Genomic DNA, 72,089 nt, shown 5'->3' on the forward strand with positions numbered 1-72,089 from the left:
GATTAGCCAGACAAACAATTATTGCAAGATCAACAATAGAATCTGAATTTGTTGCTCTTAAGATGGCTGGTAGTGAGGCTGAGTGGTTGAAAAACTTCTTAGCAAACATTCCACTAGGAATGAAACCAACCCCATCGGTGTCAATACACTGTGATTGTTAATCGACAATAGCTATAGCTAAAACCAAAAATTATAATGGAAAGAATATACATATACAATTAAAACACAATTTTTGTGAAGCAGGTTCTAAAGAGTGGAACTATTTCATTGGTTATGTGAAGTCAGAACGAAATCTAACAGATCCTCTAATAAAATCCTTGAGAAGAAATATGATCTTAGAAACATCGAGGGAAATGAGACTTACGCTACTAGCAAACAAACAAGTGATGGTAATCCAACCTTTGTAATTGGAGACCCCATGAATAATGTTCATATGGGTAAAAACAAGTCACTTGTTAGTTCTGATAGAACTATTTTGATTTTAGATCAAATATGTCCATTCATATGGTATTTGTGAAAGTGCTAGAGACTGCATTATTGAGAGGTTAAACTTTGTAATTAAACAAAGTTTTTAATGATCTTCATATCCCTTATAAGTGGTGTATGATTTGCAGCATACACTTGATGAAATCACCTATATGAGTTCCAAGTGGGGCTACTTGTATGAGATCTTAACATAATCTCTAGAGCACTCATGAATATCGAGCACGCGCATGGCCTAGTAAGCACATCACATTGATAACAACAAGGATTGTGGGGGTGTATTATGATTGATAAACCTCTAACACACTCAAGTGCCTTTGGTTCATATAGCTTGTTATACCAACTATATTATGTGTTAAGTTTCTTGATCTATGTTTGGTTCATATAGCTTGCTATACCAGCTCTGATGCATTACATCTTATAAAATTCATGATTTTTCCTCTTTCTTTCAATCGTTGTTTCTTATCTTTTGTAATATGTGGAAGATTGTTATAAAATTTGAATATGATATTTCAAAAAATATCTTGTTTTTGAACATTGACATTGTTTTTCTCTTCCCTCAAATCTCATTTCAATTTTCTTCCACAAGCAATGCTACTTCTCTTCCCGCAAGGTTTGGGATTGAGTTGGTTGTTGAGCTCTTCCTTAACCACGAGATTTTTCCTGAATTAGTGGACATTGTGGCTCCCTTTTAGCTTTATAAATAGAACATCTCATTCACTCCAAGGACACAACAAAAACAACTCTCTCATAATCTTTTTCTCTCCTTTCTCTTTCCTTCTAATAAAATCTTAGAATTTTTCTTTTACTCTTTTTAGAGTTTCTTACCAGTTCTGAGATGTTTAGAAATTCTTAAGAAATTCCTGTTATCTTAGGAGACTTGCGCTGAATAAGTCCTTAAGAATAATAATTTATATATTTGAAGAAATTTTGTTTGTAATTTTGTGAGCTTTTCTATAGTAAATATAAAAAAAAAAACATTTAGCTTGTTGAACATGATAAAAACCTTTGCAGCTTTTGTTTAGTACAGAGAAAGGAAAGAAAAATCACAGTCTACACAAGTGAACATGCAAAGAAAAAGAAAAAGAAGAAAAAGGGTTGAAGAGAATGTGGGACTAAGATGAAGAAATAGAAAGGGGTGCAGCGCCACACTTTGTTTAGAGTTTTAAATTCCAAATCCAAAATGTGTCAAGGTGATGAGTCTGTGACTTTATTAAGAGAGAAAAATGTTAAAAAAGTTTAACCGCTTAAATTTTTTTACCAAAGATAGTTATGGAATTTTTGAAAGAATTAGAAGTGCAGGAGAAGCCCTCAAATTCAAATATAGCAGTGTCGAAGACCATCGTAAAATAACAAATTTTTAGATAAATCTTCATGTGTACTTTAAGTGACATACACTGAGATTTGATGATAGAAACTCTATAATAGATATTGTACTCATTTGTTTGTCATATTTAAAATTTTAATATTATACAAATGATTATTATACTTATTTATTTTATTTCAGATGACAAAAACCAACACCTAAATATATTAATACAAAAGCAGATGTTATTAAAAGTGCAAACTTTTTTTAAAAACAAATTCAAATATTTAAACTATTATCTTAAGCTCATTGTCAATTGATTACGAATTACGAATACTATTTTCAACATCTAAAAATTCACATATAATACATTAATATTATTCATTATTTTTATTTAAATTCGTCACGTAGTATTCATTTAATTATTTTAATAATAATAAAAAAGACTAGTTCTAAGAAGTCTTCCCGTGTCAATCTTTTATCTTTTTCTCTCCTTTCCAACATTAACTCTATAAAATATTATAAATTTTTAAAATTCTTTCTTTTAAATTTCCACACTATACATGTCATAAAAAACAAAAATACAAAATCCTTGACTACATTAGAACCGAAAAAGACTATAAAATTACAACCTCATTAAATTTTATTTTTAACCCAATTTTACTCATCAAAATAACATTTTCATAGTTTCTAAAGGCACCTCCATTCGATTAACGTCGTTCGAATGTACATGTGAATTTTGAAAGCCCCAACAATGGATACACTGAACACGATCGCAACGGCACTTAACCTGGTCGATTCCAAGAAAGAGAATCTGAAGAAAGCCTTCGATGATCTTCAATCCCTTCTCTCTCCTCTTCCTCTCGCATGGTCAGACCTCGATTCTCACTTCACCTCGCTCCACCACTCTCTCTCCCACCGCCTCCGCCTCCTCCAATCCCAAACCCTAACCCTAACCACAACCCCAATTCCCGACCCACCTGCTCAAACCCCTAATGAAGCAAAATTTTCATCAAACCCTAAAAACTCATCATCGAATCATGACGAATCTTCACCTGGGGTGTTCCCCCAAAACGACGCCGTTCCAGGCCCGGTTGCACCTGGAAACGAATTGGTCGTTCTTTGCGAGAAAATGGACGGCGTGGGGCTGAGAAATTACGTCCATGACAATTTTTTGGACATGGCCAGGGTTCAGGCGGAGCTTCCCGGTGCGTTTCGCCATGCGCCGGACGCGGGTGCGATGGTTCTGGATGCGTTGGAGGGGTTTCATGGAGATGGTAGCGGATTGAAGAAATGGGAATTGAGGAATATGAGGAAGAGCTGTGTTGTGCTGTTGAGGCAATTCAGGGTTGCCGCTCTAAGTGTGAGTGCTGAGGCCAGTTTGAGAGCTGTGAAGTTGGCCCAGGCATGGAAGGAGAAGTTGGTGGGTGATGATAACAACGCGTTTGAAGCTTTGGGGCTTTTGCATTTGATTGCTGCATTTGGTTTGGTGTCTGAATTCAGCTGGGATGAGCTTGTTGACTTTTCGGTCGTGGCCCCCGCCAATGAGGAGTTCCCAGAGCTGTGCCGAGCTGTCGGGTTGACAGAGAAAGTTCCCGGTAAGGATGTTGTCTTTTGTATGAGTTGATTGTGTTTGACATTTTAATTGCTTGGAGCATGATGTGATTGATGTGTTGTTGTTGGAGATTGGTGTTTTAAAATAGTTGTGCGTTAGAATGTATTTTGTTTGAGAAATGATTATTGGACATTAGTTTTGCACGCATATCTCACATAGGGGTATTAGAACTGTTGTGTATTGATGAATGATAAAGAAATGAATGGTAGTTAGAGTTATGCACTTGCTTTGTATGTGCAAGTAATATGACTTGAATTGAAAGGGGGGGTCTTGTTTAACCTTTGTTTTCTGTTTTGAAGATTCTGCAAAAGAAATGGTGAAAAACACGAAGCAATTTGTAATCAGAAAATATGGTGAAAACAAAGTGATTATTAGTTAAAAATTTAAAGTGTACGGGAATGAACATGAAAAGAAAAGGACACTGTAGGTGTTATTTTAACCACTGAGATTTATTTTCAATGGGAATAACTATAGCTTCCTTCTCCAAATGGTCTTGGTATCCTTGACTTAGGAACCACATCTGCACTGATGCAGACCAAGAAAAGTAGTTTTTCCAGTTGAGTTTTACAATTGTAATGGTAGGAGTACCAGAAAAAGGAAGAACAGGACCTGCAAAATCCATTTCAATTGCACAAAACATGCTGCTAAAGGGAGAAACGGAGAACCAAAATGTGCCCAACATCAAGTAGGTTGAAACCAAGAATTAAGGGCAGAGATGTTCCAAGAAGATGATGATGAAGCTGGCAGAGATGGTTGGTTGAGATTCCAACAAGTGGATGGTGATGTGTGAGATTCATTTGTATGGCGGCATATTGCTGGAGAAAATCTGAGTGAGAAAGCGTGCCTGAGTATTTGGCCATGCGGCTTCTTGAATTGGGTTATGCTCCTTGAGGCAGACCTGACCTTAGGTTTGAGAAAATTGTGATTGATGATGGCAGTGGTGCATAGCGGCCAGGCAGGTAAGGAAGAAGATGTAATGCAGGATCTTTCCTGCTCTAGTACCAACTAGATACATCCAAAAAGGAAAGCTTTATAAAAGCTACTCAATAAATAATAAACAATTAGTTAACAATATGTAACCGTTGACATAGTTCACACGAGATGCTGTGTAGTTTACCTCCTTCCTTTATGGTGAATAAGATGGCTAACTTGGTTAATCATTGGAAATTGGAATCTTCCACTAAGTAAGGTTTAGTGATGATCCAGGGAAAGATTCCGTTACTCTCTCCCGGATGATGAAAAATGATGTCTAGTTAATGAAAAATTAAGCATAATTTGTTTTCTTTCGGCATGAGTCAGTTTTCTTTTCCCATTTGGAGTATGGTTATCAAACTCACGATTGTAAGAGTTTACAATCTTACTGTTCGTTTTCAAGTTGACTCGGTAGTAGAATCATTTTATAGTAAACTCAATGGGCTCATGGTGAACTCGGATGAACTCAGCCAACTAGCAAGTTTAGGACCGAGCTGGCAAGTTCAGCTGTGGGCTGTTTTCTTTAAATGAAACACCCCTGTCTTTGTCGTTTGGCTTGTGAAAATAGGAAAAAGGAGAAGACTTGCAATAAGGGTTTTTCATTATTGCATTTCACGACTTCCCTTTTATTCATTGTTCTTCTCTTCATATCTCCTTTTCTGTTCGTGATGCCGTCACCACATCCCCTTCTTCAATGTTCTTCATCTGTGAATTGGCTTTGATCCTGTACCTCACTTGGTTTTCCTTTGTTCTTTCCCTACTGCTGTTCAGTTAGAATTGCTAACTGTTGCTCCTTGGACATAATTTCAGCTTCCTGGGACTGACTTTAATTGCATTGCATCTTCCTAGAAGTTAACTGATAGAACTAGTATTCAATCAAGATTAAAAACACACTCTTCTTGTCAATCTTTATTGCTATACCCAGATCCAATTCTTGCCACTGCAGTAGGAATAGACCAGAGTCTGAAAGCATTACAATTCTTTTATCTACCAAGGTTATACAAGAGAACCCCACTCTCCACACTCCGACTACAAAGTCCCCCCCACCCCCACCAAAAAAAAAAACTGTCCCTGAACTATTTAAATAGTTCAGATCCAGCTGGCACACCGCCTTAGTTATTCCTTCTCTTATATACAATACAAAACCTATCATTAATTTTCTATTGTTTTGTATTTTGGATCATAGTTTTGGTTGAACATACTGCTTGTCCTTTCCCAAATTTCAGAAAATGAATTTGTTGAAAAAAATGCTTTGTTATTCTAATTTGTATAGTTTGAAATTATTTAGAATTATCTACTGCTAGTTACTTTACTGTTGATGTTTATTAGTTTGTTTTATTATGAAATTAAAATGTTGAATCATTATATTTTATAGGTATTTTAATATGAAGTAAAGTCTCCCATAAGTTAAGTTTATGAAGCTCCCATGAATTTATGTAAACTCTCAAGTTTGATAACTTTGATTTGGAGGACAATAAACTATGTGTGTGACATATACATATGTATATTGGAGACTTAATTTGTGGTGTTACCCTCTCTTATGTAGTTTCATTGATGAGGTTATACTTGTGGTTTTCAGATATTGTTCAGAAACTTATAGATAAGGACAAACATATCCCTGCTGTCAAGTATATTCTTGAGTTTAATCTTGCTGATAAGATTCCACCTGTTCCTGTTTTGGAAGCTGCTGTGGATGAGGCTAAGAAACTTGGTAGAAAACTTTCCGAAGAAGGAAATTCATCTGTAAGTGTGTCACCTTGTCAATGCATGTTTCCTAAAATAATACTCTATATTTATTGAGGTATGTTTGCAGAGTGAGAGTACTGCTAGAGAAATTCATACACTGAAATTGGTGATCAAGATTATTGAGAATTTTAAGCTTGAAACTGAACACCTACGAGCCAGCGTTGAGCAGCGTATAGAGCAATTAAAGAAGCAGAAGACAAATAATAAACGATCTACTCCAGCACCTGCTTCAAAACCTCAACATAAGCAGCAACAACAACAGCAAAAGAGGAATATGCAAAAGCAGCAGCAGACTTGGATCAAGCATCCTCGAGCATCTGCTCCAGTTGTTGCTACAGCTGTCCTCAAGAATGCCAATTCAGCAATGCACCACTACCAGCAAACTCGTGTCCATCCATCAGGTTTGTTTCCAGAGCATCCAAATCCCTATAGGAGCTCGCCAGCCGTGCCATTTGGCATGATGGCTTCTACCGCAAAATTTCTTCCATATGCAGGTCCTTCAGCCGGATCTTATTATGGCCATGATGGTGTCCCAATGGGTCCCCGTGGCAACCCCAATGTAAGAGTTTCTCATCTAAGTTCATCAGAGCCACAAGTGCCAACTGGTGGTTATTATGATAGAACCTCTACCTTTGGTGGTAGTGGTCTGCAACATCATTACCAAGCATCTTATTACCCTCAATAGATCACTAATTCAGTTATTTTGTCAGTATTCAAGTTTTTACACCCAGACTGTTCAGTCCTCACAAGTTAGTCTGGGTGCTTCATTGACACAGGGCAAGTAGATTCTGTAACTAAGAATTGTGAGGGAATGTCCAGTGTCACAATTTTTTATTACTTGAATCACTCTGTAATTGTATGTATAGAATTTACTTCTAGGTTAAAGTAATCGGAATTGACTGGATCTTCTCATTCTCTCTAGCTCACTATTCCCTAGGCTTTGTTGTTTAAAGTAATCGGAATTGACTGGATCTGGAATAGAAGTTTAATGTTTCAAGTGACAATGATCTACTGTTATTCATATTATTATAGTGGTGTGTTTGTGTCTGGCAACATCAAATCGTATCTTACCAGTACTAGGTGGGTCTGTTACATGTGGCAGTCATCAATGGATTTTATGAACTATCAAATTTTCAGTAAATGTATATTGAACAAAGTCTTCTATTAAATATTTTTTTCGTATGGTCTCAGATGTTATTTTACACTTGTAATTTATTTTTTGATTGTTCAATATATAAAAGATTCAAAAAGGTTTTACGTTGGCTCTTGGCCACTGCCTAATTCAACCCTGCTCTTTCTTATCCATACATGAAATTGGGGAGGATATATGAAGTTTGATAAAAAAAAAAAAAAGCATACAATTTTTTGTCATGGTCGGAAAGGCCACATATTTAGATGCTTTTTATGGTTAATCTTGTAACAAATGTAAACGTGAGGCTTTTTATGGTTAATCTTGTAACAAATGTAAACGTGATGAAAGTATGGTTGTATTCGTGTTTAAAACTAGAGGCTTTTTATGGTTAATCTTGTAACAAATGTAAACGTGATGAAAGTATCTTGTTTAAAACTAGGCCTAAACCGATTGGTACCGGAAGCTGAATTCGTCTGACTCGGATAATAGCTGCGAAAAATACTATTTATATGGACATATTTAATTATTGATTATTTTGCTAATTCAGAAATTCATGGAATTCAAATTGACTATCAGTAAATTGTATTGAAGGTCTACCATTATCCAAATTGGATGACCAAGGCCAGATGTATCTTTTAATTCAATTCATGACTTTTTAGGTTGAAGGGTCCTTGTTATGTATTATGGTTTGTACTGTATCAGAATTATTTCTAAATCTCATAAGAGTTGCTACTGTGATTAAAACTATTTCTAATTGAGGCCGCTGGATGCTTTTGTAGTGGGAGATGAATTGATGTTAGTTGTCTTCAATGCTCTGGGGATATGTGGTTGGATCACGATATGCATGTTTTATATTTTTTGGTAAGCACGTTGTGCATGTTTTGGTCTATAATGCTTGAGCTCTTCTTTCTTGTGAAAAGAAGCCCAAATTGGGACATGTGTGGGTTCCCATAGCTCATAAATTGCTAAACCCATGGGCTGGCTCGCACACTTGATTTTGAATCCATGGGAAGTGACATGACAAGGTAGAAAAATGAACTATACATTATTCAAACATCAAATAGCTAATAAAATAGAAAATGAACATCAATGATACAAAAGTTAATGTATTGGAGAAACATGTTACTGTTCTACCTATGAAGTGATTTTTTACCAACGAAAGGATTTGTAACTATTACTGCTTCTTGTTGTATAGATTGTGCCTCTCACCTTTTCAAAATCCCAATTACCCTTTTGCATGATGCTTTGGCTGTGGAATTGGTTATTCTGCATGACATTATGACATGTTCTCAATGTGTTGAACAAAAATTTTGCTCCTGATAGCTGAAAATTCCATTCATACAAGAAAATAGACAATTCATCCATAAAATAAATGAATGGCTTAGCATCAACTTGTAGTAATTGGAACTGCATTGCTTCACCACATTTTAAAGTCATTTGTTTATGTATTTGGTGTGATTAGACAATACCCTACAATTCACTGTGACAGCATATGACAGTAAACTAAGCATTCATGATATCTCAAAAATGTATTGGGACCAAACATGCATTCATGGCGACAATCTTCCTTAACACTCAATACATAGAGAGGCATACAATTAAGAAAGAAAATTTGACTAATGACTTATCTACAATGTTTCACTCTCTTAATAATGTATTGCCATGTTAGTGGATCATATCACATCTAAAACTCATCCTCTTAGATAAAGGAAGAACGTTGAGTTTTTCAGAAATTTATTTAATAAGAAAAGATGGGCTGATATATTCATGGGCAACATTATTGAGTTTTTGAAATTCAGTTTCACCTAACTGGCTCAAGATGATTAAACTATTAATAAATTTTTTTTATGATATTCATGATTAGATTTTCAAATTTAAATGCAATATTTGTTTATTTGTTGGTATAGTTTATAGTTTAGTTTACCTCAAGTCTAGATCAGTTCATGCCTATGCTTTGTACATGATAGGTCAAGGTTATTTTTCAAGATTATGTAGCTTGAAAATTTAAATTTTGGGTCATTCAAAAAGCAAAAGGGTTAATATAGAATAATTTAAGCAAGTTAATGAGAATAATAATAACTTTAGAAATATTTTTATTGATCTAACATATTCAGTGCACTGAAGCTTTTAAAAGAAGACAAATAGAAGGTAGTGTAGCACTCACACGATGAATGATTCATGCTTTAAGTTTATTAAATACCAATAAAGAAAAGACTCGAGGAACAATGCAATCAACAACTATGGATAAAAGATTGAATGCATGATGCTCTGATTGTGACATGTTTTAATATTAGTATAATTCATCAAGGAAAAAAATATTCCATAAATAAAATGGCATAGATAAAATATTGAAATTATTCTTTAAATATCGAGTTTGAATAGTACAAAAATATGATTTAGAGAAAAAAAATCATTAAAAGTAATAATATTTTATGACCAAAATTAATCATTAATAAAACATGATAAAAAAACTTTTATAAAAAAAATAGTAATATACAAAATTGGAAGATGAAGTTAAAGTATGCTCTACCGCTTGTTAAGTCCTAGATTTTGGGTTCTTTATCTTTGCCTAATCATAATCATAAGTACACTTCTTTCTTTCCAATTTTTTCTTTAGGTAACATAGCTTACCCTTTCTTAGACCATGATTAATTAAAGCCTATAAATACTATATCAGTGGACCAGAAATTATCCACAAAATATCTTCTTAACCACTTTTAACAACTTGCTATTTTCTTCATCATCACTGAGAAGGTGATAAAGCCAACATATTAACTCAGTCTCTTTGCCATTTGTGTATGCCATATCCATGGAAACTCAAAACATTCTCATTATTTATTGTGACGGAAGGTTGAAGAAATATCCAAATTTGAAAGGAGGGGTCAAAATTTGCCTCATTTAGAAGCAAAATATAAATAAAAATTGAAGTCAATGTCCAAAGTCACGACTTCATTTTTACTTTCTCAATCCCACCAAAAGTACCACTTTGTGAACTAGTTTTTGCTTCACCAATTGCAACTTCATTATTCACAATAACATAGCTTGCATGATGTGATTTATAATCCAAAGACCAAAGTTGACATAACTCACACAACCAATTTGAATATGATATGAACAAACTACTAATTTTGATCCTCTATATGTTATTTTTATTGTTAAGTGGAATTTAGACTGATGAAATTGTTTGATTATTTCTTCCATTAATATTCATTAGGCTATTTGAAATGTTTTACTTGTACTTCTTTTTTACTTTAAAGACTACTTAGAGTATAAAATAACTATTACTTAACAACCGTTTTTTCTTTGAATTTAATGTTATTTTCCCTTATCTAAATAGAATTAGTTCTCTTAAAATTATTTTTGAGAGAAATTGAGGATTTATTAGAAAAATTATGAATGAATAAAGCAATAGAATGATGCATTGAGATCGGATTGTGGTGAGAAAATGATTTGAATGTATCCCTTTTTGTGGTGTGGCCTTAACTTCCAACTTGAGAAAGAGATTTTATTTGCTGTTTTGCACCAATCACTCAAACTCTTTTCTGTGTGGTAAAGAGTAACATTGAGTTGGTACTTAGCATACACACCACTTTTCCCTTTCAAATCTTACCTATCAACAACAAAATCACTTAATCAAACACCAAAATTCTTTATTATTTTGAAGAAGAAAAAATAATAATAATATTTTTGTTATGAAATCTTTGTCCAATAGTGAAACAATTCCTTGACAAAATCATCTACCACATTACTTTTTAAAAAGTCTAAAAGTTCAATCCACACAAACCCTTTTTCCTTCTCTCTCATCTATCAAACTATCATTGCCAAATTAAAAATACCACACTTTCTTTTATATTTAAATAATTAAATCCATGTGACTTTTTTCAGTTAATATTTTTTATTCTGTCTTTGTAATTGTAGTTTTCCACCCTAATTGTATCCCTTTTTAACTATATGTTTTCGTTCCTAAATAAAGTTTTGGTCCTAGAGAGAATTAATGTGTTTATGCATGAGTTATTTTAAATGATTTTATATGATAAAATCACATTGTCACTGTTTCATAAAATTTTATATGCTATAAATAAATTTAAATTTAAGTAGTTATTTTGAAAATAATTATAATTTACTTATTCTGACCAGTGTATAAAAACTAAAATTGTAAATTAATAATTTATATTTTCAAGTGAAACTAGTGATCATGGATTTTTTTAATAACATAATATTATCTGGTATTAGTATTTAAACATGAATGACTTTATACATATTCTATTTTTTTTTTGTATTTACGTATGGTTAAATATGACTTTTAATCGTAAATATAAGATATAATTTCTAACAAGAATCACATCATTTAAAAAAGAAACTAAGTTTACTCTAATTTATTTTTCTTTTCTGTAAGACAAAACTGCTATTGTTTTTTATCTGTTCATTTAAATTTTCAAACAATATTAACTTTATTTTCTAATTATATACTTTCATCTCGTAATTCTTACATATTTTAATAAATATTGATAAAAATCATAATAGGGAGTTAATAATTATTTTGCATATCGATCTATATTTTTAATAAACTAATACTGTAATTAATGCACGTCAGTTTTTCAAAAATCCCGAATTCATAGAAGTTGTGTTTTTTTTTTGGTGAAAAATATTCACCCTTTTTTTATAAATTCAAAAACATGATTGATTTGCATTAATAGAGTTTTTCCTTTTCTAATAACTTCATTTCCATTCATAAAGTTTGAGCCTAAGATTTTATTTAAAAGATACAACTTAGTTGCTAAACTAATGGCTTATTATTAGTTAAATCATTTTTATTAATATAGTTTCTCATTTTTATAAAAATAATAAATGAGTGGACTTTTTTTTATATTAATTATAAGATATATATATATATATATATATATATATATATATATATATATATTATTTAGTAATTATTAATTTTTATACTTTTAAAAAGTACATTGGGTAATATTAAATATAATAATCTTTTATATCATTTAGCTTTATGAATAGCTTTTAGATTCAAGCTTAATTTTGTTGTAATATTTATTAAACCAATCAAAATAACTATATTTATTGATTTTAATTAATAAATTATTTTTAATATAAAGGACAAGATACAATAACAAGTCTCACCCGTGTTTTTTTAATAAACTTGTGGTGATCATGAAAGAATATATTCTGTGGCACACTTTACTTTATAACAAACTTCTATATAATAAATTTATTAATTTTTATATTAGAAATATATCTTTTAGTTGTTTTGTAAAAAAATTACATTAACAATCCATGATTGTTAAACAAATATAATATACATAAAAATACATGCATTAAAATATGTTTTTTATACTGTATCCAAACACAAATTATTATATATAATAACATTGTCTTTATTATTTATCAATTTTTAGAATAATTTTGTGCTGTTTGAGATAATGTCATTTTTTTTATGTAATACATGTTTTTGTGTTTAAGATGTATCAAAGATTCAAATTTAAGACTACTAAACATATTTAGCCAAATCACCTAGTTACATTTTGAAATTGAAATTACAAATTAAATTTGAACAATTTCATTCATTTGAGTTTTAGAATTCAAATTTGGTACGTAGTTATTGAGTCTAAGGAAATGAAGGATGATAGCAAGAAATTGTTCTTGGCATTTCATATATTATTAATATATTAAGAGACATTAGCTTCACACATTTGTATAACATGGTGATGAGAATCAGTAGTATATAGCAGCACACACCATGAGAGAGAGAGAGAGAGAGAAATGCAGAGAAAAGGTTAAAATGACAAGCCAAAGACCAAACACAACACTGAACACAGATTCATAATTCTTTTTGAGATTCATTCTCACAACAAGTCAATTTGATCTCTCTCTTTCTCACTGACATACATACCCTTCACATGAAATGACTCCTTTGCCCTCTCATCTCTGCCTCCATTTCCTTCTTCTTTGACTCAACCCTTCTATTTCTGCTCGTCCAAGATACCAACTTTCTTTCTCTGCACCGTAATGGACGCCGCCGAAGCCCTCTCCGACGATCCAAATCGACCTGGGTCCAGGCCCAATTCCGCCCCAGACGCTGCTCCGGCCGGCGGTGGCGCGAGGTACAAGCTCATGTCACCGGCGAAGCTCCCGATCTCACGCTCGCCGTGCGTCACGATTCCGCCGGGGCTCAGTCCGACTTCGTTTCTCGAGTCGCCGGTGCTGCTCTCCAACATGAAGGTTAGTTAGTGGTGAATGCATTTGCCTTTTCAATTTCTAGGGTTTCTGATTATTTTGGCTGGCTTCGAGGCTCGCGTTTGATCCATTTAACTGCTCAGAAAAAAAGAGTAAAGGAGAGAAATGGGTGTGTGAATTCGTTGGCAAATTTGATTTTTGTTTTTCTGTGTTTTTTTAATTTTTTTTTCAGTTGAACTTGGTCAAAGTTGTGTTTAAATGTTTTTACTTGACCCGAGTGAGTTGAAGTACACACAGTGAGTGGCATATAAAAAAATATTGGTCTTTTCAGTGTGATTTTCATGTAAATGCCAAGGGCATCAAAATGGGGCATATGGGACAGTGTTACACTTTGGACGGAATAATTTTTAAAAATGAGGTGATTTAAATGTTGATGAATGGAAGATGCTGTTTGTTTCACGAGAAATTCGATGTGAGTGAGTGACAGAGTGAGTATATGTGCTTTATTTAATCTGGTGGTTGAGGCTAATTTGTTTTTCTTGTTTTTTCTATTTAATTAGTTTTTTGTAATTAGGGTTGGCCCTTTTTCTGTGTTTGATCTTTTTCACTTTGTTAGATTTTATTATTTGTGTTGGGACCGTCAGATTCTGATGCTTGCTCTTATTGAATTCTACATTTTCCCTTTATGCTCAATACGGTGTTGTGTTGGAATATGGCTTTCTCTTACGATTGTTCAACATTGTCATTATTTTCTTTTGCGTCAGTGTTGATTTTTCACATACTGAATCTTCCTTTGCTTCGGTGCTTTTCCTTCTTGTTTTCAACGGTGTTGCATTGCAGGTTTTATAGGAAATGCTTTTCTTTTTCCCTATTTATATGTGTGGAACAACAGAATAAATGCTTTGTCAAGGGTTAGTGGATCCATATTAGTTCTGTATGGCATACCATTGGAGTAATATGAGGAATGTCAGAGATTGTGGGTCATGATTTGTAATTTTGTGAAAGTACAAAAATACATCACATATTTGTTAAATCTTGATGTAATTGTGTGGGTGGTCCTAATCTGTGCATAATTAATGTGGGGGTGGCTTTTCTGAGCTGAATTTATATCAATAGGTTACGTGGTATAGACTCTAAATGATAAACATGCAATATTATCCCGAAGAGAAAACTAGAGTTTTGTATTTGCTCAATTGTAATTGAATCTTTTTGCATAAGTAGCTGATAAATATACTCGATTGCGTGGTAACTCTGATGATTTTTTATGTACTTTCTTTCTGTTATTATTCATGGTCCCTTTAATACTGTGTGTTCTGAAACCTCCTGTTATTTTGTCACTTTCTTTGTCCGTTTGTTGCTCTCAGAAATTAAAATTTTTAAGTGTCTTCGTTTATATATATTTTTGATTCGTTCAGTACTTACCTACTTAGATTATCTAACGCTTTCTCACATACTTTGTAGGTGGAACCTTCACCGACTACAGGATCCCTATTTATGCTTCATCAAACAGCTCATGCTTCTGTGACTTCTGCTGCATCTGCTTCATTTCCTGTAACCACTGCAAGCTTCAATACCAATACTATTGATGACCGAAAACCCAGCTTCTTTGAGTTTAAACCGCATAGTAGACCAAATATGGTAACGAGTTACTCTATGCTTCTGCTAGTAAAATTGGAGAGTATAAACTTTGAACTAAATGGACTTGACACTGATGTTTTTCTCCTTAATTGTATCTGATCATAACCTTTATACTAAGTTAACAAGATAGGATAATTCTATGAAGCTCGAACATGCCTTTTAAACTGTGTGTCCTTGTATCTGAAACGGATCAGACACTGACACACATATGAATTCGTACAACAGTATGGGTGAAGTGTCCAATTTAAAAGACATTTGATTGGTTTTGACATGATTTTGATACCGCTCCAGTACAATGTTAATAAGAACAAATACAATTGTTTTCTAAATACTCATAAACTTCTTGTATAAGTTTCTATTAAGATTATAGAGATAAGAAATAAATCCTATATGATTAGGAATATTTAGATTATATATGCATTGTTGAGAATTTTTGATTTAATCTCCTTTTTATATTAGGTGATAATTTGTTTATATTGTTATATTTGACTAACCTTGTTTATAAATTATAGATGACTTTAAATACATAATTCTTGATTGTCAATTTAAATAATTCATAATGATGTAATATATAGATATGTGTATCTGTGTCTTACATTTTAGAGATTACACATGTTAGTATCTGTATTGTGTCTATGTCGAATTCTATCCAAATCAGCGTCCGTGCTACATAGGGATAACTGGTTAAATATATTGCAATGTTAACTGGAACCAAATTTGGTTTCAAGTTTCTTGTTTGGGTTGATGTTATTTTGAAGATTACTGGTTTCGTGGTACTTACACAGTGCTATTCGTTTATTTAAGGTTCCTGCAGACCCTAACAATCATGCAAGTGAAAAGTCCACTCAAATAGATGAAGGAAAAACTCAACCTTTTGATTCATCACCATTAGTAAAAAGTGAGATAGTAGTCCCTTCAAATGAATTAAGTCTATCATCACCTGTTCAAGGTGATTTGGATGAACTGAACCCTAGGAGCAACATAACAAATGGGCTTCACGCATCAAATATTGACAATAAAGGAAGTGGACTTTCCGTTGCAGCTGATCGAGTATCTGATGATGGATACAACTGGAGAAAGTATGGGCAGAAACATGTTAAAGGAAGTGAGTTTCCTCGCAGTTATTACAAATGTACACATCCTAACTGTGAAGTTAAGAAATTATTTGAACGCTCTCATGATGGGCAAATCACTGAGATAATTTACAAGGGAACACATGATCATCCGAAACCCCAGCCAAACCGGCGTTACTCTAGTGGAACTATCATGACCATGCAAGAAGAGAGGTCTGATAAAGCTTCTTTCCGAGATGGTAATACCTGCTAGATGATTATTGATGCCATTTTATTTGCACTTATGGTAAACAAATAATGTGGCTTTCTTTTTCTCCTAATTCTTGAATTGCAGAGAAAGGATCCAATATATGTGGCCAGGTGTCTCACCCAGCTGAGACTGACAGTACTCCGGAGTTATCGCCTGCAGCAACAAATGATGGTGATCCAGAGGGTACAGGATTTTTTTCAAATCGGAGCAATGATGAGGTTGATGATGATGATCCCTTATCAAAGCGAAGGTTTGACAGCTTTAGGCCCAAGACCTATGTTTCTTTTTGCTACTCATGTATGTTTGCTGATAGCCAGAAGTTTTTCTATTGAGCAGAAAAATGGAGCTTGCAAATGCTGACATTACTCCCGTAGTTAAGCCTATTAGGGAGCCACGGGTCGTTGTACAAACTCTGAGTGAGGTTGATATATTGGATGATGGTTACCGCTGGCGCAAGTATGGGCAGAAGGTGGTGAGAGGCAATCCTAACCCTAGGTATGTCGGTTCACTCTTATGCCTACTGTAAGGAATGCTGAGATAACCTCATCCTCATTCACAGAGTGGTGCATTATAATATATTCTAGAAAAGTTGCGTAGTTACTATAATATATTGTGAAATGTTGTATATTCTAAATTCTGAATCCTAACCTTTTACAAAGTTTTATTCCAAACCGGTTCTAAATATTCATTCACCAGATTCTGTTGTCCTCTATACCAATAGTCAAATACAAAATACTGGAACTGTAATGGTCAAAATATATTATATTAATGAAAGCTAGTTGATTGTAAGAGCATTATTGCTAAGAATGTGCAAAGTGTCAATGGAGAAGTTTACGGGACTGTAGACTGTTAGATACTTAGATATCAAGAAAGTGTAGATCTATATATATTATTCCTATGCTCCGAGAGGAAAAAAAATCAATATAAAATTTGTCACGATTGTAGTTAGTGAGTTAAAAGGCAAATTAGGGGAAAAGGAGGGCCAGTATGATATTCCTGATTTGCTTGATTCAAGATTTGAGATTTTCTGTGTTTGTAAAGTATTTTCTTTTTCACTGAACTCCCACCCTCCTTTTCAAACCTACCAAATCAATCTTATAACTCCCAAGTGTGGAGGGAGTTGAACCCACAACCTCTATTATCCTTCCTTCTAACTTTACCACTAAACCACCTTGTAACTCCTATTCCTTGGCTGACCAAAACAATATACCAGCATAGTTCTCACTTAAACAACTATCTGTTTGAACTGAAAGATGCTTAAAATGCATTTTGTTATATTTACATTGTAATGTAATCGTTGTTTTGGCATGAACTTCAAAGCATGGAATGAAAATAAAATGGCTGGTCTCTTTTAGTAAGATCCTTTCATTTTGTGGTTGACGACAATACGATGCTTAGTTACATATTTCTTATTAACCTTGTTTCTTACAAGGACTCACTTCATTTCTCAGGAGTTATTACAAATGCACAAACACGGGGTGCCCCGTTAGGAAACATGTGGAGAGGGCTTCTCATGATCCAAAAGCTGTGATAACCACATATGAGGGGAAACATAATCATGATGTGCCAACTGCAAGGAATAATAGTTGCCATGAGATTGCAGGATCAGCAAGTGCTGCTAGTGGACAGACAAGAATTAGGCCAGAAGAAAGTGATACCATCAGCCTTGACCTTGGTATGGGAATTAGCCCTGCTTCGGAAAACACACCAAACAGTCAAGGGAGAATGATGCTTCCTGAATTTGGGGACAGCCAAGCTCATACCAGCAACTCCAATTTCAAGTTTGTTCATACTTCGGGGGCACCGGTGTACTTTGGTGTTCTAAATAACAACTCTAACCCATATGGCTCTAGAGAAAATCCAAGTGATAGTAGTACATCTTTAAACCATTCTGCATATCCCTGCCCTCAGAACGTGGGAAGAATACTAATGGGTCCGTAAAATTGTTTGCACACACAAATAAAAAGAAATACTGAGTTCCATTTTGGTTTTTCTTTTTGGCGGGTAAAGTTTTAAAGGCATAGCTCTTCATTTTCTCTTTGGAAATGCTGATAGTTCTTTTATGTAGATCTTTACATGTTGAGAGCTGCTCTTTAGTAGAATTAGTAGCTGTGCCCCTTCAGGTTGACTCTTAAATCTAATTTCTGTTTGTATAATTATATACAGATTCTTCTGTACAAATATGAAGCTTATACCAAAATTGCTTCAACAAAACCCCTTGTAAAAGTGTTTGAGTTCATCTATTTATAAGATGTAGCTTCTAGCTTGTTACTGAACTTAATGTTTTTATTCCATGGTAAACCAGAGTACCCAAGCCTTCCTTACGACGCAAACTTTCCCACGTCACAAAGCAAGTTGTTTGTTATTGTGTTTGGTATGAGTCAAATTCAAAGGCACGTGACGTGTTTAAACAGTGGAATACACGATTGGTTTTCTCGCAATTGTTTTGTGTACAATATAATGTGAAACAAATGCTTGAGTTTCTGGACAGACGTTTGTATCTAATTCAGAAGGTACTCTTACTATTTTTGGGACAGACCAGAAGTGGATTATGTTATTTGAAAATGCAGATCCAACATGAATATATTAAACGTTTCGATTGATCTTAAGTGTATACATGTTTAATTCTATATAGATGAATTGCATTTTGGTTCCAAAGTGACACTAAAGTAATTTTGGATACCTTTTTGTTGGATGCTTTGTTTTCTGGTTTTACAATTAAGTAGATTGAGTAAAACTCGAATCTAAGTGTAGATGCGATGAATAAAACAGAAGTCACTGCAACAGCAACTTTCTTTTTCTTTTCCTGAGTTTGATTGCTACAAATACGTGCAAATGTAACAAACAATGCATAATGGCATAACTCCTAGGGTAAAAAACGTCAGAAAATTTTTTCGGGTGCTATGTGAGGCAACTTTTCAGACCAAAGGGTGTATTGCAGACTATAAGGCTTTGTTCATTTAAATAGATTGGAGGAAGAGTGATTGAAGGAATTTGAGAGGATTTGAAAGTAAATTTTGTTGTTGTTTATTTGAGTGGATTTGGAGGTAAATGAGAGTAGATTTGGAAGTAAATTTTTTTAATCTGTCACATCAATCAAATCCTGCACTAATTCTCACAAATTTTACTTTCAAATCCACTTTCACTCACCTCCAAATCCACTCCAATAAACAACAAAAAAATTTACCTTCAAATCCTCTCAAATTCATTCAATCACTCTCCTCAAAATCCATTCAAATGAACAAAACCTAAGAGTTTTCTTTTTTCATAAAAAATATCATCCTACAAACATTTAAGGTTTAATACTTTTTTGGTCCCAATTTTGGTCGGAAATGTTCGAAATGGTCCCAATTTTTTTTTGCTATTTAATGTAGTCCTAAAGAATGTAAATTGTGTTCAATTTAGTCCTTTTTGTAAATGTCGTTTAAATCGTTAACGGTCAGATGTCCAAATGTGCAATTGCAAAGTGAAATGTCATGTATTGGCTAGGTGGAGTCCTTTGTGGCGTTGTGAGTTGGATTAATTATTTTTGAAATTCTATTTTATGAAACCCTTTACAGAGGTGAAATGAGGGTGAATTCTCAAATTAGGGTTTTTACTTTTGTTCTTTGAAAGTCATAGTGATGTTGGATGTTAACCAATCTTCTTCCCAATCTTGGTGGTTAATGAGCCATGTTTGCTTCCCGATCTTCTTCTTCTTGTTGCAATAGCTTGGGGCACCGAAGTTGTCATTGTTCACATGGTGGTGGTTCAATGGGACTAGGGATAATCCCTATTTGCAATTGTGGTGAGATGATAGTAGTAAAAATGGCTAGAACTTCAAAGAATGCGGAAAGATATTTTTGGGGTTGTCGTAACTACAAGGTAATCTGAATACCTATGTTGTTTATGTGTTAGTAGTTAACATTGTGTTTGAAGTTTTTGTTGTTCATGAATAACATAGTAGAGCTGGTAATGCGATGTGTTGCAACTATTTCAAGTGGTGCAATGAAGAAAATATTGATGAAAGGGATGTTATTATTGGGAGGCAAAGGAGGAAGATTTATGATCTGGAAAACACAGTCAAAGCTTTAAAGAAAAGGATCCAATTATTAGTAGCAGTGGCTGGTGTTGTTAGTGTAGTGAACATAGTTATGTTCTGTGTGTTTTTAGGATGATGTGTTGTGTGTACTTTGGTTCAACTAATGATGTGTTTTAGGTGGTCCCAATCTGGTTGAATGTAGTGTTTTTAGGTCAATGGAGTTTAACTATTGTGATGTTAAGGTTGTGCCTATGTCTTTTGTAATGAATAAGGAATGAAATTTGTATTAGTAATTAATTGTTCAATTTAGTCCCCATTTCCGTTAATTATTTGCGAATATGATCCTATGATGATGACTGATGTGTGTATAAAGTAATAAACAACAATATCTTTGCAATTGTATAAAGCATAAAAACGATATCTTTGCATAAACAGAATTGAGGTCATGGTTACATGTAAGGATTTAAATTGAAACATCAAAACATGATACTGGTTGCTTAATTCTTAAAGTACATCAAAACATATCCAGTGTCATTTCCAAATGTTTAGCACACAAGTGACCAATTCGAACAAAACAAAAGTACAATAACATTATAACATTATAAAGCACATGGTCTTCTAATTGGTAACTTGTCCTTTCTTATTTTCTGAGTTTTTTCTTCTATGGATTCCTGTGTTGGTTGTGGAGGTGCTTCAGATTGTTGTGTCATTTCCTCAGTTGGTGGTTGGGCTGGTGGTTGAGATGCCTCTGGTAGGTCTGCTTCATGTTGAGGACGTAATGGGAAATTATTTATGTTATGCCCAAGTTGACGACAAATACTACATTTTTTGCGGTGGCCACCTTTAGTCATCTAGGTCTCATCCCTCCTTAGCTCCCATTAGCTCCCATTCCTTAGCTAGATAATTTTCTCTTGAATGGTGGGAGGACGTTTGGGTAGGATGTTATTTCCCATAATAGGTGGCCATTGACTGGAAATATGATGGAGGCATATGTTTCATCATACGTGGACCGTCTGAATGAAATGGGTACATAATATTCTAGATCTAAATTTAAGAACTTCATGGCTGCAATTACATGGCAACAAGGGATCCCAATAATAAGTCATTTCCTGCACGTACAATCTTGTATGTCCAAGTTAACTACAAACTTGTTTGTAATCTATGCAAAATTCCTAACTTCATAGAGTTCTTTTGCAGACCAACTGCCATGAAGTAATAGATGAATACAAGTTAAAAATTAAATGATCAATACTGCCATTTTAATCACAGACCAAGTGCCATCAACTAATAGTGGGAAAGGAAATGCATACCTAGTGATCCTATTTTTGGATAAATTTGACTCTTTTGTAAGTCTCTTTCTAATCTTGGGGCAGATATCAAAGTCCATATTACACATCTTAATTCTGTTGGTTGCCCATCTTTTCATGAGACAAACTCTAATTTCTTCGAGCATGGTTATAATGGGCTTTCGTTGTGCATCAACAATCACACTATTAAAACCTGCACTCATGTTATTGTTTAGTGTATCACAAAGTGCTCGACCTATAAATCTAGATTTAGACCAATACCTATTACAAGGAATAAAAATTATGTTTATATCCACTCTACATGTCATCAATGTATTGTTAAGGAATAAAGAATACCTTGGCAGGATAACAATTAGGTATTTGTAAGCCTCTTCATTCACTTCCTTTATATTTAGCATTTCTCTTTCCCAAGCTTGGGGGTATGTACTTGCAGCAGCCTTTCACATCAGATTCTTCAAGTTTTGCCCATAAAACTTTTTTCTGAAATTTGCATATAAGTGTCGCATGCAAAATCTGTGCTTTGCCCTAGGTAAAAGTTCAAACATAGCTGGCAGTAAACCTTGTAAAAAGGGACCAAATTGAACATTTTAAACAAAAATGGGGACTAATTTTGATATCACTAATACAATTAATCTTAGGAAACAAAACAGAAACATATAAGAAATACATTTACCTTTTGTTGATTAGACATAAAAGTGCATGAAGTGCATACTTCAGCACCCCCAAGGTCTTCTATCAACAACTCCAAAAACCATGTCCAACTATCTTTGTTCCCTACTTCCACAATTGCATATGCCAAAAGTAACATCTGGTCATTAGGATCTCTACCAATAGCTGTTAATAACTCTCCCTTATACTTTCCTTTTAAAAAACATCCATCCAAACCAATAAATGGCCTACAAGAGAGGAAGCTAACCTTGCAAGCTTTCAAACAAACGTAGAATCTCTTAAATGTTGTCTCACCATTGTCACTATTCACTTTAACTTTTACTGTAGGGTTATATGTCAATAATTCATGTGCATTGTCATATATTCTTTTGAACTGATTTTTAAAACTACCTTCAACTTTGCAAGATGCAATTATCTTTGCCCTACGAGCTTTAGAAATTGTGACATTAGTATTCCATTTTCTCAAAGCTTTTGAGAGTATTTCATTTATCTTCAAATTCGGATTTTCATGTAGTGAATTATCTAATGTCTCACTCAACCACTTAGCATTCATCGTTTTAATGTTGAATTGCCTACTGCAAGTATGATTATCCAATATTTTTCTCAATTGCCATGTCCTACATCCTTCCAAATACCCACAATAAGCCATCCTGAACAACTTTCTTGGGCACCTAAACATCTCACTCGTACCCTTCTGTTATGATTCTTAATAAACTTCAAATTCCTCCCACCATAGACTGCATAACTTCTAACACCATCCATAAACTCATTTTTATCCCTAAACTTTGTTCTAACTTCCCACTTGTATTCAGACATACTCTTTTGCATAACAAATGTCCCAAATGGACCACAACTTTGCCTTTCATCACTTGCATCCTCACTTCCACTCTCTTCTGGAGTGGCCAAAAAATCTAAGTCTCACTCATCATCAGACAACCTCCTGTCATATGGGTTTTTCTGGCTATGTGCAATATCATCTGCATCCTCACTTCTAATTTCTTCATTTTCATTAACTTCCATTGATACAACCCCTTCTATATTGTCCAAAAGTACTTCATCAACATTTACATCAACATTTACATCAACATCCACTAGTCCTTCATCCCCTTCTCCTTCATCAACATCTTGTTGTCCTTCATCAACATCCCGTTGTCCTTCATGCCCTTGTCCTTCATCACCATGCACCTCTCCTGCATCATCAGACACACTTGAAATAAAATCTTCAATGTGTACTTCTTCCTCCACATGCACGTGTTGTTCCTTCATGTCCTTCGCCTCTATTTCTTCCTCCCTCTGCACCTATTGTTCATCTCCACCTCTACTTCCTCCTCCTCCCCCTACACTTCATCATCCAAACAATGCACCTCCACTTCATCATCCAAACCCTACACCTCCACTTCATCCAAACCCTTCACTTCATCCAAACCCTACACCTCCACTTCATCCAAACCATGCACCTCCACTTCATTCAAACCCTCCACTTCATCCAAACCCTCCACTTCATCCAAACCCTACACCTCCACTTCATCTCCATCCCTACTTACATGGCTATCTTCTCCACTATCTAAACTTCCATGATAGAGCAAAAGAACTTGTTCACTTACTTCATTTTCAACCACTACTGGCTCATCATCCACATCGTGGACCACAAACAAGTGAACTTCCCCAAAATACTTAACAACGTTTACCATGTTCATTGCACCTCTTTCCTCAACCAACTTATGCAGAATATTTTCAACGCAATAAAATATGTCAGTCACTTTAATATACCTCAATTCCTTAATAGCATCTACCACTTCGAAATAACTCCATTTGTTAGGGTCCACACTCCAATATGTCATTTCCCCACCAACATATTCAAAAGGAATATCATTTAGTACGGTCCCACTATGGTGGACCACAACATTAAACCTCTCCTCAGACATCCCAAACGCAAGCCTACAAAATGAACTTTATGGGCATGGGACCAATATATAAACGCTAAAAGTAATTGCTAACAGGTATGGGAAACCAAAACCAAAGACAAAAAAGAAACAATGACCTTCACACAACCAATTATAATACGTTATACAACAATGCCCTAAACAGTTTACACAAATGTTAAAAAAAATTCTAACTTTTCCAAAATCTAACACTCACAAACCAAAAATTTTCCAAGTTTTACAATGTTGAACAAAAATGTTAGATACGAATGCCACAAAACAAAGATTACGAACGCAAACCTGATTTTCCCAAAGATGAATGCTTCCAATTCGAACAACACGTCACTGGTGTTCTCTCCCAAACCTGTTTTCCCAATCTCGTAGATTTCCCTCCCAAACCACGATCAAAACTTCAAAACTAAATACCTTTAATTTATTTTTCAAAAGAATAACCTTAATAAAAGAAATAGAATTTCAAAAATAATAAATCCAACTCACAACGCCACAAAGGACTTCACGTAAGCCAATACATGACATTTCACTCTGTAATTGCACATCTGGACATCTGGCCGTTAACGATTTAAACGACGTTTGCAAAAATGACTAAATTGAACACAAATTACATTCGTTAGAACTACATTAAACAAAAAAAAATTGGGACCATTTCGAACATTCCCAACCAAAATTGGGACCAAAAAAGGTATTAAACCAACATTTAGAGTGTGATTTTTAGAGGCGTGAACATCATCAAAGAGTTTTGTCTCTTTCTAAACAAAGGTTTTTTTCTACTCACATTACCAGAAATCAAATACCTTGTAACATGATTAAGAAAGTCAACTATCTATCAATGACCCTGAATCTCGTTAATAGACTGTAAGAACTAATAATCCATATATTGTGTGTCTTACTAGGACCTTAAGCATGAATTTACAAACAAGTGACAAGATATTAGTAGTGGCTTAAGAGCTTTTGTTGGTCAGAATGAAATTCTTTGTCCCTTAGAAAAAGGAGATCTTTTGATAAAAAAACTCAGAAACTCAAGTAAGTAAAAAAGTTTAAGATCTTTATGAATACAATAAGTACGAATGATTATTAAGTGAATCTTTTTTTAGAAATACTAGTTATATTTATAGAATTAACATAGACTATGAACCTATATTCTTATAGGAATAATACTTATCTCAAGTATATAATAACATAATGATACTTCATTATAAATAATAATCATAATATCAAACTATTGAGATTAGTTATGATATGTGAATATTATTCCAATAAACATAAATTTGGACTCTTCTAGAATGAAGATATTTAATGAAGTTTATTGGACCGTGTTTTTTTAGTATATCTATTCGACCGAGTAAGAACATGTAAACATAATTGGTTTCTAGCTCATGTCACACTGCTCTTGTAACTAAAAGACATGAAATGTTGAAACTGTATTTAAATAAACTGAAGACAGTAACATTGTTGAAAACGACCCTATAGTATTTAAATGATATAGTCTAAAGTAGACACATGTCTCGGACAAAAGTCTGTGCTGTTTTGCTTTGTCTCCAGAAAGCTTTGTACTGGAGGGGACAGCTAATTTGACTAATCCCTTCCTTCGTCATAATATATTTCAAACCACACGCGTTGCAATGTTTCCTAGGAAGCCGGAATCATACAGCACAGAAATTATTAGAGACTACGAGTCAATGATCACTCTGCTACCTTGGAGTTATTTCTAGGCCAAACAACACGGTTTCACGTGAGCTTTTAGACTAATAAAACTCTCTTTTACTCGACACTTTTGATTACGTTAAAATAAGGCACTTCATATTTTACATGCATTCACACAGCTTGTGAACCCTGTGTATGTAGTGGTTGTCAATGACAAGTAATTCAATTCATTTTCAACTTGCAATATGGCCATATTGAATTGAATTGAATTTAAAGAGCAAGGAGTTTAGTGTACAAAATTACCACAAGCGTAAAGAATATAAGGATATGAGTGTTACTGGTGATTATGAAGGCTCAGATCAAACTCAGTTTAAGAGAAATGCAATTAAGCATAGAAAGAAAGTGAAACTGTAGTAAGAAATAAAAGATCCATACTTTGTTTTGCTACAGATTTCAACTTACATGTTTTGCAGTTATAAAATATATCTCAGAAAATTTAGAATATAAGTCTTTCTTGATATTGCTTGTATTGCTGACATAGATTAAGGATGTTCTCTTACAAAACAGTAATTTGACTATGAAGTGAGGAGAAATTGTTCAAAGAAGTTAAGGATGATACATAACCTAACTAGAAGCCTGGAGTAACAAAAACTGAAATCACTGTTGTAGGATTTTCATCTCCAAGCACAAGAGGCAATAAGAACTTGATTCTTCCAACCAAGAAAAAGTGCACCATCTTTCTCTTCTAGAGTGTAGTGACCATGGTAGCTCTGGAGAAGATCTTTGATTGAAGAATTAATAAAGGAGTTCAAAGGATAAGGTGAAAATCCAGCATCTGTGAAACGCATTCTCCACTTATTCAGAAGCTCATGACGTTCAACTCTTTCTTCTCCTTCACATGCTATTAAGTTGACAACTTCACGAGCCAAACAGTGCTGCTCCACATTAATCCTCTCTTTGTCCTCCCTTGGACGAGCAGCATCAATTGAATCAAAAACAGCCAAGTAGTAGTTCATTGTCTCAACGAATCGCTGCAAGAAAGGGGCGTTGTTGGTGTTAAATTCTTGCTCCACAAGAGTCACCACCTTAGGAGACAAGTGCTTGGCTAATCTCAACAACCTATCGCGATGATTGTGGCCATTCACACTAGCATCAGGCACATGGTGCAATATAATGGCAAAGTTCACAGCCACAGCTTCATAAGGGCGTAGTTCAAGGTCTTTAAGCTGCACTTGAGAAGCAGGTACTCTCACAGCATTGAACTCAAAGGGTACATTGCATGACTCTGCAAGTGCTGATAACCTTTTCCCTACAATATCAAGTCCTCCTCCCCGTGCATAAGACGAAAAGGAGTCATCAACACCTGATATTCTGATCTTTGGTGGCCCTCCGGGTCTGTGAGCAAGAGCATGAATCAGGCTCACCCATTGAGTTCCCTGGGAAATCTGAAAGTCTATTATGTGAACTTCACTTTCCTCCTTCAGAGCTTCAGCAATTGCTCCATTTGCTGACAGGTATCCAAACTTGAAATATGGACAAACTTCATAGAGTACATGCATGTATGAAAGTAGCTCATTACCAGTAGGCTCACTACATTTCAAGGATTTATAGATTGTGCTTCCTGAATCAGCCATCCTTGCTACAAGAGACTCCACAATGTATGCTCCCAACCGCTGAATCGGATTGCCGGAAACGGAAACCATCTTGCGTGACTCTGACATCATCCATTCAGTTGTCTCCATATCATTCACAGCCATTGCCTTTGCACAAGTATAAAGCATCTCTTTCAAATCCCCTCTAGATACCATCTCCATCATTTTCTTCCACTTCTCAGCCTCTAGCAAAATCGAATCAGCTTCTCCTGGCATTAGAGCGCCGTAGATATCTAGCATATCCACATTAGGTCCCAGCATAGCAGTTTCCAGTTCTCTCATCTTATGCGACAGGTCATCAAGGTCGAGAATCGCGTAAGGATCATTCTCAGGTGGGCCACTAGCAATTTCAAGAGAATGCTGTGGCCTTAGCACATATGAATTTGACTCTATCTTTGACAATGGGCTATTGTTTGATGAGAAACTGAGAGCAGGTGGAGAATTTTGGCAAGGGAAACTGTTGCTTGTGGAAGCAGATTCAAGGGTGCAATATTGCTCTAAAGTTTGGACAGAAGGGTAGGTTGTTTGGCTGCTGTTATCAGAGGAAGAGTAATTGTCTATGTTCTCACTTGATGGTAAGCAATAAGACTCCAAATTTTGCACAGGCTCAACATAGAACCCACCAGAGCCATAAGAAATTTTATGATTCTGAGATGTTTGCATTGAGAACAAGCCAGCCAGTTCCAGATCCAGATATAGTCAAACTCCAAAAGATTTCCACACAAAATCAGCTGAATTATGGACTCTATTCAAGCCTGGCTAGCATTATCCGTCTTTTAATTGTAGTTTAATGAATATCTGAGCTGTTCTGCAGAAGGCCAAGGAATCAATTTAGACAAATATGATACTTAACAAAGAAATCTTAAACTGTAAAAAGATCAAAACAAAGACACAGTCTATTAATACTGATTGAAGAAGGTAATGTAGTTTGCCTAAATCTGTTGGCAAAGGAGCATGTGATCTATTATTCACATAAAGTTCAGAAACTAAAGATTAGAGGTGAAATTTTTATTAAGAGATTCCTTGCATTTCAAAACCAGAAGAGTAAGCTTCTTGACAACACAATCTATATTTCCCAGATTAGTAACAAGCTATTAACATGAACAGCAAACCGAAAGTGTCAGAAGATCTTTTGATCAGTGGTTTCGATTTAAGCAATAAAAAAAAATTAAAAAATTAACTAAGATAAATCTTTACACTACGTAATGGATTCGGAACACCTACATAATGTAAAAACAAGACCCTATTCTTTTTCTTCTTGGCTTATCCTCAATAGAAAAAGTAAAAAAAGGTGAAGTTATTCAGAAAAGGCTCTATTGGTATTCTAAACACAAAAGATTAGCTATACTGTAAAACCACCAAACGGGCAATTAGGAAAACTCTATTGGTATTCTGGGTTGGACTCAACTCTGGGAACTCAATTAACACAGAAGTTTTTATCAAACAGTTTTAAACCTTCCCTTGGTCAGAAACTACCTCGAAAAAGTATGCATTCAAATCCATATTCAAACAGAGTAGAAAAACACAGATAAGAAGCTTTCCCTCAATGACTATTGAAACAAAGCCAAAAGGTAATTAGAAAAAACATACAAATATAGAACAGAAAGAGCTTAAACATGCCATGAGTATCAATGAACTCCAACAACAACCCTTTTTCACAAACTCAATAAGAACAACCATTGAAGAAAAAACAAAAATAATACATTTGATGTGGAGCACCATCATCAACTTAGCAAGAAGAGACACTTGATGATATGAACCAACAACACAAATCATGAAAAGGGAGAGTTCATAAATTTGAGAGACACTCACCTCTGCAAAAAAAGCTGATCTGAAAGAAGATTACCCAGTTGGATTTGAAGCTCAAAGTGAGTGAGAAGAGTCTATCATGCACATACACATATGTGTCATACAAAGAAATTTTGTTTGGAAATATAGAGATTATATCTTAGAACACATGGCAAGTCACAAAGGTTGTAGTTGGGTGGTGCTATGGTCCCTATGAACTATGAATTGCACTTTTGCCATTTTATATATGGACGCCAACATAGAAAGTCTCCTCCACTGCCAAATTACATTTTTGACTCTGACATCGCACTTAATTTACAAAAGACTTTGATTACTTTCTTAACTTTTTCTTTCTTTTGTTTCTACTCACTTCAATTATTCTCGAATATCTTTCGATTTCTAATACTATATTTATATCTATTAATATTTTACTTTTAACACCAACATGTTCAAAGGTTTGTGACGAAGAGGGTGATCGCTACATCGACATTTATTTAAACAAAGTTACCAAATTCTTTTTTTTAAGATAAGAAAGAGACATGATATTATTTTCTTTTATTTTATTTTTTGTGTTTAATTTCTACACCATTGGAGTTATATTAACACTTATTAAGGGTTTTAGTGTATGTTTTGTCATCTTTAACAAAAGCTTTTGTACCTTTATTTTAAGTAAGAAGGGAGAAAAAAATTTCTCAATTCTTTTCTTTTTGTCAAAAATGAAAAGAAAAAGGTATGCATAACACGTTAAGTTATAATTATTTTGTATGTCCCTTATGTAAAGTTATTTTACAAAAATTTCTTTTGAGTAAAATAAATAATATTCCAGTAAATATATAAAAAAAACTATATATAACCATAGAATGACTAAATAACATGTTTGTTTTTTCACATCCAGCAAGAGATTTGGAGAAACCAAATCAATACAATTACAGAGTCTCAATTATCTCAAATTACTGTTTTTTAAATTCCTTTATTGTTTTTTAGTTTTTCTGCTCCTCCTAATTTCACACTCTTTAGACAAAAAATTATCAAATAAAATAAATGAAGAAAAAGCCAAAAAGGGAATTCCTTTTAATGGAATTAACTTCAATTTTAATCCCAACAGAAGAAAAGTTACACTGCCTCAGTTCTTGAAAGTCCTTATGTACACATATAAATTCTGTGAATAAAAAACTTGTTTATAAGCTGGATATTGAGTAAGATAAGCTTGTGAAAAAGTTGGCACTTTAGAAAGTTTATAAGCATTCACTTTTAAACACTAACATTTATGGATAAACAAAACTAAAAAAAACGTACGAGTTTAATACTATTATATTGAAAATGCAAATTTATAGAAGCAATTTTAAAAATAACTATCGTAAAAATCATTATACTTATTATGCATAATTGTAAAACTCTTGAAATATTATTTTTTTAAAAATACAATTGGAACATTATTAATTTTTTTGTTGTTTTGTTTATTAAAAAAGGCATGGAAAAGTGGGTACGAGTGACATAGACACGTCATGGAATTGAGTGGTAGTAAACATCCTAATGATGCATGTGCTGGCGTCTCCTGGAGTGGGCCCCACACGCTTTCACCTCCTTTCATTTTAATTCCTAGTTTTCCATAAAGAAAAGTAAATAACTATAATACATAATATAGATAAATAAATAAATTTCATTATTTTTTGTGTATGATAATTTATTATTTTCTTCCTTAGTTCTTGTGAGTTTATTTTATATTTTTGTAATGTTTAAATTTTGTATAAAAACGCAAACTGCTAAGATATGCGAGATGAATTCGCGGAATAATTTCTTTTAGATAGATAACTTACTCACTATAATAAGTATAATTTATAATCTAATGAAAAAGGCGTAGTTTTAATACAAAAAATTTAATTTTTTAAACTTATATAAACTTTGTGAATGATTAGGATAATAAAATACGTGTTTGATCTTAATCATTATTATATATTATACTTATTAAAGAGTGAAAATTAATGTTAATATATGATTAGTTTTGAAGAAACCATTTATATTTTTTAATCTAAGTGGTTATTTAAATATTAATGTTAATTTTTACTTTAATAATTATATGCCGATTATTAAAGATTAACCGTGTCCAATTATTTTAATTATTTATAGATTTTAAATAAAATTAACAAAATAATTTTTTATTATACTGAATCGATTAATTATCTAATTTTTATTTGTAAAATAAAAGATTGAAAATCTGAAAAAAAAAATTATAGGAGGTAGATATACAAGAGAAGGCTAGCATGTTGAAAAGTAATGTGATGCTGAGTAGTTATTTATTATAATTAAAAAAGTTCATATTTTATTTAACGGTTGAGATGGTGAATTGGTTGTTTAAGTTGATTAAATTGTGAATAAATTGATTAAAAGGTGGAATTTGTCCTTCTAAGATACGTCGGAGGAAAAAGAGTTAATGTGGTGAAAGAGATGAAGTAGATAGATTGCGTTGAACGTTGAAGCCCTACGTGTCCGTGGGTGTGTGGTTTGAGTAGAGTAACGTGCATGGCTCTAGGGTTTCTCATATCAAAGGACTTTCAATTTAAAGCTTGAGTTCAGGATATTTTTATGCTTAGGCTGCACTTTTTAAGGTCATTAACATATTTGCTTCCTTCTCTACTTTCAAGATACTGGAAGTTAACTTTATTTTAAACTAATTTTATATCTTAATTAGTTTTGTTATGAGTTACTTCCTAGATAAAATGAAAGATTTAGTTAAATTGTAGGATTTTGAGTTCTCAGTCCATCAAAGATTTTGAATGTAATGATTTTATTAAATACACATTCAACAACAATGATATCATGACATACTTTTATATTCATTTGACACAGACTATAAAAATAAAATGGTCAAAAAGTATAAACGTTTGTATTATTTCAAGAAAGAAAAAAGTGGAAAGTAAATAAAGATACTATCAAATGAATATAAAATATTTAAGTGTGTCAAAGAATCTTTAATCTTATTTTAACCATATTATATTAACAAATTTAAAATTAAAAAGATACTTTTAAATTATGTTTCTTTGTATAACGTGTTTTTGTTAAACATATATATTTAACCTTTATAGTTTAAGACCAAGATATTAGGCTTTTTGCTGGATATTATTTTAATGAAAGGAACAAACTTTTTGCATGATTACATACATTTGATGATAAAACACAAATTATTGTATTCCGAGAAAGAAACGTACACATAATAACTTAATTGTACTGTATATATAATTAAATACTTCTTGCTTATACTAGTATAAAACTCATTCTTAAATAAATACATGTCAGACTTATAAATATATATATATATATATATATATATATATATATATATATATATATATATATATTTATAAAAACTCATAAAGTAAATATAAATAATATATATTATAAGGTATGTTAATTATGTTTCATTAATTACTGTATTAATTACTATATTATTTGTTAACGTGCTAAATTAACTTGAGTTGTTGACATAATCAGTCCATTTTAGGGACAACAAACACTTAAAAAAAAAGACAAATATTATAGAGATTGATTGTAAGTATTTGAAAGACAAACATACACTCGAATAGATAAGAATACTAACCTAACACATGACAAAGTAACATCATCACATATCTAACGTATAAACTTGAAAATATACAAATTATGGATTAAATGTAAACTTTTTAAAAAATTATACTTTAAACTTATTTATTTTTGTAGCAAATTTTCTTTATGTAAAATAAAACTTCTTCAAGTTTACATATTTAGCAGTTTTACATTAGATTTTTAAAATATTTTGATTATTCTCAATATTTATAAGCTTTTTAATCTTTTTAATTGTTTTCAAATGTATCTTCGCAGTTGAAATCACTTTCAATTTCATTATTAGGATTAACAATGAACTAATTCAAATTGCTCTTTGCAGGGTTAATGGTTGTTATTGCTAGGAACACTTTTTCAAGGGAATTTTTGCTTTTGATTATTTATGTATTTTATTCTGGATAATTTTGTGAAAACAGATAGAGTAATAAATGTCAGTAAGAAGTTTTTTTTTTTATTTCTATAATTTTGTATTTGATTTGTTATATAACTCTAATTTAGGCTTTCTTTCTATATTTATTAATTTTAATTTATTAAAAAGATTCATTTGAGAAGTTTTTTTCTTTTAAAAAACAGGACCTAGTTATTTGATTCATTAGGATCTTGCATGATTAATAAGAAATTTCTCCATATATGCAAGACATGTTCGGAAAGTGAAGAGAATGTTTAAAATAAATAGCAATCTTTGAGTTGAAAAAACAGTGGGTGAGAAAGTATGTCTCATAAACTTTATAGATGCAACTTCACTTACTATAAATGGTTACAGTGATAAAGGCAAATTAATAACTTTATAGATGCAACATTTTCTAATAATAAATAAACTTATTTTCAAAACGACATTCATAAGAGTCTTTATTCACATCATTGTCATCACATAATAGTCTCCATCCACGTCATCATCCAATAGTCATCATCAATATCATCATATTATGTGACAAGTTTTACTAGAATAAGTTTATATTTTTTCATAATAATTACTTCTTAAAATAACTTTGGTTTAATCATTTTCGAGGTCTCTAATTTTGTTGAGAAATCTTAACTAGTTTCTTAGTTGTTGTTTTTTTCTCAATTGTGTTCCTATTTTCGAAAATTAAAGCAATTAGGTTCTTGTCGTTAGTTCCGTACTAACACCTTTAAAGGAGGTGTCACATGTCAGTTCCTGGTTTTTTTGAATTTTTTGAGTGTGTGTTGTTGAGGTTCCTTTAGACGAGAAGGTTTGATTTTTGTTTCTTCTCACCCAATGTATAATTATGGATTTGGATAAAAAGGGAGGTAGAAGGAACTTATGAAAGCAACAAGTGTGGGTTTGGCTTATTTATTTTCACAATACATTTTTTTAGGTGTAAAGGCACTTTGTTTTCGTTATTTTAGTCTTTTATTCGGTAATTGTGGTCGTCCACCTTATAATGTCACACTTTTTTAATGTATCAGTTTTCTTGTTCTACTTCTCTTAAACGATGTTATCCCTATCTCTTGTGTTTTTCATATATTTTTTCAACTAGGTATTTCCATTTAATATTTTATTATTCTTTAATATTATGTTGAAATTACAGTCGTTATGCTAGTTAAAAATTTACAAAGATGCTTGTATATCTATAGTTATATAATGCCACACCAAGGGTAACTTGAGGATGAATTGTATTAATTTTGATCTATCTTTTTCTTTAGTGATATATTCTTTCTTTTCTTTTCTAAATTTTCCTGTCTTTAATATCCTACAAATAAACACTTCCAAAATTCTAAACTTTCATTATTTATATATTGTGTTATGACACAGAAAGTAACAATATGGATACAGGTTGGATAAATTCTAAACACACAACTAATGAGAATAAGAAGAGCAAAGTAGAACAATTTATTAAATTTTCCATGAGGAATGTTCTAGATAATAATGAAAGATTCTATTGTCCATATGTGTTTAAATGAGAGAAGACTACCCACTGAAGTAATATGAGAGCATGTTTTATGTGATGGATTCCTACATAGTTACACAAAGTGAACATGACATGGTCAAATAGTAGACATGCCAACAACACATATAGAAGATTGGTTGGATGATATGAATTGTGATGTTAGAGATGTTGGAAAAGCTGACAAAATAGTATTTCCTGAGGCGTGTAGAGTCACTGTCCTTAAGGACTTATCCGCGGTGTGTTGCGCAAGTCCCCCAGATACAACAGGAACTTCTCAGAATGTCTGAGGATCTCAGAACTAGCAAGGAACTCTAAACAGAATATAAGAATAACCCAGAATATTTTTAGAAGAGAGAAAGAGCTAAAGAATGAAATTCAGAAAAGAGAAGAATGAGAAAGACTGAATTTGGTGTGTCTTGGAATGGAGGAGGAACTCTCTATTTATAGAGCTAGAAAGAATCAAGAAAATAAAAGAAATTAAAAAATCATAAATGATTTAATTAAAACAAATTTGCACGTTGAAAGAAAATGAACGTTGCCACCCAACGTTCCAAACATTAAAGCTCACCATTTAATGTTTTTAAACCACACATTAACTTTTGCAATAATATAATATTAATATATTATAACAAGAGATAATGTCTTTCAACATTCACAAATGTATGAAAAATTGTGTGTGGACTAAGTTCATTCGATTGTCGACAATATTAAAAGTGTTCAATCACTAGTACAAAAATCGCGTACAACGTCGAATATTTTGGGTTTTTAACGGCAAATTCACGAACGACGTCATATCAGGAGATGTTAAATTGACGTCGAATATAAAAAATTCGACGTTAAGTTAACGTCGAATTTTGTCAATATACGACTTTAACTTAACGTCTAATTTTGTTAATATACGACGTTAATCATCTTTTTTTTTGTTTTTTTTAATTAACTGTGATACTTTTTTACAACTTTACGAGACCTGAAAAGCAGAAAAACAACAAATTTCAGTTTTTGGTATTTTATAAAGCAAGAACCATGAACGTAGTATCAAGAACAAACAACAATAACCAACAACAAACAAATTCAATCAAACAACAACAACAACAAACAAGTTCAACCAAACAATAACAAACAAGTTGAACAAATAAGTTCTTCAAAACGAAAACGAAAACTAACCTTCAAAAGGTGGGTTCGTTGGAATAAAGTGTTGTCACTGGTGATAGAGAAAGCAAAATGCGCCTATGAAGGACAAAAGCACGAAAATAATCGGTCAAAACAAATGAAAATCATACATAAAATGCATTTATATCAAATGAAAGAAAGATTACATGTGATGGTCGTGAAACTTCGTTCGAGAAAAGTTTGAGAAGAGAAGAGGGTCTTGTGCGCTAAGATAAAGTGAATGAATTTTCAATCTTCAGCTCATATTTTTATTGAATTCACTAGCCTTTTGACGTTTAACGCTGGGGCATTCGACGTTTTATATCATTTTACGTCGAATTACAATTCTAAACGACGTTTAATAATTGCATTTATTTACAAAAATGACATCGATAATTTTTAACGTTGGCTATTCAATGGTTGGACGTTAAACGCGTGACGTTATACGCTGATTTTGTACTAGTGAATGTAAAAGCAAAAAGTGAGTGGACTGATAAAAGTTTCATAAAATTGCTTGAGTTGTTGAGTGACATGCTTCTTGAAGGTAACACAATGCCAACATCTAATTATGATGAAAAAAAGATATTGCATTTGTGTTAGGATACAAACAAAGTTTCACATTGGATAAAACAAGATATGAACATGAGTTTATATACACATAAAATATCTTCATTGGTAAGAGACCTTTTTAAGTGGTACCAAAAGAAAATTCGTGAGGGCTTGGCCCAAAGCGAACAATATCATGTGTTTTGTGTTGAATTCCATGAAAAGATGTAAGATTTGTATATATTCTTCATAGATAGATATAAATTTCTGTATGTGGATTATTTTGTAGGAAAATGGAAGATTGAAGAATAATAGAGTTGGTACCAGGAGTGATCAGCGAGTAGAGTAATCCAATGTGTCAGATAAGCTATATCTCGGCCAATGAGAAAACACTTTCTGAAGAACTATTAAAAATGTCTAGAGTTGAAGAAAAGGGTATGGGAATGCAACTAAGACTCAAGACACGGGTTAAGGCACTTCCAGGGTTCAAAGACTCCATCTTTCTTCATCCATTTCACCATTTCAATCCCCTCTTGTGTTTTAGATGTATAGGAGTAACTAAACTTCATTTCAATGGGGTTGGATGTAATGTACCTAAACTCTTTGTAGTGTTTTCTATGTAAGACAATATCTTTCAAAAATCTTGTATTCTCTCTCTCTCTCTCTCTCTCTCTCTCTCTCTCTCTCTCTCTCTCTCTCTCTCTCTCTCTCTCTCTCTCTCTCTCTCTCTCTCTCTCTCTCTCTCTCTCTCTCTCTCTCTCTCTCTCTCTCTCTCTCTCTCTCTCTCTCTCTCTCTCTCTCTCTCTCTCTCTCTCTCTCTCTCTCTCTCTCTCTCTCTCTCTCTCTCTCTCTCTCTCTCTCTCTCTCTCTCTCTCTCTCTCTCTCTCTCTCTCTCTCTCTCTCTCTCTCTCTCTCTCTCTCTCTCTCTCTCTCTCTCTCTCTCTCTCTCTCTCTCTCTCTCTCTCTCTCTCTCTCTCTCTCTCTCTCTCTCTCTCTCTCTCTCTCTCTCTCTCTCTCTCTCTCTCTCTCTCTCTCTCTCTCTCTCTCTCTCTCTCTCTCTCTCTCTCTCTCTCTCTCTCTCTCTCTCTCTCTCTCTCTCTCTCTCTCTCTCTCTCTCTCTCTCTCTCTCTCTCCAAAGTTCTAAAAAGTCCTACAAAAATGCTATTTTTTGGTGTATTTTTCTAAAGTGCCATTGCTTTGAAAAATGTGGTGAGGTAACAATGCTCAGTTGTCCGATGTTGCTCCTTATGGGCCATCTCATGATCAACTCATATTAAGGATGTGAGCTACAAAAAGAATTTATCCTAAGAATTGCTAATTACACCAAAATACAAAAGAAACACTTAAGTTAAACTAGTTTTTTTTCTACCCTTGGAAACTACTATGATCTTCCAACTTAAACTGCATCTAGTTCAAATGTCCAAAAGTTATTCTCTTGTACTCAAATTAAAGCCTTTTTAGTCTAAAATCCAATGCAACAAATTTAAGCTCAATTGGACATTTGTGGAAAAAGTTATGAACACAACTGTTAGCAAATATTATTGTCTGAAGTAACTTAACCTCGTACAATTTGATGAGAGTATCACAAATATCCTTTGATGTAGTCTTCTTCCTAATGCTAGATAAAATCGCATTTGATCTTTCTAAGTGCAAATTTGTGATAGCGTTATCATTAATTTTTTTTCCACATTTGATTCATGATGTTTACAATTTTTTCTTCATTTGTTTCTTATAAATTGTCCTATCTTAATATTGTATTCATCCTCAATTTTCAAAATGAGAAATTATTTTCATTCAACTTCGCTATCTCATTTTATCATCATGGTTTTAAATTTGACTTATGCACTTCTTATTACGGATAATATTGTCTATTACAGCAACGCCAATCAACAATATTATTCTAATGATAATAGCAATTTGAAACAAAAGTTTTTACAAAAGAACTAAACATATATATACAATAATATAATTTTACTAAAAAAATTACGCACTATTTTTTTTAACAATAATATAATTTTACTAAAAAAAAGAAAATTACATACCATTTTTTAAGGGTTAAATATGTTTTTAGTCCCTAAACTATTAGCCATTTCTGGTTTTCGTCCCTCTTCCAAAGTAAGGTACACTTTAGTCCTCAATCTTTAAAAAACATTCGTTTTAGTCGAAAAAACGAACGTTTTGAGGACTAAAACGAGGACTAAAAACAAAATTTTGAGGACTAAAACGAACGTTTTTCTAAAGAATGAGGACCAAATTGTACCTTAGTTTGGAAGAGGGACGAAAACCAAAAACGACCAATAGTTTAGGGACTAAAAAGATATTTAACCCTTTTTTTAATTCCAAGGAAAAAACTATACACTCTTTTGGAAATAGAAAAAACAACTTCTTGAAATATCTTAAAAGAAAAACTAATTTTCTCTTTAACTTTTCTCTCAAATATTAAAATAATAATAAAAGAAAAAGAAAGAAAATTACATACCAACTTTTTAATTCCAAGGAAAAAACTATACTCTTTCTTGAAAATATAAAAAGCAACTTCTTGAAAAATCTTAAAAGAAAAACTAATTTTCTCTTTTAACTTTTCTCTCAAGTATTAAAATAATAAAAAATAAAAGGAAAAGATTTTGATGTCCTACTAAGAAAAGAGTGTGTGCTCCTTTAAAAAGTAAGACTAAGTCAAGTTTTCTCATTATAATTTTGATTAAAATAATTTTTTTCATTGTTATGATACTTTTTTCGATTCAAATTTATTTCACTATTTTGAATATTTTTACTTTTTGATCTCATTTGTTTTAAAAATTTGTCAAAATAATGATAAAAGTATTGCAACAATGACATGTCACCTGTAAAAATTGATTTGTTGATGAAAGCAATATATCGCATAAGAAATTAATATTATACGATATAAATTTGAAAAAAAAATTATATTAAGTCGTTTTTTAAAAATTTAGAACAAGTAAGAGTAATTCAAAATAGAAATTAAAAAAATACCAGTGAAACTAAAAAAAAAAAAAAAACTATTCAGCCTCTACAAGAGATGTATTTCATAGAAAAGATTATGCAAAATTTTCTTCCGGTTTAAATTGTGGAAAATTCTCTATGGATAAACTTAGGGAAATTTCCTAAAAAAAACTGTGACAAATATTTCCCATATATATTATCCATGAACTTTCGAACGTATATTTTATATAAATTTAATTATTATTCATTAATTTTAGACGAGCGATTACACTATAATTTAGACCTTAGAATAAATTTTAAATTTCATACAATTCATTTGAATATTTCATCTTGATATTGATCTTAAACCTTAAATCCTAAATAATACTTAATAAAAATAACATCATCTCTAATTATTTTTGGATACTAATCTCAACCATTTAGCAATCACACCAACATATACATAAATGTGTTTCACATTCAACTATGTGATCATGCATTATTTTCTCTCGTGGTGCTATTTGCCTAAGCTGAAGTTATTCTCATTGTGACCCATAATCTCTAATAAATGCTTATTATAAAATTACATGTTTTGATTGAAATGGCCAACCCTTTGATATTGAGACTAAAGTAGTAAACCCTCCTTTTAGGTATAGTTTTAGGTGAGAACTTCAACATTAGAAAAGAGGAAAAGAATGTTTGGTTAAGTAGGGACAAGGCTAATTCTTTAATATTTCATGTAACCACAAAACATCTTTTGCCATGCATCTAGCCATTAATTTAGTGAACTTTCAAATGCACTTTAATAAATTTATATTTCTAATATTTTATATTTTTTTTCATAATAAAATTAATCTATATTTTTAAGTACTTTCATTTTACAATTTACATGGTAAAAATGATGGTCAAAGGATCAATTTTACATGAATTCAGCTTTATAATATTAAATGTTAAACTGAACTTTACAGTCATCAAAAACAAATTGCTACCGATTAGATATTAATATAATTCATAAACATTTCATCTAATATAATATTTCATCTTTCTCATCCATATTTTTTCAATATTTTACCATCGCTTTTATTTACATATTAAATGTCCAATACGTACTTAAATTATGTAGAAATATAAAAATTGCTTGAGTTTTTTGACAAAAAATATTTCAATACGAATCCTACATACTATCAAACTTAAATATTCATGAACAAATCCATTAAAATATACAAGCTGATAGATTTGGACCTAATGCAAAAATTTTCAAAACAACAACATGCTAATAACATTTAAATAATGTTACTCTTGTTATGTTTATAAATAATTATTTTTGTTGTCGATTGTCATACTTTAAAGTACAGTACACGACAGCATTTTCCTAGAAGACAGTGATAGAAAGATAACGTTTTTCTTTTTCAACTTTTTTTGTATGACTTTGTTTAATTAATCCTTTTAATGTATGATTCACAAAATTCAAAGTTGCATGTTATTCAAAGGTAAAAAAAAGTCTAAAAAGTATGCATTGAATTGCATCGTCATTCCTGCTGTGTTATAAAAGAAAAGAAAAACTATGCAAAATTACATATTTAGAAGATTCTAAAGGATAACAAAAACAAGGGTGTTGCATGCCATGAGAGCAAATTAAACAAGTTTAAACTCAGTTATCCAACTTCTTATAATTTGAGTTAGGTTAATTTGAGAAAAATATATAATAAAATGATTTTGGTTTAATTAATCTACATATTTAAATTTAAGTTGGGTTGAAGGTAGATTCACTCCTAACTCAACTATATATAAATTCTAAATTTTCTTTTTCAACTTAACAATATTTTTAAATTCCAATTTAAATAAGTTGAAGAATAAAATATATTTAAGTTAGTCAATCTACCTAACTCATTATTTTATGGTAGGTTAAATAGAGTTTTTTTAAACTTATTATAAAATGTAAAATAAGTTTAGTTGAATTGATCAAATCTTAACTCCATCTATGACAAAAGAATCCTTATAAGATAGGGTTTTTCACTTTCAACAAGTTGGTTCTCTTATCCCATATTTGAAAGTAAAAAAGCTTATGCAATGGTTTGTTGAAGTTGAGTTGAAAGTTTGCCTTGTTATTAAGTTTCGAATTTGTTGTTTTGTGTTTTGTTTTTCAACGCACCAAAATGCACGCCATGATTGTTTATGTCATATTTGTTGTTGTAGAATGACATTGATTCATCGTCAACCGTGCGTCACGCATGCTGCCAACAATGGTTTTCATTCATTTTCCTTCTCATTTTCTTTCATAACTTTGTGATGTGATGATGTAACTTGTTACATTTTAATTCCTTGTCGATATAAGTCTAAAATTGTGGCTCTTCTCTTATTCAAACATCATGACAAAACACTCTTAAATGTATCAATGACTCAAATTTGAAAGCTCATTAATGATAAGATTTACCAGGATCTTCAATGTTTCATTTTTCATATCTTTTAACTTTTTTCATCAACCTTTTTTACCTTCTAGTTTATTACTAATCCAATAACATGCAATATCATTAAAGAATCTAAATTTAGAAGACACGTGATTATAGTTATTCTTGATGCTAAACTACGGGCTTCTTTAAAGGAATCAAAAATTATATTTTAACAACCAGAAAATGTCTACATTTCTTTCAAAGAACTATATTTTATACTTATATACACTATTATTTTATTTTATTTGAGCTTTAGCTTATCACATTTTTAATAAAATATGTTTTTCTTATGATTGTATCTTATATTGCATAATTAAATACGCTTGTATAAAAATAAGTGTATTTGCAATGAGTAACCATCATATAGGTATAATATTGTCATATCAGTATGGGAATTCTTCTGCAAAGTCTAATCTTTCTGCTGGATTCACATCAAGAAATATTCCATTTGATAAAGCTGGTTCCCATCAATTATTGAAAAAGAAAACTATACAAGAAATATAAATTTGCCTATTTGAAGAGACTGCACTAGTAGAAATAGAGTCACTCAGTTATAGTAAATTTGATTGTTAATTTGAGTGTCGTGTATTTGATTTGATATTCTTATCGATTGTTTCAGGATATAGGATGGGTCAACTGTTTAAAATTTACTCAGTTGTTGTATTGAAGTCTAAGTTTTAGTGTAATTGTTACTAAATAGTTTGGAAGGTATTTAAAAGAAGGTATTATGATATTAAAGTTAGTTTAATATTGACAGTTTAGATAATATTAGGATAATAAATATAACTCTAAACTTGTATTTATAAATTTTGAAGAAGATTTTTAAGTTTAATAATTATAATTCAATAATTGTGGAAACTTTACTTCTAAATTGATTAATAATAAGATTAATTATATTTACTTATGATTGATTCATTTCCATACCATTCGATTTTGATAGTGGCTACTTCAATTATTCAAGTAAAAATTGATCTTCGAATTCGTGACTGACATCCCAAAAATACAGCAATAACTATAATATAGAATGATCACATTAATAATAATCCAGATCAGTCATACACTAGAGTCGAGCGTACGCTCATGGCCGAACGGCCTTACAGAAAGAGTTACAAATTTAAACCGTACAAGATAAGCAAACCTGACCGAACGGTTTACAAAAGAAAATACCGAACGACCATTCTTAACAAAAGGGAAGGTGATCGGACGACCACCTTACTATAACTAGACTATTGACCGAACGTCCTACTCTTTGGTCTTGACTTCGATTTCTTCCAAATTTTCTTCTTCCAACGCCTCTTCCAGCAGTTCGTCTCCTTCTGCTCACATCCACACGGATGATCATTGCAATGACAATGACGGACGTACAAAACCAGACACGACAGGAAACGCAGGGTAAGCTTATGTAATTTAATTCATGCATAAACATACATTTCAAATAATCCAACACCAGATAAATTCAACGTACGTATCATACAAAGCCTATCACTAGACTGACTATTCAGACTGTATGAAATTTGTGTAGCTATAGGCGTTCGTGCACCCGGGTGATGTAGTAACTGGGATGCCCTCAACAGCTGCCACCCGAGGTTAGCCCTATCTGTCCAAAGTACCCCTAAGGACTAGGACCTCCTGTCGTTCCCACACATGACCTACCCTCCTCTACGTGAAGACGAGTACTCACGGAACATCAGGATGAACAGCTAGCTTAGCATTCCCACAGTCATACTTTACAAATTCAATATTCATACATAAGTCGTTCCTCCCCGGAACGCTCGTTCATAATTCCAACACATTTCATTCATATCATATTCTCCTCATCTTTCATTATCAATCATCTCAGTTTCATCTTTCATTATCAATCATTTAAATTTCCTCTTTGTTCAAAGATTTATAAAGACACCAGATACCGAACGTTCAATCCTCACTCAGAACGAGGACGAACACTTGGAACGCGACAGAGAGGTCTCCAGTTCCAGAATAGAATAAGACCGAGAGGGTTACTATCGGATTACGAAAGAAACCGAGGTCAACTGCATATCGCAAGAATGACTAGAACGGACGTTACTTACAAAGTGAGTCAATTAGATGAACTGACCCTTGAGAGTTCTAACCGAACGCAGAAAGAACTAGGCCAAATACTAAAGCTCTAAGCCGGAACCAAATGGACGTATACACTTCAAGACTTTCAGAGAAGAATAATTAGAAGGATTCACCTGAAGAAACCGAATGCTTAAGAATATTTAGCTTATTTGAATTTACATCAAGAAATCCGAATGCCAGTCAATGACCGAGCACGGTAGAGAAGAAAATTCTATTGAAGTTAGACGAACGATATTTTTCATCAAGATAGATTATATAAGAAACGAGCACGAGCGCTTGGTGTAAGACCGAACACTACTCAGTACGAGCGCTAGGTGTAAGACCGAGCACTAATGAACTTATAATAAAAAGGTTTGATAAATATAGTCAGATACTATTGAAGTAGTGTTTACGAACAACGAAAATATACCATTACATATATATAAAAATTAAGTTATCACAGGATACCCAGATACAATTGTGCTTGGCCGAACGCTCAAGCATAGTATTACCACACGAGGACGCTCGTCCTCAACTAGGATTCTCTCCAAATGAAAGAATCCTATTTCAACTATGTTTACCAGAAGAACCGAACGGTCGAAGACCGTTCAGCAACGAACGTACACTTTCATATGAGATATTTCATATTCAGAATTCATTTATATCTGTCTCATTTCTAAACATATAGTTTCATAACTTTATACATTCATATTATAATCGACTTTCATACTTCATACAATCCATATCATATAAGTTTCATATATTTCATACATTATAACATAACTCAACCATATTTCAGTTCCACTCATTAAATAAACGAACGTTCATTCAATCCAATCATATCACCCATCATGCATCAAAATCATTCAGTCAACTAACGAACATTCATACAATAGAACAACATACAAATTAAATTAAATAAGCTTCCCTTACCTCTGATCGTGACCGAACGTTCCCAGACGCATAAATACAATTTCACCACTATAGGTTCTTCTACAGTCAACGCTCGACAATTCTAACTACACCAAGTGACAACCCGACACTATCAGAACCACTCTTTTTAAGAATGTTGATCAACACACGAACCCAGAACTGGGTTTGCATGTTTAGGAAAACGAACGACAGAACGAAGAGAACGACTTACCAGCCCAGCTTCACAAAACGAACGGTTTATCTGGAAGCTCTTGACACCGGAAGTGCTTCTATGGTGCCGGAACAGTGATCGGAGAAGAGAAAATGAGTGTTTTCTCAGAGAGAAGATGAAGAGGATGTAGAGAGAAGGAGGAGAGAATGAGATTTTTCAGAAATTTTGAAAAGAGGGTGCATGCAGAGAGTGGGGTAGATTTTCTGAAAATCCAAGTTTTGCTTCACACTTCAAAACGGACGTCCCCTCATCTGTCGACACCTGCTTTCCACTAACTAATTTCCGGATCCCCTTCGCTTGACACCTGTCGTCCGTCATCTGAGTGTCGAGCCTCCCTCTTGACACGTGAATTCCACTAAACGATACGTGCGTGGATTTTACTGGTTCTGACAATATGATACAATAATATTTTTTATTAATTAAAAATTTGAATATATTTTATATCAAAATATGTTTATATTTAAATGGTCTTAATGCTAAAGTTTTAAACGCAGCTCCTAGAGAAAAATAAACCTGTTCATTTTTTAATGTCTTTGTCCCAGGAATGTATTGTTTCTTTAGATATGCTAAAGGTAATGTTGACCTTATGATAGATATATGGGACTTATGCAATGAATACAAAAGTCAGACAAAAAAAATGATAAAATTTTTGTTCCCCGCCAACTTGCAATCTATGGAATCATCAGTAAATCTGAATTTCATTTATGTGGATTTTACAATTAACATCTTAGTATTAAGAAAGGGGTTGAATTATGTTATTTAAGAAAAATGTTTCGAAAATCCTTTTATTTTGTTTCCGGAAGCAAAAACTTTTTTATAAAGAGTTTTAGAAAAAATAAGGTAAAAATATATTAAATATTTTTATATTGATTCCTCTTTTTACTTATATTATGTTTAACCTTTCAAATTTTCTGCTCATAAGAAAATATCTAAATAATAATTAATTTTAGTGACTAAAGATATTTAATCATTCAAATTTAGATATTAATTTATAAACTAAAAATTATTGGTAATCAAAATAAATTTTAAATTGATCATTGTAATGAATTGATCTTTAAATTGTCACTAACATTAGTTATCAAGATTTTATTTATAAAATGAATTGATCTCTAAATTAATCACTGTTAAAGACCAATTTAGAAATCAATTTAATTAATAATGAGAATCTTAATAATTATTGTTAGTGATCAATTTAGAGATGAATTTATTATATTGACCAATTTAGAAATCTATTTATAAACTATTTTAGTTATAAAAATATTTTGGTTTATAAATTATTATTTAAATTGGTCACTATATAATGATGATTATTTTTTTGTCATTAATATTGATTATTATTTTAGAATTTGGAAGGAGTTGTTTTTTCATAAATATTAAAAAAAACAATACAAGATATACTTACAAATAATGTAAAATTATATGTATAATCTATTCTAACATATAGACCAGATATATCAATTCATCTACACTAAAACTCTAAATTATATTTCTTCTTCTAACTTAAGACATTTATTTATATAATATACATTAAAACAAAGTCTTTACCCAGTTCTTGTTTTCTTACTTCTTTCCTAACAATGTTTGGATTTTACACATTAATGAAACATTGAAATTTGGTCCATAAGACAAAGTCTCCTCCTTCATTTTTAAGTCAACCTCAGTAAATTAACCTACAAAGTTTGCTTTCTAGTATACTTCCACAAATCATGGGTAGATCTTTTAACAATAAATGTGATGTGTATGTTTTCAGGTAAAAATTAAAATTAAAAATATAAGTTTGATATATGATGGATATTCTTTCGATTTTAAGTGTAGTGAAATAGCATCGAGTTTGAAGTTCGTTATAATTTTATTTTTAAATTGTATTTTGAAAAAATAATACAAGAAGGTGTATTTAAATTTTTCTGGATCTTAATTGTTTAAGTAATGTCAGATTATTTAGCATATCTAAACTTAAAGTCCAAAGGAAATTATGTTCATCTTTAAAATCATTTTCCTTTAATAACAATTCACATTTAAAACATTTCATTCTCACAAATAGTGTTAATGTTATGATCCAAGTCGTTAAAAAATATTTATCAGATCAATTGCACTGAAGAAATTTAAAACCCTCTTACATTTTATCCTTAAATTATGTAAGATAATACTAAAACGAACATCATTAGTTATTTTATATTTTTATCTGTCGTATCTTAATATTACATATGTATCTTAGTGTTTTTTAACCACAATACAAAAGGACTGTGGATCTTAGAGTAATTATCATTCATATAGACAATTAATTAATCAGAAGTCAACTTTATATAATTGTAAGGATAAATATTATAGAAATAAAAATAAAATTGCATATATTGATTTATGTTTAAATCATAATATTTTAATAAAATCCATAGAATACATAATGCCGTCTAAACATTTTTTAGTATACTACTGTAATTACATAAAATTATATACTACAGAATTATTTTTTATATTTGCAATGTTATCTTTTAATAATAATATGTATTGACATGAATTCAATTTTTTCTTAGATAATATTTATATTTGCTTTTTTAAATAGCATATTGTGTTAACATGAAGCAATTAAATTAACTAGTAAGTTTTAAATTCTAAATATTAAACTCTATACATATTTATGTAATTCGATATTTAGAAAATAATATAAAGATATCTAGCAAATTAAGGAATGTGGATTTGCAACAAAAATAAGGTTGGGTTATTTGTTTGATCCATAATTTTAATTTTAATGTCCCTCAAAACCATTGTTTTTCATAGTAGTACGAACTAAAATAATATCCAACACTAAAAAACATACGATATTTGTTATATATACGGTATATAAATTTCTCTTGAAATTTAAAGCCTCTGAAATCATAATACATAGACAAAGTCTTTGAAAGCAGTCCATTCCAGTCAACACTTAAAATTCTCATTTCAAGAAATATCATTAATAAGATATAACAAACTTATTATATAACTCTGAAGAACATACGATATATGTTCCTATCCCTATTAGTTATGTATCATATCATAATTAGATACGAAAAGACTTTTGAAAAATTCTAAATCATACTAAACACAAGTTCAATAAGAATCATAAGAATTTTAATTAATTTATTAATAAAATTTTACATTTTAATTTATCAATAAATATAAATATATATATATATATATATATATATATATATATATATATATATATATCAATACAATCCCTAAAATTTATCCAAAATATTTGTTGATAAATTATCATCACCATTCTTGATGATTGAAGCTCTTAAAACTATCGGTCTGATAAATTATAATTTTTATTGCTAATAGAATCATTTGACATGCTCATATATTGTTTCAATGTGATACCCTCTATAAAGTAATTGGATTAGCCTACTCTTGTATAGTTTTAACTCAATTTTTCAACATTATTAACTAGTATATTCTGATATTAATAAACATTATTTTGTGTACTTTAACTTCTTCCTTTTTATGCATAGAAGCATGATCTTTGCATTATTGTCATGTATCCACCTCAAGTCATATAAGTTAATACATAAGAGAAAAAAAATGAAAACAAAGGGTGTAGGGAAGAAAAACAAATTGAGAAGAAATTTCAACCTAAAGAAGAAATAAAGAAAGAGAGAAAGAAATGATATCGTAATTTTTATTTTTTATCAATAATATATTTACAGTATAATTTAAAGAGTTATATTTTGAATGTTATTATTCCACATTTATATTTTCTCTCATAAATCTGATTAAGAGAAATTATACTAAATTTCTCAACAACTAGTATTAGAGCCGGTTGTTATTATTGTAATCAACGGTTCAATGGGAGTCAGCTTTAAGTGAAAGAATGTTGCAGATGAAGGAAAAATAAAAATTGAGAAGTTTGACGTTATGGACTTTGACTTTTGGAAGATGCGTGTAACATCCCAAAAATATAGCATAAAACTATATACAGGTGTCATCATTTAATAATATGATAGAACAGTTATAGGTCATAAAGTTAACCTTACCGTTATTACAAAATAATCATAAAATTTAAAACTTTACAAAAGCTTCCTATACTACTGCAAAATTATACCCATAACCGATCGATTATATACAGAACTAAAATGATGACCGAACGGTTCACCCAAAAACTGTCAACACTACTATGACCGATCTGTCATAACCTATTCAGCAGGAGTCTCGCCTTCTAGCTCCTACTCCAACGTACACTCCTCCCCCTCTGCTCACATCCAAAAAGGATTATCATCGCAAGAGAGAAACTGAATGGTAACATGGACAAACAGGAAATAAGGGTAAACTAATGTAATTTAATTGGGCATACATACATACATTTAGTACAAGTACAAACAATACAATGCCGAACACTACAACATACCAAAACCAATACAAACTGGACATTATATTTCATGCATAAATCGAGCACCTGACTTGACCATCCGGATTGTATAAATATGTAGCTTGATGTCGTTCATGCACTCGGGTGGTGTAGTAACTGGAAAACCATCTGCTTCCACCCGAAGTTAGTCCGTTATAACTCACCCAAGAACCTATGGGCTATGACCTCTTGCCATTCTCACACAATGCATTACCCATCTCTACTTGAGAATTGGTAATCATCAGAATATCAGGATGAACTCCGTGAATTTCACTATCCATATCCATACTTTACCACATCAATACACATTTCACTGAGACATTCCTCCTTGGAATTCTCTTCCACATTACATGAAACTTATACCTTATTGGAATATCCATAAAATTCCCCATACACATTAGATCAATACTATTATCTCAAACAATCAGAGTTACATAGTGAAAATATCAAATATTCCTTCATAGAAGAAAACCGAGCACTTAAACTTAGACTGAACACTTATAATTACTGAACCTTTGGTGTAATACTGAATGGTATTTCACTATCTACAAAACAAGACCGAACGGTATTTCATACTAAGTAAGGATGAGAAATAGCTGACTACTAGAACTAAATAAAATACTAACACGAAACCGAACGCTATAACCTAAACACAACATTTCATACAACATAACCAAATCATCAAATCACTCAATTTCACACAAACACAGAATCATCACTCAAAACAATTAAATTAAATGGCTTCCCTTACCTCGTAACAGAACGTAACGATCAGAGTGAAGAACTTGCTCACCACCAAAAGTCTCAAAACCTAAGATTCACTGGTTGAAGAAAACAGACCAACCACAAGACCAGAAATGTGATCAGAATTTTAAAAGAATCAGAAGATAAACACATGCAAACAGAACTTGGCTTGCATGTGCCAAAAACTAGACTTTCTCAGAATAAGAAAGACCTACCAGCTCAAACCACCACTTGATTGTTGAAAAGAGAACTCTTGCTACCAGTCAATCTCAGACACAATCGATGAATGATTAGATGAAGGAACACGTGAGAATTTGTAGAGAAAAGGAGGATAATTTAGAGAGAAGTTAGAGAGAAGGAGGAGAAAATGACATTTCAAAAAGTTGGGGAAGAAAGTGCATGCAGAAAGTGGCACCAGATTTGAAATTTTCACTTAAATACTACCATCAAAAATTGATCGGTCCACTCTTTTTCTCACACCTATCTTCCACTTTCTAAATTTCTACATTCTCACCCCTCCACCTGGCTTCCACTTTCTCTACAGAAATTAAGGGTCCTGACAATGCAGATAGAAGAGTATTTGTAACAAAAAAAGCTATATCAATCTCTCATGACATAAACCAGAAAACATGAAGGATGAAGATTGAACTCTTCTTAACTGAAAAGCTCTCGGAGTTATTCAATTGACATTATCCTGCAATGTTGCATTTAATATTGTAAAAGAAAATGCTATATTGGGTCTCATGACAACTCTTTTAAGTATGTTTTAAAAGTCGTAAGCCTCAAACAAAGTTTAGTTAATGAGGCTGTTATTTAATTTGCAGATGTTAGATGGCGTAATGGTAGCGTAACATCTTAAGGAACTCAATTTAGTCACAACCCAATTAAGTTCAATTGGAATCAAATTTGATGACAAAGTACGAGACTTGATACTTTTGTCTTCTCTACCAGAAAGTTGGAATGCTACAGTCACAGTTGTGAGTAGCTCATCAAGCCGTAATAAATTGACGCTTGATGATGTTCGTGATATGATTCTTAGTGAAGAGATTCGACGAAAAGAGTCAGGAGAATTTTCAACCTCTTTAGTTTTGCATACAGAGCTAAGAGGAAGAAGATTGATTAAGGATATGGACGTGGAAAATCCAAGGAAAGGAGGTCCAATTCTAAGAATTATCGGAGTTTCCAAAACTCAAAGACAATTGAGTGTTGGAATTGTGGAAAGGTGGGACATTACAAAAATCAATGCAAGAGTGCATAAAAGAATCATGATGATAAAGCATAAGCAAATTTTGCTTCAATCTCAGGAGGAGAAGATGCATTGATATGTTCTTTAGAGAACAAGGTGGGTGTTAGACTCGTGAGCATCCTTTGATGCCACCTTACATAAAGAATTCTTCAACAATATGTCGGAACAATCGGTACCGTTATAGAGTCGCGCAGCGGAATAAAATATAGATAGCGGAAAGCGTGTAACGGTCACAACACAAGTTAAAATAGTTGGTTTCAAAAATTGATTTTCTTAGCGAACTTTTATCGAACAGTTGATGTGCTAAGAGTTTAGGGATCAAGAAAATCAACACAGAATTTTTATCCTGGTTCGAATCAAAAGATTCTACGTCCAGTCGTTAATCACTATAAATAGTGATTAACCTTTTTCACTAAAATATGGTTTGAAGATTACAATCAGATAATCAAAATAAGCAAAGAATAGAAAACACCTTCCTTCGACAAACGAACGGAAGAACCTGCTCAGCCAACTTGAAGAGAACCGCTCCGACCTTTGACACACAAAACGCGAGCTTCTCCTATTCACAAGACCAGGCAAGAGCACTCTATCACTTTGAGAACTTCCTCAGACAAACTGTATTCTCAAAATGGCATAGATCATTTTCACTCACAGAGAGCTTCCCTTAGGCACAAAGCTCTAATACTCTCAATTGAAAAGTTATTTCTAAGAGCTGTGAAGACCTCTATTTATAAGCCTAGTTTCGTGCAGGGTCAAAAACTAAAAAAACATCTCCCAACTGCCACTGATAATCGATTATCATAAGTGATAATCGATTATTTGTGTCCGTTATGGGGTTTTCAAAATGGTGATAATCGATTATCCTGAGCAATAATCGATTATTCCAGAGACTTGGACAAAATTAAATAAAACAGTGATAATCGATTATTCTGTGTAAGAATCGATTATTTGCGCAAGCAACTCTCTTCTAAACTGGCTTGTGATAATCGATTATTACTCTTGATAATCGATTATTTGTGCAATGACTCACTAAATATGAAAACTTCTAAGAGTTTTTACATCATTACATTTTATCCTATACATTTGTTTCTACAAAATGCGTTTAACAAAGATGCATTTAGAGTCTTCAATTCTTCAGCTTTTATCATCATCAAAATTTCACTGTAGCTTCAAGATACCAATGCTCCTCATTGGTAACAATCTCCCCCTTTTTGATGATGATCAAAAATATCTTCTTGTTAAAAGCATTTCTAATTTCCTACACAGATTTCATACTTACAAACATGTTAGTAATAACTGCACTACTTAAATTAGAAGTTTTCTCCCCCTTTTTGATCATAAGCAAAAAGTAAAAAAGTGGAAAAACTCCCCCTCAAATTTTTCTCCCCCTCAACAAAAGAATTGATGCATTTCAAAACAGAAATAAAATTGAAATTTCATAACATGAAAGAACAGAATACCTCTTGGAATATAAGAACAACAGAAATTCAACTCTAATTAAGAAGTACAAACAATATTAATTAATCCATAATAGAGATAAAAACAAGTTATCTAACAAACTCATATATCTTCCCCTTATATAGGTACCAGTTATCCCATAATATGTCAATCAAAAATAGATTTCTCAGTTTCTTATCATAATCAGAAAAACATCTAATCTTTATGCTCCCCCTAAATTTGTTAACTTAAAAAGAATTTGGATCCTTTTAATTCATTAAAAATTACTCCCCTAAAAGTAATATTCCCTTTAAAAATCAAAGACAGATTCCATTAAAAAAAAATTTAAAAAAAGTTTTTTTATTTTTTTATTTTTTTTATTTTTTTTAGTTTTTTTTACACTGTGACTTAAGATAATCGATTATCACTTTAAATAATCGATTATTTGCGAGCCAAATTGCCAAAATCCAAATTTTGAGGACGAGATAATCGATTATTACCCTTGGTAATCGATTATTTACGTTAATTTTCGAAAAACACAAATTTGGGCCAAATTTTCAACCTAAGACACATCTAACATTCATAAATTATTTCAAAGCTCTTAAAAAATACCAGATACCATAGAGTCTTCTTTTCCTTTTGAAAAATTAACCTGCAAAATAAAACAATAGAGTTTTGGTCCCCATAATCTCATTTGGGTCCTTTGAGGTTAGAGACAATTTACTTTATAACAGGAATCCAAACATATTTTCCATTTGGAACATCAAAAAGTTTAATTCTACATTTGTTAGAAGTGTGCCCCTTTTTCATACAATAAAAGCATGTGACAACATTTTGGTTTCTATAGGACACAATTCCTTTTTCAACCCATACCCTGCGGGTTCTTTTAATTTTGTTCTTACTTTTAAAAACACTTTTGTTTTTATAAACCTTTGTAACAGTTATAGGCATTTCAATATTATTATTTCCAGTTGCAACTTCAAGAAGATTTTCAAGAATATCAATATCAAGCATATAACTCTTACATGAAAGACATTCAACAGGATGTTCAACATTTGAAGACTCTTTCATTTCCAAGTTGCAAATTTTATTTCTCAAACTTACTTCCTCATCTAATGCCTTCTCATATTTAATTCGCAATTCTTTAAATTCCTTTTTCAAATTTTTATGAGCAGCATTCAATTTTTCAGATTCATCAAGCAATTCAAGAAAAGCTTTTTGCAAATCAAATTCACTAGATTCAGAATTAGAACAACTTACTTGGCTTGCAGTGTCATCAACATTAGCTGTCAAACATAAGTTTGTTTCTTCAACAGAATCACTTGAACTACTTGAGTCATTATCAACCCAAGCAATGTGGACATTCTTCTTTTTGTGAAATTTCTTGATAATTGGACAAACGGCTTTTATATGGCCTCTTTCACCACATCCATAACATTTAAAGCTTGATGAGGAGCCTTGATTGTCCTTCTTTTTCTTCAAGAGTTGGCTTTTAGATGATTCATTGCTGGCCATTAAGCATAGATTTTCTTGCTTATTTGAATTGTTTGAGCTTGAGGAGCTTGAATCAGACAACGTCAACTTAACAACATCTGTGACTTTATCATGAGTAACTCTTAAAAATTCCCACATTTCCTGAGCACTTTCATAAACAGAAACTTTGAAAAAATCATCAAGGGTTAGTGCAGATAAAATTATGTTCCTAGCCCTAACATCATATTGTGCCATTCTATTTTCATCCATAGTCCACTGTAAAAATGGTTTTTCTACCTGCATATCATTTACTAAAATAGTGGGAACAATTGGTCCATTCATAACAACTTCCCAAATACCCCTGTCAATAGACTCCAAAAATATTTGCATTCTTATTTTCCAAAATGCATAATTTTCCCCCGTAAACAAAGGAGGTCTATCAATAGAAGCACCCTCGGCATAAACTTGATTATGACCGCCCATTTTCGAAAAATTTGAAAAACTATCAAAGCAAGCTCTGATACCAATTGTCGGAACAATCGGTACCGTTATAGAGTCGCGCAGCGGAATAAAATATAGATAGCGGAAAGCGTGTAACGGTCACAACACAAGTTAAAATAGTTGGTTTCAAAAATTGATTTTCTTAGCGAACTTTTATCGAACAATTGATGTGCTAAGAGTTTAGGGATCAAGAAAATCAACACAGAATTTTTATCCTGGTTCGAATCAAAAGATTCTACGTCCAGTCGTTAATCACTATAAATAGTGATTAACCTTTTTCACCAAAATATGGTTTGAAGATTACAATCAGATAATCAAAATAAGCAAAGAATAGAAAACACCTTCCTTCGACAAACGAACGGAAGAACCTGCTCAGCCAACTTGAAGAGAACCGCTCCGACCTTTGACACACAAAACGCGAGCTTCTCCTATTCACAAGACCAGGCAAGAGCACTCTATCACTTTGAGAACTTCCTCAGACAAACTGTATTCTCAAAATGGCATAGATCCTTTTCACTCACAGAGAGCTTCCCTTAGGCACAAAGCTCTAATACTCTCAATTGAAAAGTTATTTCTAAGAGCTGTGAAGACCTCTATTTATAAGCCTAGTTTCGTGCAGGGTCAAAAACTAAAAAAACATCTCCCAACTGCCACTGATAATCGATTATCATAAGTGATAATCGATTATTTGTGTCCGTTATGGGGTTTTCAAAATGGTGATAATCGATTATCCTGAGCAATAATCGATTATTCCAGAGACTTGGACAAAATTAAATAAAACAGTGATAATCGATTATTCTGTGTAATAATCGATTATTTGCGCAAGCAACTCTCTTCTAAACTGGCTTGTGATAATCGATTATTACTCTTGATAATCGATTATTTGTGCAATGACTCACTAAATATGAAAACTTCTAAGAGTTTTTACATCATTACATTTTATCCTATACATTTGTTTCTACAAAATGCGTTTAACAAAGATGCATTTAGAGTCTTCAATTCTTCAGCTTTTATCATCATCAAAATTTCACTGTAGCTTCAAGATACCAATGCTCCTCATTGGTAACACAATATGTCCCTAGAAATGTTGGAAAAGTTTACCTTGATAATGAACAATCTTGTGAGATTGTTGGTGAAGGTGTGGTAAACTTTAAGTTAAATGGTTGTATGAGAATTGAAAAATGTTAGACATATTCCCAAACTAACAAAGAACTTAAAGTCAGTAGGCCAGTTGGGGCTACACAATAGTCTTCCATTGTGATCATTGGAAGATTTCAAAGGGTGCAATGACAATTGCTTGTGGTAGGGAGAGTGATACTCTTTACAAGATAGAAGAAGCTTGTCATTTGATTGCAATTGCAATAAATGATAATCTCAACCTATGGCACCAAAGGTTAGGTCATACGAGTGAGAAAGGGATGACGATCATGCACTCAAAGGGGAATCTACCAACTCTTTGGTCAATAGAAATTGACATATGTGAAGATTGTATACTTGGAAAGCATAAATGAGTTACCGAAGAAAGAGAGACTTGAGCTTGTTCACTCTATTGTTTGGGGTCCAACAATTGTCTCATCCATTGGCGGTAAATGATATTTTGTGATCTTTATTGACGAACACTCTAGGAAGGTATGGACATACTTTCTTAAAAATAAGTCTGAATTATTTGAGGCTTCCAAATTTGGAAAGCCATGATAGAAAATGAGACGGGATTAAAGATCAAGAATCTTAGATTGGATAATGGTGGTGAATATAAAGACACTAGATTTAAGAAGTTTTGCTATGAGCACAAAATAAAAATGAAGAGGATTGTGCTAGGTACGTGTCAATACAATGGTGTGACAAAACATATGAATCAAACATTAATAGAGAGAGCCAGAAGCTTGCGTTTTCAATTAGGCGTACCAAAACAGTATGGACAAAAGCAGTCAACACAACAACTTACTTAATCAACTAAGGTCTGTCGGTTCCATTGGAGCGAAAAATATTAGAAGAGGTATGGAGTGCTAAAAGATAAAACTTTCACATCTTACAGTTTTTGGTTGTGTAGCATATGTGCACATTAGTGATCAAGGTTATAAGCTTGATCCTAAATCAAAGAAGTGCACTTTCATTGTTATGGTGAAGATGAGCTTGGTTATAGGTTATGGGATAATGAAAACCAAAATATGATTCGTAGTAGAGATGTGATATTTAATGAAAAAGGTGATATATAAGGACAGGGATAACACATGCAATAACAATTCATATTAGAGTAAGCCAGTGTATGTGGATGTGGATGATGTCCTAGAAACTCCTGTAATTGAGACTCCTTAGTCAGAGGAATCAATTGAAAATAATGATGATGAAGAACTTGACACACCAAAACTTCTATTCCAGCTCTTATTTTGCGAAGGTCTTCTTGGTCTCATGTACCCAATAAAAAATATCTTAATTATATATTGTTAACTAAGGAAAAGGAGCCTAAAAATTATGAGGAAGCATGCCAGATGAAAGATGCTAATAGGTCGGAGCTTGCCATGAAAGATGAGATGAAATCTTTAATGTCCAATCAAACATGGGAACTAGTAGAGTTACGTACTAGGAAAAAGGCATTTCACAACAAATGGATGTATCAGGTGAAGGAGGATGATGATGGGTCCAAGAGATACAAAGCCCGACTAGTTGTCAAATGATTTTAGCAAAAAGAAGGAGTTAACAACACTGAAATCTTTGCTTCAGTTGTGAAGCTCAATACAATTATATTTGTTTTAAGTATTATTGTCAGTGAATGAATGTACCTTAAACAACTAGATGTGAAGACTGAATTTCTTCATCGAGACTTGGATGAGGAGGTTTACATGCATCAACCTGAAGGCTTCTTAGAAGAAAGAAAAAATAACATGGTAACAGATTAAAGAAAAGCTTGTATGATTTGAAACAAGCTTCAAGACAATGGTACAAGAAGTTTGAAAGCTTCATGCACAAGAAAGGTTTCCAAAAGTGTAATACTAACCATTGTTGTTTCTTGAAGATATATAAGTCCAGTTATATCATTTTGCTACTTTATGATGATGATATGTTAGTAGTTAATTTAGATATGAATGAGATCAGAAGCTTGAAGCTACAATTATCGAAGGAATTTGACATAAATGATTTGGGTCCAGCAAAAAGGATCCTTGGAATGCAAATCACAAGAAATAAGCAAAAAGGTATTTTGTAGTTATCTTAGGCATAGTATATTAACCTTTTTTTTCAAATATTCAACATGGGTGACATCAAAGGAGTTAGCACACCTTTGGTCAGTAATTTTCGTTTGTCTAAAGAACAATCCCCTCAAACGGAGAAAGAAAAGCAGTTCATGGATGAAATTCCATATGCTTCAACTATTGGATGTTTGATGTATGCGATTGTATGTACAAGGCCAGACATGACTCATGTAGTGGGAGTTGTTAGCTGGTTTATATCAAATACGGATAAAACTCATTGCAAAGTTGTTAAATGGATTTTGAGATATCTACGAGGCACTACAAAAAAGTGTTTGTACTTTAGCAAAGGAGAGTTAAAAGTACAAGGTTACCTAGATGCAGACTTTGGAGGTGAAGTAGATCACTGAAGAAATACCACTAGTTACATTTTCATTGTTGGTATTACAGTTGTTAGCTGGATGTCACAAGTACAAAAGATTGTTGCTTTATCTACTACAAAAACTAAGTATGTAGTAGTAATAGAAGCTAGTAAAGAATTAATATAGCTTCAAAGATTATTAACAAAGTTGGGATTCATCCAAAAGATGAGTGTTTTGCAGATTTATAGTAAGAGCGTAATACATCTGGTAAAGAATTCAGCACTTCACTTTAGGACAAAACATATTAATGTTCATTATCACTTCATTAGATCTTTGCTTGAATTTGGAGATGAGTCAGAGTGGATTTGGAGGTAAAGTTTGTGAAAATTAATGCAAGATTTGATCGATGTGATAGATGAAAAAAATTGTTTAATTGGTGAAAATTGAAGATTACCAAAATGCACATATAAAACTAATATAAAATGATAATTGTTAATGTTGTATTTATGAGTAAAAATATTTATAAATAAGAAAAAATTAAAAATTAATTATTAAAATGTAAAAAAAATGTAATTTAGTAAAATGAAATAATTTTTTCTAAAATATAATATTTTTTAATATAATTTATCACTAAGTGGTATGATTTTATTTGTTTCTAACCCGACTCACTTTTATGAGATGCTCTTAAACTATCTTGATCATTAGCCATTATTGTTGCTAGAATATAGCTATATTTTTTTTAGCAAAATAATTATAGTAAAAGTAGAGAAGTAGAAAAAAGAATAGGAGTAGTGGTTGGTGGTGGGAAAAGGCAAAAAGGGAAAGGAGGATTGTTTTAGGTTGTGATGCAGTAACGTAGGGTAAAAGGAGTCTTGTACATTAGGTTAGATTAATAATTTTTTTAGTGGGCTTGGACCAAATTTTTACCTTATAGTATAAACATACATACATAAAAGTATGAGTGTTGCTCCCACCACCACCACCAAATGCTCCCTACATCACTCCATACCTAATTTGTCCTTTCAATAAAACGGATGTCAATATCAGTTTCACCTTCAACGGATTTCAACATCCGATTTCACCTTCAACGGATGTTGATATCCGTGAATGGATGTTGACATTCGTTACATATTTTAACTTTTTTTTTTATATTTTAGTTTATTATTTTTATTTTAGATTTTATTTTAATAATATTTTTTATTTAGGTAATATATTATAAAAAAATTAAATACTTTATAAATTAATTTAAAATATAATATTTTAGTAAACTAAAAAAACTTAACATATGTATATGTATATCCGTTTAACTAACTAAATAGAAAATATTTAAATAGTTAATTAAATAATAATACATAAATTAAATTAATAATAATTATTTTATTAAATAAAATAAAATTAATTAATAAACATTATGTAATAAATTTTAAAAAAATTATATAATATTTATATATTAATTTAAAATATAATAAACTAAAAACTAAAAAAGAAAAAAAAACTTAACGGATGTTGTGAAACCCAAAAAATGGTATTTTAGAAGTGGTGGTAGTCTAAAAATAGTGAGACTCAATTATTTTAGAAGTGAACTAGTGAAAACTTTAGTTTGTGGTTCTGTGTGCATATGGTCAGTTTAGAGAGTCTTGGTAAGTCATTTCGGACTTATGAAAGTCCCTAAGTTGCTTAGAATTTTTCCACAAATGGTAGAATTCAATTTGGGTCTATAAGTTGAGTTTTTGTGAGTTTTTGAGTGAGATCTTGAGTCCAATTGTTTAGATGGAGGTTAGAAGCGGTTAGACAACATTGGTTAAGTATAACTAGGTATATAATACAAATTAGGAGTGCTAGAAGTTGGAAAAATAGTTAGAATTGGTATATAATAGAAATTATGAGTGCTAGAAGTTGGGAAAATAGTTATAATTGGTAAACTTAGGTTTAGTTGCTTAATTCTACAGAATTCGTGCTACAGAATTATGCAGACTCGCTGTGCGAATTCATTCACACAACGAGTGGTCTTGGCGAGTTGCTCTCTGTTTGAGCAATTCGCATAGCGAGAGGGTGCGCTATGCGAATGGCTATGGGGTTTGCTCTTTGTTTGATGATTCACACAGCGAATCATTTAGCTGAGTGACTAGAGGTGATTTGGGGTCACTGCCAAATTAATTCGAATAGCGAAAAGTGGTGCATAGCGAGTGTTTAAAGGGTCTGGGCCACTGCCTAGACTTTCGCATAGCGATTTGGGGCGCTATGTGAAGGGGTTGATGTCTGGTACTACTGAAAATTTATTCGCACAACGAGATTGGGTCGTTGTGCGAGAAACCTCTGGTTTCGCTCTACGAATGTGTGCGTTGTGCGACTGGTTCGAGTTTAGTTGCTCTTTTCTTCTTTGTTCTTGAGTGGTTTGAATGATGGTATAATTCATTTAATATTATGTACGAAAGTGTATGGAATTATATGAGTATCAGAGTTATGAATGGTGATTCAAAGAGAAGGATAATATGATTTCAATACGGTGTAAGTGAGTAGCAAAGTGGAATCTCTCGGTGAGATACTTGTTTGTTTAGAATGAATACAGGGAGCTCAGTATTGGGGGTTATCCTAACACTCTAATGATCTTTCATTCTCACATAGAGAGGATTGATTCATGTGGTGAGAGTAGTAGGAGGTCCTAGTGTAGGCGCTACTTGGAGGCCTATTGCGCGGTAACGGACTAACCTTGTGTGTGTGGTAGGGTGAAACCCATGGCAATGGCTTTGCAAAGCAGTAGAGGCCACCACAAGTGCACAACCCACCATAGCTTGGTATTCATTCTAAGTCCGGACAGTCGGTTTAGGTCTTTGCATGTTAAGATGTTTGGATTGGATTAAATTATACATGATTCTTATACAAAATGCTTTAAACTTATGATATATTGTTTTCTATGTAGCTTACCCTTTCTTTTCTGTGTCTGTCTTTGTATGTTGTTTCTCTATTGCGATGATCACCTAATGGTGTGAGCTTAGGGATTAACCTTTTTAGTTGTTCCATCTAGAGATGGGAAAAGAAACAAATGAGTTGTTAGATAGATCTACAGAAATAGATCTCTTCTTTGAGCGAGGTTTGTTTTATCTAGTGGTTCTTTTAACATCTATGTAACGTTTCATTTTTGTAGTTTTATACTATTAAAATGAGATGTTAGAGATGTGGCCACATCCGTTATCCGTTTAACTAATTATATAAAAAATATTTAAACAGTTAATTAAATAATAATACATAAATTAAATTAATATAATTATTTTATTAAATAAAATAAAATAAATTTATATATAATTAGTAATAAATTTTAAAACAACTTAAATAATATTTATATATTAATTTAAAATACAACAAATTAATAAATTTAAAACTAAAAAAAAAACATATGTTTAACTAATTATAAAAAAAGTATTATAATAATTAATTAAATAATAATACATAAATTCAATTAATAATAATTATTTTATTAAATAAAATAAAATTAATTTATATATAATTACGTAATAAATTTAAAAAAATTTAAATAATATTTATATATTAATTTAAAATATAATAAATTAATAAACTAAAAATAAAAAGAAAAGAAAAACCTTAACGGATGTGGTCACATCCGATGTGGCAGATCCGTTTAACTAATTATATAAAAAATATTTAAATAATTAATTAAATAATAATACATAAAGTAAATTAATAATAATTATTTTATTAAATAAAATAAAATTAATTTATATATAATTAGTAATGAATTTTAAAATAATTTAAATAATATTTATATATTAATTTAAAATACAACAAATTAATAAATTAAAAACTGAAAAAAAAATATTAACGAATGTGTGTGACACATCCATTTAACTAATTATATAAAAAAATATTATAATAATTAATTAAATAAAAATATATAAATTAAATTGATAATAATTATTTTATTAAATAAAGTAAAATTAATTTATATATAATTACGAAATAAATTTTAAAAAAATTTAAATAATATTTATATATTAATTTAAAATATAATAAATTAATAAACTAAAAAATAAAATAAAAACTTAACGGATGACACATCCATATAACTAATTATATAAAAATTAATTAAATAATGAATTAAATAATAATAGATAAATTAAATTAATAATAATTATTGCATTAAATAAAATAAAATAAATTTATATATAATTATGCAATAAATTTTTAAAAAATTTAAATAATATTCATATATTAATTTAAAATACAAAATACAATAGATTAATAAAAAAAACTAAAAGAAAACTTAAATCCATTTAACTAATTGTATTAAAAATATTTTAATAATTAATTAAATAATAATACATAAATTAAATTAATAATTATTATTTTATTAAATAAAATAAAATTAATTTATATATAATTACGTAATAAATTTAAAAAAATTAAATAATATTTATATATTAATTTAAAATACAACAAATTAATAAACTAAAAACTAAAACAAAAAAAGAAAAACTTGAACGGATGTGGCTACATCCGTTAACGAATGTGACATATCCGTTGAACAAAAGAAGTGGGGTGTAGGATATTTTAAAATATGAAGGATAATTTTGAAATTTTTAAAAAATGTGATGGTGCAGGGAGTAATGTGGGGTGGTGTAAGGAGTAACCCTCTAAAAGTATGAATGCAATTAAGTTTTGCTGGATATCACTTATTTCTTTCTTCTACATTACCGTTGTCATGTCTCTTCCATTTGCTGCTCTTTTTCTCCAAGCCTCAATTGCTCATTTCTTCTCTTCTTTTTTGTTAAGTTCTCTTTTGTTAACGCTTCCACCACCAACCTTGGAACCAAACACCAAAACGCCAAATTAGGCTGCATCCTCCACCTTCGTCGCATATAATGGGGCACCCACCACAAACCTTGCAACCTTCAACTTCATCAAAGATCATCACGCCTCCACCACGACGCTTGCAACCCAAATTGTTCCAAGGAAATCGATTACACTCACTCTGGAACCGAATACAACATCCAACGTCCATGCCAAAGTGTCATGGAACTAAATACAATGTTGAAACCGAATACACTTTTTCTGAAAATTGGGGAACTGAATAAAAAGAAATGGGAACCGAATACAGATTCCTGTGTTTTTCTTGCTACTCTTAGAAATCGAATACGTGTTCCATGGAACTGAATACGCTTCAAAAAAATTTAATCTTTAGTCATTGTTCTTCGTCTTTTTCATCTTCAAACACTCTTCCTTATCTTCAACGGCTTTGTTCTTCGTCCATGAACCTCATCTACCATTTACAAAACATAGAATAATACACAATGATCAATGCTCAGTTCAATATGTTTTTAGTATTACCAATGCATTTGAAAACAATTCTTTATTAGTTAATCAAATATGCCAACCGTGTGGAATTATAGAATAACTAGAAAGCAAATGATACTTTATACCCTTTGTTCTCCGCATTTAACCACATTTGCGAGAAAAATTTCTTCATCCCGTAATTTTCTACATTTCTTTTAAAATGAACATAAATTAATAAACATAAATTTCACCTCAATTCTACAAAATTTCTGAACAGTAAAATATTGTGAATCCAGCCTTAAAAGTTTTTTAAGTGTGATGCGATACATGGGACCTACAGAAGATGAGATATAAGAAGCTAGTTGGATTGTCCTAATATTTCTAGATTCTCTCGGTTGAGTATTTTAAACGTATTTGAATGAATTTAAAATGTCAAATTGGAGACTTTCAATTCGCCGTTGAAGACTCTGAAAACACTTTTTTAACGTTGAAATGTTGACACGTTAGAGCCTTCCTAGAAGCTCCAATCAACGATGCCTATTAAATATTAAATATTGTCACATAAAAGCTAAATCAATTAAGATCACGTCAAAGGATGTGACATGGATCACAATATATAGATATTGTATACCCTAACAATAGTATTTAATTGTTTTGGATAAAATCTCACCCTTTCCTTCCATAAATTCACGTCTTCCCCCTTTTTAATAATACTCTTTTTACTACATAAACTTATTACACTATATCAGTATCATAGCAATCAATAGCTAATACAGAAGGCGTAGGACATAGAGAATTGGAAGGATTGTAAGTAATTGTTTAAGGACATAAATATGCTAATTTTTTATAAATTAGATCTTATTTTAGGAATTTTGACGGAAAACAAAGTAAATATGTTTAACCAAAACTTATTTTAGAACAAGTTTTTTTTTCTTTATTTTTTGTCTTAAGTTGACTTTGAAAAATTTGTATGTGTTAGAGATGTTGTATTTGGTCCTAGGGTGTTGCTCCCTCCACCACCACAGCCTTCTCCCTCCACCTCCCCTTTACTATTTTGCCCCTCAGTAAAATTTTATTTTTAGAATTATTGTTTTTTAATTTTACTCATTTATAACATATTTCACTGATAACCTACGTCGTTCCTTGTATGAGTAAAATATTTTTCTGCAAAGCTCAGTGATCGTGAAAAGAATTATCAAGCAATCTTCCTCTTGTTTTCGGTGCAGTACGTGGTGCAATGCGTTTGTGGTGTAATGTGCTTGTCGTGGTTTCTCTCCAGGTACGTAGTCATAATCCTTCCAATAATCCTAAACCCTAAACCCTAAACCCTTCCAATAATCCTTCCAATAATCTTTCCAATAATCCTTTAACCCTAAAACGTAAAATGAAAACGAAGCCTAAACGGATGACATCCTTCAACGGATGTCAACATCCGTTTAAGGCAAAACGGATGTCGACATCCGTTTCGCCTTAAACGGATGTTGACATCCGTTGAAGGATGTCATTCGTTTAAGCTTTGTTTTCATTTTATGTTTCTGTTATTATTTTATTAGATATTTTAATATTTTGATTTATTATTTTTTAATATCTTTTTAATGTATTTTAATAATGTATATTTATATTAGTTTATATTTAAATATTAAAATAATAAAATAATAAAAATAAAAAATTTTAACTTTAAGGATATAATTGGAATTAAAGATAATTGGAGAGGTGGAGGGAGAAGACTGTGGAGGTGGAGGGAGCAACACCCTTGGTCCTATTAAGCTACATGTCCAAAAGCCTTAATCAAAGGCCCAAAACGTAAGGCCTAAAAGAGATAAAATATCTCAAGATAAGGACACCACCTCGAGGTAGTCAGACAGCAAATAGAGAAAGTGTGCAAGACTTCTGGAATCTCGAGAGAAAAAACACAAAGCTCTTTGCGGTGTGCATTCGTGTCTTCAGGAAGAAAGAAGAAGATTAGTGTCTTCAAGAAGAAAGAAGAAGAGTTGATCGGTGTAAAGTCTTCTATAAAGGTAAGAGAAAACTCCAATCTTTTGTATTACTGTAATAGTGTAGTCATTTTCTGTATTACATTCTAAAAGAGAAAAAACTCTAACCTTAAATAAGTTAGGAAAAAGAAAAAAAAAAAGAGAAAACAACTAACTTAACCGATTATTACTTATTATTACTAAGTAATAATCCTAAATGAAATAACAAACTTCAACATGTCTTTCTAAGATAAATATGATTTTCTGTCGGTCTAAAATAATAAATTTAAAAATTTATTATAAAATTATCACCTATCAATTTATTATTATAAGAGGTGCACTATACTTTTGATAATAAGTTATCGTTCCTACTATTTTTCTAGTGAAGATATTATTTTATCAAGGCTATGAAAATGAAGGAGAAGAGAAAAAACAAATAGACGCAAGCACGAGGAAAAACAAGAAAAGCAAATGGTTATTTTATTACAGAAAAAGTAAGGTAGTTGCTCCCTCCACCACCACCGAATGCTCCCTACACCACCTCATGCCAATTTTGCCCTTCTCTAAAACGGATGTCAACATCCGTTTCACCTTCAACGGATGTTGACATCCGTCCGTTTACATATTTTATATTTTAATTTATTGTTTTTATTTTAAAAAAAAAATATTCAACGGATGTGGCGACATCCGTTAATGGATTGCCACATCCGTTTTAATATAATTCTTAAAACTATTTTGATTAATATTTAAATAATAATACATAAATTAAATTAATAATAATTATTTTATTAAATAAAATAAAATAAATTTATAATTAATTAAATAATAATTTTAAAAAAATTAAATAATATTTATATATTAATTTAAAATATAATAAAATAAAAAACTAAAAACTTTAAAAAGAAAAAAACTTTACGGATGTGACCATCCGTATCCATTCTAATAAATTTTTAAAAATTATTTTAATTATTATTTAAAATAATAATACATAACTTAAATTATAATAATTATTTTATTAAATAAAATAAAATTAATTTTTAAATAATTAAGTAATAATTTTTAAAAAAATTAAATAATATTTATATATTAATTTAAAAACTTAAAAAAACTAAAAACTTAAAAAAAAAAACTAAACGGATATGGGACATCCGTTGAAGAATTTTTTCTTCAACGGATATCGACATCCGTTCAAGAGAAAAGGAGGAGGTATAGGATATTTTAAAATATAAAGGATAGTTTTGGAATTTAAAAAAAGTGTGGTGGTACAAAAAGCGATGTGTGGTGGTGTAGGGAGTAACCCTCAAAAAGTAAAAACGAAAAAGTTTATATACACCAATGCAAAACGGCTAAAACGACTTCAAACAAAAAATACTGAACTAAGAATACTAACTAAAGGACTTAGCGGTGTAGTGTAAAAAACAGAAAACAGAAGAAAATAGAGATGCGATGCAAAAATAGAAAACAAAAAAAAGGGCAGCAAAAGAAAAAACTATTTCTCTTGTCTGAAAAGCAATTCTATTCATTAGATGTTTGTGGATTTGCAACTAAAATATTTTTCAAAGCAATACAAACTTTATGATATAATCAATTATGATATAATCAATTATATCACAAAATAATCCATTAATATATATATATAATAACTAAATAACCAACAAATATTTCTTTGGGATCAAGAAACAAATACTTGTAATTTATTTCCCTTACTAAATCCAGAGAGCATTTACTCAATGTATAACATGGAATCAAGATCACAGGTAAAGAAAACCAAAAACCAAATACTTGTGACACAAATTAAATAATTTGACTGTTCTCAGAGTAATTGGTTACTCATACTGTTGTAGAAACCAAACATCCTCGTAATCTTTCTGTGATTCTTTAAAAGGAAAACTATAACCTTCTGAAAAGTTGTTATTGTTAATTCCACCAACTCAGCTTTTATGTACTTGCAACTTTGACTAAACTGTGATGAGCCAGTTGAGGAAAGAGACCAATGGAAGGGCCCAATTATGTGTCAAACTAACTCTCTATATTTCTCTTCTTTCTCTTGTAATCTTGTATGCAGTCTTCTATGTCTTTCTGAAACTAAATTACTGCTGAAATTCCACTATCTACTGGAAATGAAAATGGGCTGTCTGGGAGATTCAGTCCTTGATTGCTGCATAAAATATTTTTCAAAAAAAACTCAGTCAGACAAACTAAATTAACTCAGAAAATAAGACATGTTTGGAAACCATTATCATTATGAATGAGTGGAACAAAGAAGAATGAGATTAAACCCTTTGCAAAAGGAACAAAGTGTTTAAAGAGATTCTAATGTAACTATGATTTTTATCAGTTACCAATACCAGTCCTTTATTTTCCATAAGAAATTATTTTATGTATCATAACATGATTCACACCTGTCCTCAGCAGTGTAATTGTTATCCATATATCCGGATTTGTCATTCACAACATGATTCTGAGATTCTGCAGAATGGACATTGAAAAGATCTGCAAGAAGGGAAAATGAATACAAGATAAGCAAAGAGAAGTATAATGAAACTGATCATGAAAAATATGCAATCCATGTTAATAATATATCACAGCACACCATTTGAAGCTTTTGCTACGCCAGTGTTAAAGCCTAAAAGGGGTGAAGTGGTAAAAGATTTCTGGGCCAACTGCAGCTCTGCAAAACGTCTTCTATGAAATTCAAAGGCAGCCTCCTCTTGCTGTTCAATGATAAGGCTCCTGAGTAATCGAGGGTTACTGCAACCTCTTGGAACTATGAAAACTAAGTATCAGTGCAAATGCTTCTTAATCAAAAGGAACAGAGTGAAAGAAAGAGCATGTGCATAATATATACATATATCACTTTGAACTGATCCATGAAATCTAGGTTTCAAATTAGAGTATATCATGTTCTCACTTGGCGTAGGTTCAGTGTCAACATCTACGTAGTGTGCTGAGTAATAAGCAGGGTGCTGGTGCTCAATTCTGTCTGATTGCTTTCTGCATCCAAATTGAAGATCACATAAAAAAGCAATGATGGTACTATCATCTGTCAATGTCTCATTTTACTTCATCATGAAGGATTTAGAGAGTAAAAGTGAAAGGATATAGAGAGAAAAAGTGAACAGGTGAGTTTTGAGACTTCAAATAATCACCACCAACCACGACTTCACGTGCTTAGCTTTGTGCTTGAAGCTAACATGTTAGTGAAACTATAATGCGAAATTAGCATTAGGAACTACAATGCCAAACCGGGAAGGTACAACAAGGTATCAGAGATAGAACATGGAATTTACCTCAGCATAAGTTTTGGCTTCTCTTTGTAAGGTTTCACAAGAACCCTTGATTCGCAGACATAATGGGGATTTCCCTTATCCAAAATTTCTTTTACAGTTTCAGGATCATCAAATGTCACAAATCCAAACATCCTTCTTTCTTGGCTTGGAATCCTTACATCTTCAACTTTCCCAAAAGTGCTACACAGAAGAACATGTTAAAGCAATTTGAATCTTCCAACACAAAATTAACTACATAGAAGTTTGAAGCATTCATTCACCTAAAGTAGTTTGAAACATCAGCCTCGCTAAAAGTGCTGTCAGCTGGAAATGTCAGGTATATCTGTCGTGATGCACTGATGTATCTACCATAATCTCCCTTTCCATTGAACTTCGGAGCATCTTCAGCCAGAACAACCGAATGCTGCCCATGAGGCCTGGTAATCAACCATCACAAAATGAAAATTCTAGCATGAAATATTCAGCAAATTTTCTACACAAGAATCCAAAGGGAAAGTACAAATCTTCACCTGTCAATTAGCCTGATGCTATTTTTCAACCGTGCAAGAAGCTTAGTCAAACTGTAGCCAGATTTTCCATGTCTCTGACTCTCAGTGAGGTAGCCATCAGCCTGCAGCACCTTCTTATACTTCTCAAAGTATGCCATTGGAAGGGAAGCAATTGATATAGAACCACCCTTTTTCAGTTTCAGGAGTTCAACAATTTCAGACTCTAGTTGTGCCAGTGACCGAGGTGAAATCATCTGATCATCATTAAAACTATCATTTCCATACATGTGAGGGAATGCATCAGGGGGGCCCAGTCCATGATAGTATCTACAGCTATTTCCATGCTTACAAAATCCTTTGTTAAAGTAGTGACAGGTCTTGACTGGATGGTCGAACCTTCTACCAGCTTTTCCACCCAAATTACCAACTGATAAAGCATCTAAGCCATAGTAATCATTAGAAATACTTGGAATGCCTGAAGTCCCAACAGCACGAGAATTTACAGCATCCATATGATTCTCCAGAGTGAAGAACGGAGTTTGCTTTTGAAGTTCAGAGATGGAATCCAAATAACCCTGTGCCATATATTCTGCATTGGCATTGTTAACAGACTGAGGATCCCAGAAGGGAGATTGAAGCTGGAAGCTTGGCGCTGTGGTAGGGGTGTCAGCTGTGATTACTGAAGTAGGGGAGATTACTGAAAACTGGGAAAAACCTGGTTGACAGTTCATGGGAGGTGAAATTGGAGGAATGATTGATCTAGCAGCTGACCTTGGAAGCTTGGTTCTGGTCTGGAACGCCACTTCACGGATTAAATGGTCAGGGAGTGAAGCCAATTTCGCCATTTCTTCTTCCCCATGTTCTTGGACAAGGAGATACCCTAAGATCTTTGAGGCGTTCTCAGGCTCAAATTTCTGAAGTTTACCTAAAATTATACCTGTGTACTCTGAAATATCCATAGCTTGAAGTCACTGCAAGGAGTTAAAACAACACTCAACAGAAATGAGTAAACACTGCTGAGAAAATAGACAAAGAGAAACAGTGGCCATAATTTAAAAACATCAAACATAAACGAGTCCTAGAGTAAGAAGAAGATAAGAAAAAAGTGGGATAAAACCTCAGAACAAGAAGTACGTTATTCCAGCAAAAGGTATCAAACTAGTCCATGAATATATTAGTAAGCAGTGAATCTATTATAGATCATAAATTATTTGTTTCCTAATTTGGAAATGAACAGTGAGAAATAATCGAATGCTCCCAAAAAGTACAAAAGCTGTACCCATCAAAAGCAGAAACATATGGTGAGAAATAATCAAATGCCAAAAGCAACACAAAAATTGTAGATTAGATTCTCCTGTCTTTCATCCAAGAGAATCCTCATCCGATCAAACAAAAGAAAAGAAAGCATGTATTTAAAATGTAGCAAGGTTCATACTCATCAAACACAAAAGAAGGACATAAGCAACCTGAAAGTGCTTCAAGCACAGATCTTTCAACAACCCTTTTCTCTTCTACATATCTCAGAGCTTCACCTGACATTCAGAGAGCAGTGTCGTCACAAGCTGAGGAAAGGAATGCTTTTGGAAAAGGTCCAGTGAGCAACACTCGCACACTAGCCACTAACACTCTCTGTTACGTGACTCATTCACTGTGGTGACTAATCTATATTTGGCCTTCTTTATACCCATCTTTTCAAGATCACACACAGCTGTCACGTAACCACAGATACCAGGCAAATTATTTTGCTTAATTCTCGAAGTCTATAACTGCTTCTCACTGACTAAAACACCCTAAAATTTATTCATTTTTTTTAATAAATGCTTATGATATATCTGCCATAACAAGCATAAAAGAATTTCTTAATCATAATATATTCAAAATATCTGCATTTCATTGTTACATATTATTATAAACATTAAGAATAGAAAAGGTCCGCCAATGAGCAATGTGCTAAATTTAGGAGTTGATAATAAGAACACGTCTGCAACCTATGAATGGCACAAACTGAATTTTTGTTGTGTCTCAGTGAGAAAAATTAAAACAGGGAAGTGGGGTCCAGATGGATCTGAACCACTGGGTTGGATCCTTCAGATTCTGAAACTCAGATCATGTTGGTGGGGACCATACCAAGAAGAATATGTATCTTCCATGCAAGTTTGTTATAAAAAGAAATTTTACTTGCACAACATTAAAAGATTAAATTAAATCTAAAAAAAATTAAAATAATTCAAATAAATTAAAGAACTAAATCATTAGTTAAATCTTAAAAGTAATATTTAAAACTCATTTTCACAAATTTTAGGTTACTTTAAACCACTCCAATACACTCTAATTTAAATTAGACTAAAATTATACAAAAAGTTATATGAATATAATTTTATAATTTAAAGATGGATAAATATATAAAACCTAATGCCACATCTAAACTACACGTGGCGTGATAAAGGGCCCATTGTTACCTATGCCACTACATT

The 72,089-nt window shown here is 32.0% G+C and overlaps 3 protein-coding genes and 1 pseudogene across 9 annotated transcripts; 2 read left to right on the forward strand and 2 right to left on the reverse strand.

Moving 5' to 3' along the window:
- Window positions 1-2,459: 2,459 nt before the first annotated feature.
- Window positions 2,460-7,126, forward strand: LOC124820427 (truncated FRIGIDA-like protein 1). The gene is made up of 3 exons (XM_047292112.2): window positions 2,460-3,387; window positions 5,956-6,119; window positions 6,190-7,126. The coding sequence occupies exons 1-3, from the start codon at window positions 2,544-2,546 to the stop codon at window positions 6,805-6,807; spliced, it is 1,626 nt and encodes a 541-aa protein (XP_047148068.1). The 5' UTR covers window positions 2,460-2,543; the 3' UTR covers window positions 6,808-7,126.
- Window positions 7,127-12,991: 5,865 nt separating this feature from the next.
- LOC124820436 (putative WRKY transcription factor 20) lies at window positions 12,992-18,683 on the forward strand. Its single transcript, XM_047292123.2, has 6 exons — window positions 12,992-13,491; window positions 14,908-15,084; window positions 15,889-16,396; window positions 16,492-16,657; window positions 16,744-16,902; window positions 17,859-18,683. The coding sequence occupies exons 1-6, from the start codon at window positions 13,279-13,281 to the stop codon at window positions 18,346-18,348; spliced, it is 1,713 nt and encodes a 570-aa protein (XP_047148079.2). The 5' UTR covers window positions 12,992-13,278; the 3' UTR covers window positions 18,349-18,683.
- A 7,719-nt stretch (window positions 18,684-26,402) lies between these two features.
- Window positions 26,403-29,647, reverse strand: LOC124820451 (scarecrow-like protein 21 pseudogene; annotated as a pseudogene). 2 transcript variants are annotated; one of them, XR_015779698.1, is made up of 2 exons: window positions 29,453-29,647; window positions 26,403-28,443 (listed from the first exon to the last, which is right to left on the reverse strand). The product of XR_015779698.1 is annotated as a scarecrow-like protein 21 pseudogene, transcript variant X2 (transcript). The 2 variants fall into 2 exon arrangements; XR_015779697.1 differs by having other exon boundaries at window positions 26,403-28,448.
- A 37,862-nt stretch (window positions 29,648-67,509) lies between these two features.
- LOC124848735 (zinc finger CCCH domain-containing protein 18-like) lies at window positions 67,510-71,582 on the reverse strand. Of its 5 annotated transcripts, none has more exons than XM_088092180.1 (8): window positions 71,082-71,582; window positions 69,637-70,561; window positions 69,388-69,543; window positions 69,128-69,307; window positions 68,686-68,831; window positions 68,431-68,604; window positions 68,240-68,330; window positions 67,510-67,995 (listed from the first exon to the last, which is right to left on the reverse strand). In XM_088092180.1, exons 1-8 carry the CDS (start codon window positions 71,152-71,154, stop codon window positions 67,923-67,925), a joined length of 1,818 nt encoding a protein of 605 aa, XP_087948306.1. In that variant the 5' UTR covers window positions 71,155-71,582; the 3' UTR covers window positions 67,510-67,922. The 5 variants fall into 5 exon arrangements, with proteins under 5 accessions (XP_087948306.1, XP_087948302.1, XP_087948304.1 ...); XM_088092176.1 differs by having other exon boundaries at window positions 69,637-70,586; window positions 71,082-71,581; XM_088092178.1 differs by having other exon boundaries at window positions 68,749-68,831; window positions 69,637-70,586; window positions 71,082-71,577.
- Between the last annotated feature and the right edge of the window lie 507 nt (window positions 71,583-72,089).

This window comes from Vigna umbellata, chromosome 5 (assembly GCF_029865625.1).
Source record: "Vigna umbellata cultivar VRB3 chromosome 5, Vumbellata_1.0, whole genome shotgun sequence".
Taxonomy (NCBI): Eukaryota; Viridiplantae; Streptophyta; class Magnoliopsida; order Fabales; family Fabaceae; genus Vigna; species Vigna umbellata.

Excerpts from the sequence above, each read along its gene's own strand:
- LOC124820427 (XM_047292112.2), top strand. The coding sequence starts at position 2,544 with ATGGATACACTGAACACGATCGCAACGGCACTTAACCTGGTCGATTCC. Across the intron at positions 3,388-5,955 it reads GTTGACAGAGAAAGTTCCCG|ATATTGTTCAGAAACTTATA; the intron begins GTAAGGATGTTG and ends TGTGGTTTTCAG. Across the intron at positions 6,120-6,189 it reads CCGAAGAAGGAAATTCATCT|AGTGAGAGTACTGCTAGAGA; the intron begins GTAAGTGTGTCA and ends GTATGTTTGCAG.
- LOC124848735 (XM_088092180.1), bottom strand. The coding sequence starts at position 71,154 with ATGTCAGGTGAAGCTCTGAGATATGTAGAAGAGAAAAGGGTTGTTGAA. Across the intron at positions 68,832-69,127 it reads AAGCCAAAACTTATGCTGAG|AAAGCAATCAGACAGAATTG; the intron begins GTAAATTCCATG and ends ATTTGGATGCAG. Across the intron at positions 67,996-68,239 it reads AATTACACTGCTGAGGACAG|CAATCAAGGACTGAATCTCC; the intron begins GTGTGAATCATG and ends TATTTTATGCAG.
- LOC124820436 (XM_047292123.2), top strand. The coding sequence starts at position 13,279 with ATGGACGCCGCCGAAGCCCTCTCCGACGATCCAAATCGACCTGGGTCC. Across the intron at positions 16,658-16,743 it reads GATCCCTTATCAAAGCGAAG|AAAAATGGAGCTTGCAAATG; the intron begins GTTTGACAGCTT and ends TCTATTGAGCAG. Across the intron at positions 16,903-17,858 it reads AGAGGCAATCCTAACCCTAG|GAGTTATTACAAATGCACAA; the intron begins GTATGTCGGTTC and ends TTCATTTCTCAG.